Below are 72,089 nucleotides of genomic sequence, written 5' to 3' on the forward strand. Positions count from 1 at the left end.
TCCCTGAATTTCATTTTCATCAAGGTTGTTAGGAGGGTTGAATGAGATAATATATGTATAGCACTTTGAGAAAGGTAAAAGAACATGGAAACATGCTGTAGTTATTGGTAAGTCCGCTTTAAAGACTGCAGAAACAAAGAAGGCATAAATGAAATTGAATGGCAAGGCCTCTCCTCCTGGTCTACCGATAGAGGGCAGCATCCTTCAAAGGACCGGTGGGGCCAGGGCTGTACACCCGCCCGCAGAAGAGAAAATGAGGGCAGCTGGGGAGGCAAGATTTTTTCTCACATGAGTTTCCTCGTCTTAAGTTGGAGATGACACCTACCTTGTAGATGCTGCGACTGGGATTGGAGGTGATCTATATGGGAGGCAGTATACGACAATGGCGAAGGGAGTCTTTAGAGTCAAACACATAGGTTTGACCCCTAACTTATTCATCGAATATCCTTGAGCAGGTTAGCTCATTTAAGTCTCAATTTGCTTATCTGTAAAATGGAGAAAATAATAAGGCCTATTTTATAGAACTGTTGTCAAGATTAAATGTGATAACAAAGTGAAGTGTTTAGCGTAGTGCCTAGTTCACAATAACTATCCACTACATTTATTTGCCATCTCTATGTAGAAAATTTAAAAACCATGATTAAAATTGCTTTCTAATTAGATACTACCATCCTCAGCTAGTAAAAGGCTTACTTGGATTTTAAACTAAAATATATGCAGCTTCAAAGCTTCCATTTTTTCCCCTTTATCATGCTGCCGGTCCTGATATGTCATAGATTCCAACACAAAAGCTCAGCTCTGGTATAAAAATGAGGAATTGAAAGTGAGTACAGATGATATTTCTAGATTGTCAAGTTTTACAAAATGTGTAAAAGAAAACAAGCAGTATCAAGACCTGAAGGTGAGTTGCATATTTAAGATTCTTTCTTTTTAATAATCTAAGCTGTTATTAGCAGTGGATGAGAAAACATTAATTTAAAAAATCTGTATATGATTTTTTTCCTTGATGCATTTTTTACTTCTAATGCAATGTACATAGTATAAATAAGTAATGTAATCAAGTTTATCTTTGGAAGAAAAGTTAATAATCCTACTAGAGAGTTGGAAATAAATGATGCTCTTATTGCATTTATTACAAATCACACAAAGCAAATCACCCCAACCTGAAACTGTGTATTGCTGGAATATGTCGAATCCCTTTGTGACCCTCCTTAACTTCCCAGTTGCCTCTGGATCCTCAGGCTGTACCTGATGCAGAGAAACGGCATGGAACCATTCAAGGGCCAGCAGGAACCCTTATGTCCACCTTGTGACTTCCAAGGACACCAGGCCCCAGGCATCCGTGGACTTGCATTTAGGGAGGTGGAGATCTCAGGAGGCTGTGCTCAGCATTCAGGGGCCAGAATGGACTGTACTACTCAGAATAGTGACAACAAATGCTTGACAAACAGATCCACATAAAGTGATGATAAAAGGAAGCACATTGGGTTTGTGAGACTTCAAAGTGAGTGAACTGTATGTGAGAAAGGGGAACAGAGACAGTCAGACACCAAGCAGATAGTGGACAGAAATACATTACAGGAATGAGCAGAGAGGAAAGGAGGCAAGGTGGATCCCCGGGGTGGGGGTGGGGAGGGGCCTCACCTGGGTCCTGCTGTTTGGAGAGTTTCTGTAGGTCATGATCAGATTCATGTGAAATGTAGCACAGGGAACTGTGATGACACATTCACAGTCTTTACTCCCTGGACATGTTATCATATTATATGCCTCTTGCTTTCCACATGATGGCTCTAAGATTGATAATCTAGGGAACCTGGAGGGCCCCTTTATCTCTGAGGTCAGTGTCCCATTGGCTTGTCACCACTTCGCATTCTGAATGAAGGCTAAGCTCTTCCCATGGGCTTCCCGTGGGCTCTGAGTTTCTTTTCCTCCTGTCTTCTCTTTTCACTCATTATCTTGCCTTCCTGTGTACGTTCAATATCTGCTACTCTATTGGTATTTTCTCCTTAGCCTTTAAACACAAGCAAGTCTCTCCAACAAAAACAAGACAAACAAAACCAAAACACCTTCCTTGAAGTCTACCCTACACACTCCTACACACTCCCTTTCTGAGAAGTCTTCTGAGACACACACTTCCCTGTCCCCTAGAGACCTCCCTTGCCTCCAGTGGAGGTAATGCCCTCTCCCTGTGTCCCTTAGCACTCTGTGCATGTGTTCTTCTACCACAGCACTTTCACATGCCATCATCATGGGTTGTCTTCTTCCCTCTCCCTCAGTGGCCCATGTGTGACTTCAGGAATGGGGATGTATCTTTCATCTCTATTCCTGTTGCTAGCTCAGTGGAGCCAGGAACAAGTTTAATGTGCTAAAAGTTTTGTTGCACCTGTTGTATTAGTCAGGATTTTCAAGAGAAATGGAACCAATAGAAGATAGATGATGACTGACAAGGGGAGGGGGAAAGAGATTTAGTATGAGAAAATGGATCACATGATTATGGAAGCTTAGCAGTCCCAAGATCTGCAGTTGGCAAGCTGGAGATCCAGGAGAAATGATATATAGTTCCAGTCCAAGTCCAATTTCAAAGGTGGAAGAAGACCAACGTCCTCAGTCCAAAGACAGTCAGGCAGAGACAGAATTCTTTTCTACTCAGCTTTTGTTCCATTCAGGCCTTCAACGGATGGGATGAGATCCATCCAAATTGGGGAGGGCAATCTGTTTTTTCAGCCTATTGATGCAAATGTTAATCTCATGCAGAAACGGCATCATGGACACACTCAGAATAAAGTTTAGCCAAATATCTGGGCACCACATGGCCCAGTCAAGTGGATACATAAGGTTAACCATCATGCTTATACATCATATTTTTTTATTTTCATTGCAGTTTCTATCTCTTTTGGCAACATGTTAGCTCCATAGCCTTCAGAGGTCCCTCCCTTTTCCAATTTCCTTCAATCCTTAATGCCTACACTATATAATATATATAGTATATATATAAAGTATAATATATATAGTATATATACTATATTATATACTATATATAGTATATAATATAGTATATATAGTATATACTATATATATACTATATATAGTATTATATAATATAGTATATACTATATAGTATATATAGTATATAATGTATAGTATATAATACTATATATTATATACTATATATACTATATATTATATATATACACTACATATATACACTATATATACACTATATATAGTATATAATATATATAGTGTATATATAGTATATAGTATATATATAAAGTATATATAGTGTATAGTATATATATATATATATAAAATATATAGTGTAATTATAGCTCTCTTCTATTGTTCTGTGTTCCATGACCAAGCATAATACTTTTCAAAAATTGTAAGTTCATGCAAGGCAGCAGCAAGGCTGGGGGAGGGACGCCTGCCATTGCTGAGGCTTGAGTAGGTAAACAAAGTGGCCCGGAAGCTTGAACTGGGTGGAGCCCACTGCAGCTCAAGGAGGCCTGCCTGCCTCTGTAGACTCCACCTCTGGGGGCAGGGCATAGCCAAACAAAAGGCAGCAGAAACCTCTTCAGACTTAAACGTCCCTGTCTGACAGCTTTGAAGAGCGTAGTGGTCCTCCCAGCACAGAGTATGAGATCTGAGAATGGACAGACTGCCTCCTCAAGTGGGTCCCTGACCCCCGAGTAGCCTAACTGGGAGGCACCCCCTAGTAGGGTCACACTGACACCTCACACAGATGGGTACCCCTCTGAGACAAAACTTCCAGAGGAACAATCAGGCAGCCACATTTGCTGTTCAGCAATATTCGCTGTTCTGCAGCCTCCGCTGCTGATACCCAGGCAAAAAGTGTCTGGAATGGACCTCCAGCAAACTCCAACAGACCTGCAGCTGAGGGTCCTGACTGTTAGAAGGAAAACTAACAAACAGAAAGGACATCCACACCAAAACCCCATCTGTACGTCACCATCATCAAAGACCAAAGGTAGATAAAACCACAAAGATGGGGAAAAAACAGAGCAGAAAAGCTGAAAATTCTAAAAATCAGAGCGCCTGTCCTCCTCCAAAGGAATGGAACAAAGCTGGACAGAGAATGACTTTGACGAACTGAGAGAAGAAGGCTTCAGACGATCAAACTTCTCCTACCTAAAGGAGGAAGTTTGAACCCATTGCAAAGAAGTTAAAAACCTTGAAAAAAGATTAGATGAATGGCTAACTAGAATAACCAATGTAGAGAAGTCCTTAAATGACCTGATGGAGCTGAAAACCGTAGCATGAGAACTACGTGATGAATGCACAAGATTCAGTAGCTGATGCGATCACCTGGAAGAAAGGGTATCAGTGACTGAAGATCAAATGAATGAAATGAAGCGAGAAGAGAAGTTTAGAGAAAAAAGAATAAAAAGAAATGAACAAAGCCTCCAAGAAATATAGGACTATGTGAAAAGACCAAATCTACGTCTGAATGGTGTACCTGAAAAAAGTGAGGGGGAGAATGGAACCAAGTTGGAAAACACTCTGCAGGATATTATCCAGGAGAACTTCCCCAACCTAGCAAGGCAGGCCAACATTTAAATTCAGGAAATACAGAGAATGACACAAAGATACTCCTTGAGAAGAGCAACTCCAAGACACATAATTGTCAGATTCACCAAAGTTGAAATGAGGAAAAAATGTTAAGGGCAGCCAGAGAAAAAGGTCGGGTTACCCACAAAGGGAATTCCCCCCATCAGACTAACAGCTGATCTCTCGGCAGAAACTCTACAAGCCAGAAGGAAGTGCATGCCAATATTCAACATTCTTAAAGAAAAGAATTTTCAACTCAGAATTTCATATCCAGCCAAACTAAGCTTCATAAGTGAAGGAGAAATAAAATCCTTTACAGACAAGCAAATGCTGAGAGATTTGGTCACCACCAGGCCTGCCTTACAAGACCTCCTGAAGGAAGCACTAAACATGGAAAGGAACAACTGGTACCAGCCACTGCAAAAACATGCCAAATTGTAAAGACCATCAAGGCTAGGAAGAAACTGCATCAACTAATGAGCAAAATAACTAGCTAACATCATAATGACAGGATCAAATTCACACATAACAATATTAACCTTAAATGCAAATGGGCTAAATGCTCCAATTAAAAGACACAGACTGGCAAATTGGATAAAGAGTCAAGACCCATCAGTGTGCTGTATTCAGGAAACCCATCTCATGTGCAGAGACACACAAAGGCTCAAAATAAAGGGATGGAGGAAGATCTACCAAGCAAATGGAAAACAAAAAAAGGCAGGGGTTGCAATCCTAGTCTCTGATAAAACAGACTTTAAACCAACAAAGACCAAAAGAGACAAAGAAGGCCATTACATAATGGTAAAGGGATCAATTCAACAAGAAGAGCTAACTATCTTAAATATATATGCACCCAATACAGGAGCACCCAGATTCATAAAGCAAGTCCTTAGAGACCTACAGAGAGACTTAGACTCCCACACAATAATAATGGGAGATTTTAACACCCCACTGTCAACATTAGACAGATCAACGAGACAGAAAGTTAACAAGGGTATCCAGGAATTGAACTCAGCTCTGCACCAAGCAGACCTAATAGACATCTACAGAACTCTCCACCCCAAATCAACAGAATATACATTCTTCCCAGCACCACACCACACTTATTCCAAAATTGACCACATAGTTGTAAGTAAAGCACTCCTCAGCAAATATAAAAGAACAGAAATTATAACAAACTGTCTCTCAGACCACAGTGCAATCAAACTAGAACTCAGGATTAAGAAACTCACTCAAAACCACTAAACTACATGGAAACTGTACAACATGCTTCTGAATGACTACTGGGTACATAACAAAATGAAGGCAGAAATAAAGATGTTCTTTGAAACCAACGAGAACAAAGACACAACATACCAGAATCTCTGGGACACATTTAAAGCAGTGTGTGGAGGGAAATTTATAGCACTAAATGCCCACAAGAGAAAGCAGGAAAGATCTAAAATTGACACCCTAACATCACAATTAAAAGAACTAGAGAAGCAAGAGCAAGCACATTCAGAAGCTAGCAGAAGGCAAGAAATAACTAAGATCAGAGCAGAACTGAAGGAGATAGAAACACAAAAAAGCCTTCAAAAAATCAATGAATCCAGGAGCTGGTTTTTTGAAAAGATCAACAAAATTGACAGACCACTAGCAAGACTAATAAAGAAGAAAAGAGAGAAGAATCAAATAGACGCAATAAAAAATGATAAAGGGGATATCACCACCGATCCCACAGAAATACAAACTACCATCAGAGAATACTACAAACACATCTACGCAAATAAACTAGAAAATCTAGAAGAAATGGATAAATTCCTCGACACATACACTCTCCCAAGACTAAACCAGGAAGAAGTTGAATCTCTGAATAGACCAATAACAGGAGCTGAAATTGTGGCAATAATCAATAGTTTACCAACCAAAAAGAGTCCAGGACCAGATGGATTCACAGCCGAATTCTACCAGAGGTACAAGGAGGAACTGGTACCATTCCTTCTGAAACTATTCCAATCAATAGAAAAAGAGGGAATCCTCCCTAACTCATTTTATGAGGCCAGCATCATCCTGATACCAAAGCCTGGCAGAGACACAACAAAAAAAGAGAATTTTAGACCAATATGCCAGATGAACATCGATGTAAAAATCCTCGATAAAATACTGGCAAACTGAATCCAGCAGCACATCAAAAAGCTTATCCACCATGATCAAGTGCGCTTCATCCCTGGGATGCAAGGCTGGTTCAACATACAAAAATCAATAAATGTAATCCAGCATATAAACAGAAGCAAAGACAAAAACCACATGATTATCTCAATAGATGCAGAAAAGGCCTTTGACAAAATTCAACAGCCCTTCATGCTAAAAACTCTCAATAAATTAGGTATTGATGGGACGTATCTCAAAATAATAAGAGCTATTTATGACAAACCCACAGCCAATATCATACTGAATGGGCAAAAACTGGAAGCATTCCCTTAGAAAACTGGCACAAGACAGGGATGCCCTCTCTCACCACTCCTATTCAACATAGTGTTGGAAGTTCTGGCCAGGGCAATCAGGCAGGAGATGGAAATAAAGGGTATTCAATTAGGAAAAGAGGGAGTCAAATTGTCCCTGTTTGCAGATGACATGATTGTATATCTAGAAAACCCCATTGTCTCAGCCCAAAATCTCTTTAAGCTGATAAGCAACTTCAGCAGAGTCTCAGGATACAAAATCAATGAGCAAAAATCATTCTTATACACCAATAACAAACAGAGAGCCAAATCATGAATGAACGCTCATTCACAATTGCTTCAAAGAGAATAAAATACCTAGGAATCCAACTTACAAGGGATGTGAAGGAGCACTCTCTTCAAGGAGAACTAGAAACCACTGCTCAACGAAATAAAAGAGGATACAAACAAATGGAAGAACATTCCATGTTCATGGGTAGGAAGAATCAATATCGTGAAAATGGCCATACTGCCCAAGGTAATTTATAGATTCAATGCCATCCCCATCAAGCTACCAATGACTTCCTTCACGGAATTGGAAAAAACTACTTTAAAGTTTATATGGAATCAAAAAAGAGCCCACATTGCCAAGTCAATCCTAAGCCAAAAGAACAAAGCTGGAGGCATCACGCTACCTGACTTCAAACTATACTACAAGGCTACAGTAACCAAAACAGCATGGTACTGGTACCAAAACAGAGATATAGAACAGAACCCTCAGAAATAATACCACACATCTACAACCATCTGATCTTTGACAAACCTGACAAAAACAAGAAATGGGGAAAGGATTCTCTATTTAATAAATGGTGCTGGGAAAACTGGCTAGCCATATGGAGAAAGCTGAAACTGCATCCCTTCCTTACACCTTATACAAAAATTAATTCAAGGTGGATTAAAGACTTAAATGTTAGACCTAAAGCCATAAAAACCCTAGAAGAAAACCTAGGCAATACCATTCAGGACATAGGCATGGGCAAGGACTTCATGTCTAAAACACCAAACGCAATGGCAACAAAAGCCAAAATTGACAATGGGATCTAATTAAACTAAAGAGCTTCTGCACAGCAAAAGAAACTACCATCAGAGTGAACAGGCAACCTACAGAATGGGAGAAAACTTTTGCAATCTACTCATCTGACAAAGGGCTAATATCCAGAATCTACAATGAACTCAAACAAATTTACAAGAAAAAAACAAACAACCCCTTCAAAAAGTGGGCGAAGGATATGAACAGACACTTCTCAAAAGAAGACATTTATACAGCCAAAAGACAGATGAAAAAATGCTCATCTTTACTGGCCATCAGAGAAATGCAAATCAAAACCACAATGAGATATCATCTCACACCAGTTAGAATGGCAATCATTAAAAAGTCAGGAAACAACAGGTGCTAGAGAGGATGTGGAGAAATAGGAACACTTTTACACTGTTGTTGGGACTGTAAACTAGTTCAACAATTGTGGAAGACAGTGTGGGGATTCCTCAGGGATCTAGAACTAGAAATACCATTTGACCCAGCCATCCCACTACTGGGTACATACTCAAAGGATTATAAATCATGCTGCTATAAAGACACATGCACACGTATGTTTATTGTGGCACTATTCACAATAGCAAAGACTTGGAACCAACCCAAATGTCCACCAATGATAGACTGGATTAAGAAAATGTGGCACATATACACGATGGAATACTATGCAGCCATAAAAAAGGATGAGTTCATGTCCTTTGTAGGGACATGGATGAAGCTGGAAACCATCATTCTCAGCAAACTATCACAAGGACAAAAAAACCAAACACTGCATGTTCTCACTCATAGGTGGGAATTGAACAATGAGATCACATGGACACAGGAAGGGGAACATCACACACCAGGGCCTGCTGTGGGGTGGGGGGAGGGGGGAGGGATAGCATTAGGAGATATACCTAATATAAATGACGAGTTAATGGGTGCAGCACACCAACATGGCACATGTATACATACGTAACAAACCTGCACGTTATACACATGTACCCTAGAACTTAAAGTATAATAAAATATATATATAAATAAATAAAAATAAAAATTGTAAGTTCAGTGAGGGTAATTAATTACCATGTGTCATGCTGTTACCATACCCTTTATAGTTCTTGTTTTGGATCTGGAACACAGGAGGCACTCCAAAAATACACATTCAATTGTATTACATTGAAATATAATATATATGATGAGTTAGTCATCAAGCATTAATGATATTTTGTCAGACTGCTAGTTATCTATCCAATATCCATTCTCCTTCTTTTCATGAGAGAAAGAAACTCCATAATTTGTGGGTACGACAATGTGTTCTAACCCCATATCAAGAACTATGAAAGATGCTGTAAAAGGGATATGGTAATTAATTACCCAATAAGACTACATTTCCAGTAAAGGATTCTTCTTGTTCATGGAGCACAGAACAATAGAAGAGAGTGGTCTTAGGTCACGTCAGGCAGACAATAAGCAGTGAAGGAAGTTGGAGAAGGGAAGAACTTCTGTAACTGTGATGTTAACGTATTTCTTGCAGCTAGCGGTGATCACGTGATATGGTTTGGCTGTGTCCCCAGCCAGATCTCATCTTGAATTGTAGCTCCCATAATCCCCATATGCAACTGGAGGCACCCAGTGGAAAGTAATTGAATCATGGGGGTGGGTTTTCCCGTGCTGTTCTCATGACAGTGAATAAGTCTCATGAGATCTGATGGTTTTATAAAGGGCAGTTCCCCTGCACACGCTCTCTTGCCTGCCGCTGTGTAACACGTGGCTTTGTTTCTCTTGCACCTTCTGCCATGATTGTGTGGCCTTCCCAGCCATGTGGAACTGTGAGTGCATTAAGCCTCTTTTTCTTTATAAATTACCCAGTCTCAGGTATGTCTTTATAGCACCATGAGAACAAACTAATGTATCACGTAGCTAGATTCTGGCCATTGGGAGATAAGCAGAACCGTTGTATGAAATTTCCAGGGAAGCCTTCTAAATGGAGCTGACTCAGCTGAAAGCTGTGTGAGTTTTCCTTTCCCTTTTCCTTTTTGTGGTTTCCAGGATCCCAGACCAGATGCCGGAGCAGCAGCAGCCAGCTTGAGGACAGAGGCTGTGTGCTAAGAATGGTAAATCAGGGAGATGGAAGGTGTCTCGATTCTGGATCTCTTTGTAGTGCTGCCCTACCAGCCCTGGACTGCTCATTTCTGGATTTCTACATGAGAAAATAGAACGTTGACTGGGGCCTGTTGTGGGAGGGTGGGGTGTGAGCATCAAGACAAATAGCTAAAGCATTCCGGGCTTAATACCTAGGTGATGGGTTGATAAGTGCAGCAAAACACCGTAGCACACGTTTACCAATGTCACAAACTAGCACATCCTGCACATGCACCCCAGAACTTAAAATCAAATAAAATAACTTTGTGTGTTTTCTTTCAGGTTTTAAAAAAAATTTATGTAGCAGAATATAATCCTAGCTGAAACATACAAATTAACACTTGCAAAAGAACAGAGGAAAGTACCATCTAAAATAAATGCAAATATTCTTTCAGGTTTTTTTTTTAAAGGCATCTTTACTGATATGCAAGGCGTGTATGTACTACTATCATCAGATGTATGTGGTATTACTAATATAAAATATATTCTGTTTTTATTCATTTTCTTTTTCATCATGACAAATCCTTCAGTGATGTGGGCTTTAGCTTGTCTTCCCATGCAAGGACGATTTTCCCGTAAATTAGAGCAAAAAGAAAAAAGCCTTGTAAATCATCTCTCTCGCTTAACTTGCCCATTGTCCTCCTCTGCAGGAAAACTACAGGTTGCAGAAGAAAATGGCTGGTGGAAATGCAGCAGGAAGAATAACATGGTTCTGAAACCAGGTAAGAATCAGTGAAATTAGTGTAACAGCAGATCTTACCAGCTTTTTTCTTTTTCTACTTCACAAAGTTAAAATTGGGGAAATTGTTGAGAGGAGTCTTTGTTTTAAATGAGTGCAAGACAAGGACATATCTTTCTAAGGATCACATTAAATGAGGTGGAAAGAGAAGGAGACTCGGACGATAAATCAAAAATCCCACCCCTTCTGTCTGCCTCTCCCACCGCCCTCCATTACAACACATCAAGCCAACATGAGGGATTATTTTCCATTCCTAGGGTGTGGTACATTTAGAGAAAAGCCCCCCTTTAGGGCTTTGATAATTTTAGAAAGACGTTCAGAATATGGACATCAAAGTGATGTCTTGTGTTTCTCATGTTCTGCATTTTTCCCTCAAGAAGGGCCAGAATTAATGAACCAAATCCATGTTTTTGTGATAACACAAATTCCATAGTGCAAACCAGTAGAATTTAGAAAGCAAATAATCCCATTTTATAATAAAACAACATGATACAGACCACAGGTGGACTGTATCATGAATAGCAGCAATGGAGAGGGCAGCAGTGTGTTAGCAGGAGGAAGAAATGATGACAGCAAAACCTGGGAGGTCCATGTCGGGATTCCTTACTCAGGAGGCTGGCAAGGAGGTTCTGGACATTGTCTGGAAGCTTCTCTGGGCTGGGGGCTAGGAGTCTTGGTTTCTCTCTATGGGGGCCTCATCACAGGCTGCTTGGACTTCCTCTGAGCACCCAGATTGGGTCTAAGGGTCAGTGTCTAGAGAGAGCTGGCAGAAGTGCATGGCATTCTAATGCTCTAGCCTGGGAAGTCACACGGCCCCTGGCACCCGGCTGTACAGGTCCCCTAGAGGTCTAGGGTGAGAGACAGCAGTGGCAGCATTTTCAGAGATGTCTCTGGGACTAGGGGTGGGGAGCTGGAAGGGATGGAGAGAGGGAGACTTCTAGAGACCCAAGAGATGAGGCCATTTCTACTGCACTTTGTATTAATATTTAAAGCAGTCCTGAAGGTTTGCCCTGACTCAACAGGAGAGAGTACTGGTCCCATCCTTCTGTGGAAATAATGTTGAGGTCACACTGTAAGAAGGGTATGTGGGATGGGACATGCTGTTGTTGCTATCTTGGGAAAATACAGACTGCTCCAGTGGGAAAAACAAATAAATTTCTATGAGGGAGAAGCATTTTTTCAGTCACCTACTTAGCCTGGAAGCTTATTGACCACGTATTAGCTCTTATGACACCTGTGGAGGCCCCAGAGGGTGAGTTTTCACCCCCACCACATATGAGCATCCTGGGCTGTCCAGAAGTCACTGCGTTCATGAAAGTTTCAGAAATTAAGAGTCAAGCACTAATTTTCAGGCACCACTCCTTTCAATAAACACTCCGTAGCTCATTTTGCATTTACGAAGAATTAGGTTGTTTGGGGGAGACTGCTGTCTCCTATACCCTGTCCACTGAGAGGCAGGCATCCCAAATTCAGGTTTCCATGGCAATGGGCTTCCACGTCAGTGCCTCCCTGTCAGGGCTAATCTCCGGCCTGGTGGGGAGTAGGTGTTGTGTGCTAGGATCAGGCCTCTGGACAGCCATTGTCTCTCCTCCCGCCACAATGACATACATTCTTACTGTAGTAAATAACAGTAACCTAAGTTTTCCTAGCCTGTGAGAATAAATGAGGTCGCATTAACAGCAATAAATCACATTTCAATTGTCAATACCTTCACCCAGCATACAGATAACACGAATGTTATCTCACCTATGTTTAACAATCAGTTGCCATTTTATTTTTCACTCCAGGCTGTCCTGGTTGATGTTTCCTGCCCATAAGGCGGTCGAAAGGTGGGCATCTCCTCACGTGGCTGCTGCTAGTGACGGACCTAGTATGGCCCTGGGAGTTAAAGCGGTGCTGTGGCCTCTGCAGTCCTCAGCACTCCTTCTGGCACTACAGGCATGCTGTGTTTACAGCAGAGATGGAGAGGTTTTCTGCCTTATCCCCACCCTGCCCAGCCCCTAGCTCTGGGCTTTAGTTTGTTATCTGGGTACCAGAGAGCATAGCTTGAGCCCCTGCGTCTCACAGAGTCCCTTATGACAACAGCCTCCTCAGACTCTGCAAACAACCTCTCTCTCCACAGGGCTCAGATGAGAATCCAGGGAAACCAACTTCTTAAAAATAGATGCCAGTAGGCTGCCTACCCTGCCAAGTCATTGGACATTTCCAGACATGCCTGATTCCCAGCAGAGAACACAAATTAGGCTCTCGAATCCCTGCTACATTACTAAACGTGCATAGCACGCCCTAATGCTTTCCCCTGAATCAACTCTGTTCGGTAGGTAGGACAGATGATAGTATTATAGTTTCCATCTTTCATACAAAGAAATTAATTCTTAGTGAGAAAAAGCTAGAAGCCTGAAGTGAGATAATAATTAAGATTCTGATTGATCACATGAATGGAGGGCTTTGAATAGCAAATCTGGCACTCTCCTGGGATACTTCACGGTAACAGGTCACCAAGCTTGGCCTGGATGCTCTAGACAGAGGCATTTTCCTCTCTGTGCTCACGGCATGTTGGTTTGTTGCAGAGTTTGCTGTATTTTGTGACACCACTTTAAATGTCAGTCTTCTCCACTAAACATCTCTCATGCCAGCAAAGTGCCTGGCATGGAGAAGGGACTTGATAAACATTTATTGGTGGAATGAATATGAATTTTTTTAAAAAATCTCTTAATGTTTCTCTAATGAAGGTGGAATCCTCCCACCCCAGAGAACATTTGGAAGTGGAGGAGCATTTTTCATTGTCACAATACCGAGGAGTGATGCTCCAAGCCTTTTATAACCGGGCCAGGGATACGGGATATCTTGCAATCTGTCAGACAGTCCTGCACAAAGAAGTGCTCTGTCCAAAATGCCAATCGCTCCTCCTTTGAGAATAACTACAAGGAAGTCCAAATGTTAGGAAAGTCCCAAGCACTCCTAAGCCTTCGAGTCTAGCCTAGGAATAACTTAGCTATCTGTGACCTTGCTATTTGAGTTTTGAGACAAAATAGGGGTTATGCTCTATACCCACCTCATGCTATGGTTTGATGAGAACATATGTAAGAGGCCTAATAGAGTGGTTGCATGTGGCAGGAAGACAAGTGATTTGAGCTCCTTTTCCCCTTACTTCAGGTAATAGGAACAATCATTTGTCAATGTATCAGTTTGGCCTATGGTTTAACTCAACTGAAAGAATTTTGAAAGCAGGCCTAGTGTTCTAGGATCTGCCCTTGGAAATATAAAAAGTAGTATGGTAGTATATTGCCCAATTGTTATGAGGGTTCGAGTTTCTAAAGATCAGTGCCTGGCACTGAGTAGTCTCTTTAGAAATAGTTGACTTGATGATAGGTGGCAGAAATCGAAGAAAAGCAGTGCTCTTGCTTAAATATTAAGGTAGCATAAAATCAAATCATATTCTCCCTCTTTAGCAAAATTGAGTGAGATTTCTTTAGTAAGTTCTGCTTATCCACTATGTCCTGCAAATTAAACAGACTTCCCACAGAAGACAACAATTCTTGACTTCACTCTGTTCCCACCATTGCAGAGTAATGCATGCTTGGGGCAAAAACACATATGACTCACCTGTTTTATAGTGTCTCTTTGTACCCTTTCAATTCCCACTGGTGAATGAATTTACTTTCTACCTGCTTCTTATTAGAGAAAATATGTCATAGAAACATTACAAAATGTTGATAAGAATAGAAAACCATAATCCTAACCCTATTGCAACTGTTTAAAAAATTGCCTTCCAATGCTTTTCTATAAGAATGTCTTTTTGCTGGGCACGGAGGCTCACGCCTATAATCCCAGCACTTTGGGAGGCCGAGGTGGGTGGATCACGAGGTCAGGAGTTCAAGACCAGCCTGGCCAAGATGGTGAAACCCCGTCTCTACTAAAAATACAAAAATTAGCCAGGCATGGTGGTGGGCGCCTGTAATCCCAGCTACTCGGGAGGCTGAGGCAGGAGAATTGCTTGAACCCAGGAGACAGAGGTTGCAGTGAGCCGAACCTCTCGCTGCAAATAAATATAAAGTAAGGTTGAACTCCTTACTTTATATTTATTTGATTATTATCAAGCATAATTATTTTCCATATGCTTTATTTTCTCTTCATATTTCCTTTCGTGAATGTTTACATAATCCAACTTCTCCCTAACCAGAATCGAATATAGTAGAAGAAAAAGAATACTGGGTTAGTTTTGGGGCTTCTGGCAGCATGGTCTTCTCCCTTAATCTCTTTTTGCCCAACACACCTCACCTGTGTCTGAAGGAAGTTGGCTAATCGCTGATTCTCTCTAGCTCTAAACTTAAATTATTCTAAATACCCTACATGAAACAGGCCAAACTTAACCATATACAGTATTACAAAGTATCATATCTGTAATTGGCATAGGTAAATATCTAGAGTTTAAAACTTGGGCAGGTGGAATTCTTAATAGATTTCAGGGAATCTCATAATTTCTGAGAAGTATGTGAAGGTTAATAGAGAAACTCTTAATTCATTTATTCAACAGGTATTTAGAGAGGACCTATAATGTACTGGCCTCCGTAACAGATGCTTGGCATGCAAAGATAAAGCAGATATAGTTGTAGGGGAGCTTTGGTCAAATGCAAGAGATGGATGGACAGGAGAATTACAAGCAAGTGTGGTAGGGGCTAGAGTGAGCAGCACGGGGAGCAGCTGCTTAAGAGGGCTTCACAGAAAAGGAGGCTTTGAACCAGGACTTGAAAAATGAGTAAGATTTTGCCAAGAAGAGGCAAGAGGAGTGAGTAGAGGTAGAGAGGAAAGTCTTGGTCTGCAGGGAAGGGCATGTGAAAGGCATGAATCTATGCAAAACAACTTACTAATAATAGTGAGAAGTTAGTTTTCTGGGATATATGGTGCATTATGCAGAATAGAGCTGGACAGTAAATGGGGGTTAGATTTTATGCCAAGCAAAGGAGTCTGTTTTTTATCTTCTGGGAAGCTTGGATGCTTGGATATAGCCGGAAGCCAGGGGAGATTTCTAAGCAAGGGAGCGATATGGCTAGTTTTTTTTTTTTTTTTTTTTAAGATCACTTCTGGAAATCCACAAGTGCCATTAGAATTTACTCATCTCAAAGCTCGGATTAATTGTGCGAACTTGGGGGCTCTGTTTTGAGGCCTTAACCATTTTCATTCAATACATGGTTGAGTGTTCTTCTTCTATTTACCTATGACTATCAGGCATCTGAAAAGCTGGGAAACAGAAGATGAATTTATTTTTAAACAGTATGTTAGCTATATTTTCAAATAATATGCAGAATCTTTTCCTTCAAACTCCAGACATCTATTCAGATGAAGCACTTCTATATTTAAAACAATGGGTTCAGTTGTGGATTTGTCAAAAAAGTGTAATGAATGTGTGTCCCAGGTTGGATAATAAATTACACGGTCATGTTATCTAATCTGGAATGCCACAGATCTTGTGGCAGAGGGAAAGAGACCATGGTAGAGCTATGTATGGCTCATAGCTTCTGTTCAGACAAAGCATACATCAATTCCACTCATATTTCATTGGGCAAAGCAAGTCACAAACTCGAGATCAACATGCCCCTCCTGAGGGGAAAATGAAAGTCACATGGACCAGCAACCTATATATAGAGTCTGTAATGCTTATGCAATATATACAGTAGTATCTACATCTAGATGTCCATCTCAATTATTAAGAAAGGTTTTTTTAAATTATACTTTAAGTTCTAGGGTACATGTGCACAATGTGCAGGTTTCTTACATATGTATACATGTGCCATGTTGGTGTGCTGCACCCATTAACTTGTCATTTACATTAGGTATATCTCCTAATGCTATCCCTCCCCCCACCCCACAACAGGCCCTGATGTGTGATGTTCCCCTTCCTGTGTCCAAGTGTTCTCATTGTTCAATTCCCACCTATGAGTGAGAACATGTGGTGTTTGGTTTTTTGTCCTTGCGACAGTTTGCTGAGAATGATGGTTTCCAGCTTCAACCATGTCCCTACAAAGGAAATGAACTCATCCTTTTTTATGGCTGCATAGTATTCCATGGTGTATATGTGCCACATTTTCTTAATCCAGTCTATCATTGATGGACATTTGGGTTGGTTCCAAGTCTTTGCTATTGTGAATAGTGCCGCAATAAACATACGTGTGCAAATTATTAAGAAAGGTTTTAACTAGTTTTTCAGTGATAAAATCAAGGCCAGTCATTTTTCATTTGTTCTCGGCCACATCCCTCAACTTGCCAGCCCTGCCCTGTGTTGCAGAGTGCTGACCCTTGCAAAATATGTTTCCTGAGCTTCCTTGATTTTTTTTTAGGTTTCTTCAATGGTAGGTTCTGGCAGGAGATTGAAGGATGTGAGGAAGGAAGAAGCCAGAGTATTCCTCCTTTCTCTCTCTGTGTCTGTTAGCATCTCTGGCTGTGGCTGTCGCCCCTCCATTGCTCCAGCAGCTATCTGGCCAGCCTCCTTGTTGGACCCAGCTGCCTGTGAACAGCCCCCTCTTGTGGGCTCCTCTCTTTGTCCATCCAGCCCTGAGAATGAGAGTGGCTTCTTTCAGTGTCTAATCTCCAGTTGCTACACCGTTTGCTACTTCAGTTCTTTCTACGCCTTTAATAGTTCATCACATTCACTTCCCTCTATTGAATGACCTGGAATGGGTTCTATTTACCTGACTGGACTCTGCAAAATACTCTATTCTGTTCTTGAAATTAGTCACCTTACTCAAACTTGTCCACCACCTTAAGTAACCTTTACTCCAATTGTCCATTCACCAGGGTTGGCTGTGAATACTTTAGAAAGTGTGGTTAAGCTCCTTTAAAACACCTTATATCACAAGACCATGCTACTAACTTTTGTTCTAGGCCCAACAAATATATCATAAGGTGGCACAAATAAATATTTTTAAAACATTTACAAATATTTACAAGTTCTTATCTTTAAAAACATGGCAGGCCGGGTGCGGTGGCTCTCGCCTGTAATCCCAGCACTTTGGGAGGCCGAGGCGGGTGGATCACAAGGTCAGGAGATAGTGACCATCTTGGCTAACATAGTAAAACCCCATCTCTACTAAAAATACAAAAACATTAGCTGGGTGTGGTGGCGGGCGCCTGTAGTCTCAGCTACTTGGGAGGCTGAGGCAGGAGAATGGCGTGAACCCAGGAGACGGAGTTTGCAGTGAGCCAAGATCCCACCACTGCACTCCAGCCTGGGCGACAGAGCAAGACTCCATCTCAAAAAAACAAAAAACATGGCTGAGCAGGACTAGGGTGGCAGTGGAATTATCTGAGAATAAATGAGCAAATTATTGACCCAGGTTCCACTCCTCAAAAAACAAGATAGGCTGGCACAGTGGCTCATGCCTGTAATTCCAGCACTTTGGGAGGCTGTGGCTAGAGGAGTGCTTGAGCCTAAGAGTTCAAGACCAGCCTGGGCAACATCTATACAAAGAATGTTTAAAAAATAGCTAGGTGTGGTGGCATGTGCCTGTAGTCCCACCTACTTGAGAGGCTGAGGTGGGAGGATCACCTGAGCTGAGGAGTTGGAGGCTGCAGGGATCTATGATGTCACCTACTCCAGCCTGGGTGTGTCTCAAAACAACAACAACAATGACAACAAACAAGATAAGCTTTTCCTTTGTGTGTGATTAAGATACTTACCTATATATAGATATTGACATTTACCTTGCACACAGGTATATACATGCACACATATGACATTTATATATTCATATATATATAAGATTTAAGATTTAATTATATTTAAAAGACTATGGATATACTGGTAGTCTTTAAAGAGTTTATTTAAAGATATTTAGAATATAATGATCACAGCCAGAGGATGGCTTATTTAAAAGCTCCTACGTTCTATACTAATTTTCTATTGATATCTTTGATACAGTATTTGGAAGCAAATTTTAAATATGGGAGGGAGTAGCTAGAGACCCTGTAGGAAAAAGATTTGATATCATCCGGAAAGAATTTTTGCAAATAAGTACTGAATGAACGGGCAAATGACAGCCTTAGAGACAGTGAAGTCACATTTTGCTTCCTCTTGAATTAACAAGGGGATTTTGCTTCAATGTGTACAAGGGAGAGGAGCAGGAAAGATTGGTTTCTGGGGAACAGTTTACTCATCCTGAGGCAGTCTGCTGCTGGTCTGACCCCAGCAGGCACAGCGGCGGCTGTAGAGACAGCACTATAGTAGTACTGCTAAATGTTTTCTAACCTTCCGAAGGGACCTCTGAGGAGCCTCTCTCCAGGGACTGTCACACTGGACAGAGCAGGATTGAACATGGGAGTTGGGCAGTCACCAGGGTTTTTTGAGTCAAAATGATAGCAGGTTCCTCTGAGGGACATTTCCTGAGGAATGGAGTGGCACTGGGCTCTTTATGTACCTAAATGTGGACTTCAGAGACAGAGTGACCTAAATTAAAATCCCAGCTTGGCCACTTACTAGCTACATGAACTTGAGCATATTTTGTAATTTCTTTGACTGTCAATCTCTGCCTTCATTAAAGTGAGGACTATATAATATCTTCTTGGGCAGGGATGCACACGCACGCACACACACACACACACAGACCCACCCACCCGCCATGCTTGGTTCATAAAAAGCACTTATTTGGTGTGTTTTTATTATTGACAATAATAAGTTATTCATATGCTGTATTTATAAGACGCATGCAGCCAGTTTATAACATAATTATATTTCTCTGCTTCTCTCCACTGCTGCAAGGACCTCTAATCCAGTTTTGTCACCACGCAAACTAAGAGCCTGAAGCCCAAAGAGGGTCAAGAAGTTGCCCCAAATTAGACAGCTAGTGAGTAGTAAACCGCGGCCCTTCGGATTCCATCAGGAATCGCAACAACGTCTCACCTTGGTGTGCGCACTCTCCCTGCCCACCCCTTCTCAGGGACCTTCCCAAAAATGACGGCATCATGTATCGACAAAGAGTCCTACTGGCACCAAATCTCCTCCCCTTTCCTTATTTGAATCTAACTCCCTGCATCATTCTATCTCTTTTTTTTTTCAACCAGAGACTTAATTTTTTTCTCCTCTGAATTTTATTCTTTACTTGCCTTCCCTTAAATGTGCTGACATTCTGTGCCTCATTAGTTAGTTTTTTAATTCATTCAACAAACATTTAATCTAACACTTTTAAGGTGTCAGACGCTGGAGAACTAATGCTTAAAATTACTCCAGGGGCTCACAATCTATGGAGGAAATGAACTTATAAGCAGAAATTGCAATACTTTGTGATTAGGAGGGGAACACAGGACCTTGGGACCCCAAGACCCTCCCACCGACAGGAGGCGGTCTAGCATGGCAGTTGACAGCATGGGCTGTAAAGCGAAATCCTGGGGATTTGAATCTCAGCTCCTCCATCCATGTGTGCCCGTGGGGAAATTGTATAGACTCAAGGAGCTTTGATTTCCTCTCCTATAAAGTAGGAAATGTAATAGTACCTGCCCCAGAGGGAATGTGAGGCTTAAATGAGAAAACTTTTAAACTTTAAATATTTAAATATATTTACAAGTTGTCATCTCCCTTTAGATATAGAGCTGAGCGGAAGAAGGGCAGGAAATCTGAGAGCACATAGTAAGCATTCAACCAAAGCGATTTCTTTTTGCCTTAGGAGGGAGAGTGAACAGAGATTACTCATCATTGAATAGCTGGAGTTTAGGTTATTCATGAAAAAGGATCAGGATCTCTCCTCTTCCTGCAGCCAAAGCAAAAATTTCATAGTTATACTCCAAATGTGAATGATCAGCGTGATCACAAGTAGCTGAGGAACTGACCCTGAGGGTGGCTGATGACTGACTTTTTATAGCGGATGGGCTGCCAGAGCTGACAAACAAAGCTTAGGCAAATGCTGCATCTCACAACCTGTGTGGTCCAGCTGTGGGCTGAACAAAGAGTGGCATATGTGATGTGAGAGCTTTGAATAGAGCCCGAGATTGCATGTTTCTGTGTGCAGGAAAATGGTTTACTCAGTGAATACTCTTTCTTTTCCAGCATCCTTTCCTACTTGGAGCGTAGGGCTGAAACCGTGAGGCGATTTCTCTACTTTGCTGGCTGTGTTTCCTGAGCAAGGTGAGCATATCATTTTCCATTCACCTCCCAGCTAATAGAGAAGTTCCTCAGGCAAAAACACAAACACACGAACACAAAAAAATCAGGATAGATGGAACAAAACACAAATGTCTTCTGCCTTTCTCCAGTGTTTGGAAAAATAAACTTGCTAGAAAGGGGACATTGAATTAATTCCTCAACAGGCAGGCACACTTGTGGGTTTCAGCTATGGGGACTCTGAAAGCTGTGTCAGTTGGTGTGAATTCTACATTTCTTTGTGTGTATGTGTGTGTGTTTATATGCATGAATGAGTGTGTGTGTGTGTGTGTGTGTGTCTGTATGTTGGTGGGGGTGGGGGACTGGTTTAAAGGGGATTGCTGTAGCTCAGACAGGGCGGGAACTCATTTTCATTTGGAATCAAATGCTTTCAGAGCCAGATAAAACGAAAAACTTTATTCAGCATTTTCTGAAAGAAGCCACCCAAGGTCTCCTTTTTCAGTATCTGGGACCACAAATGCCAACTAAGTCACACGGGCTATGTCTGTGCACACACATATGTAATTTTTAATATCCTCACATGACTAAAATGGATTTGTCCCATTCAGTGGGAAGCCACAACATTTATTACATCTCTTTCTCAAATAAAGCTCAAAGCGAGCATTTCATCTTTCCTCATGTAATCATCATAAGGTAGCAAATGAAATTTTCCAAACCTAAAAGCATGTTGCTAAGAGCTCCAGGGCACCGCATGTCACTTCTTACTTTGATGTGTTCGTGGAAGGGGGTGGGGGATGACAAAAAAAAGGAGAAAGGAAAGAAAAGAGAAAGAAAGATGCACCACATCTTCCTGGAGAATTCAGAAAGCAATTTTTTTCTTTTTTTTTTTTTTTTTAACTCTTTATGTAGTGACAAGATGGAGCTGATTAAAAGAAGACAAGGGAAGTCTCAGTGCCAGACCACTTCAGAAATGAAGCATTCCAGAAAGGCATGTACGAACTCCTGTCAGAAACAGGAATGATTTCATGGCCCCTTTTGCATATTAATGAACTACAAGTAACCTCAGTTTAGTGGTGCAGATGCAACATTTCAGGAGCCGTGCCAGAATTCAGCGATAAATGCCAGCTCCAGGGGAAATACATTTCATGATAGAATTAGGAGAGCAGCCATCTGAGACGTCCACAGAAATCGCCACCCCCCTCGAAATGGAAGGCGGTGTCTGGGGAGCAGGGCACTGGTGGCAGTGGATGTGGGGTATCGGATCATTTTTCTAAAACCGGTTCCCAGGCATGCTCTCAATCTTCTACTCTTCTGACGCTGCATATTTCCTCAAGCAACAAAATCATTTGCCAAAAGGTCAAGCTTAGGTGAATTGATTAATTTGGCTGCCTATTTTTCTGGTGTAACTTAAAAAAATGTTGAATCACATAGTCCTCCTTGTTTTTGAAGCAAAATACCTCTTTTTGCTTCTTCCCCACCCTGCTCCCCCAACTGCCTGTCAGGCATTTTTTTTCCCCCAACTTCTTGCAACCTGTGGTTGTATTTTCTGGCAGAAGGCAAGCTCTCAGCAGTCCTCTTTTCTTCCAGTGCTCCTCCAGAATTTGCTTGATTCTCGCCCCCTTGCTCGCTCATTCCCCTTTGCCCCATAGGCGTAGTACAACCGTCACTGTCGTCTGTGCTCACCATCTGTTTCTAAAATTCCTATGATACAGAAATCACATGACAGTTTGAGGTGCAGCCATTTCAATGTCGCAAGCTTTCGCTTGGCAGGGTTTGGAAACGATGGCTGTGTGGTTTTGCTGGATGGGGCTGACCACCTCACGTGGTGTGACAGCAAGCCCTCTTGAAGGACCTTCGAAAGCTGCTGCCGACAGGATCAGATGTTTCTGTGAGACTGAGAATGGAGAATAAAGCCACAGGCTTTATTTTCAGCTGAGACCCAGGCTAGATTGCAGCCAAGGAGAAGAGAAAACACGTACAGAGCAATGCTCTGCACTGCATTGTAAAAAAATAATACACACCTAGAATTGACTTAGCTGCTCTCTCAGTCAACTCTTGCCAGAATAATGCTGCATGGCAAAACACTCTGAGATTCAGCAGCTTCACACAATTATACAATCTCACCCATAAGTCTGCAGGTCAGGTGGGGGTTGGCGGACCCAGGTTTGGTCTATCCGGGTTTGCCTCCGAGCTGCAGATTAGGTCCACGCCTGCTCTATGAGAGCTATGTGGGCTCTCATTCTCTTGGGCAAGTGGGCTACCTGGCTTGAGTTCTTATGGAGACGGCAGAAGTGCACGAGGGTAAATCTAACAGTGCTTATATCATATCTGCTAATATTCCATTGGCCAATGCAAGTCACATGAACAAGCTGGGAGCCAAGAGCAGGGAAGAGTAAGTCACATGCTTAAGCTCAGGTTCAATGGGGGGTCAGGAAATATAACCCCCTCATGAAGGTAGGGAGGGAATAAAAAATAATTAAGTGATAGCATAAAATCTATCACACTTGCTGTGATGGACGTATTGGTGCCCACCCAAATATTCATTCCTTCTTTTGGTAATTACTTTCATTTTCATTTTGGTATCCACGATTCCTTAGCAAATGTACCTTTTGGGAAAACTAATGCTTTACTCAGTCCTATAGATTGGGAAGGTGATCAGGCTTAGGTTACCAGCATAATCCTACCCTCTGGGCATAATTACTAGTTTAAGGATAAACATGCAATCCAATTGGGGACAATGAGAATAGAAGAGACATTTGCTAGGAACTCCTAGAAAACGGGCTTTCTTCTTACTCAGTGAGAACTACTAGAAAAGATGCCTTGAACTGTGCAGTGTGTAGCTGTGCCTTTTGCAACTGCTGAGGTGTGAGGGTGTGAGGATGAAGGTGGTGCACAGGGAGGACTTATGATTGAGACTGTAGGAAAATCAGTTCATTTCCTGATCAATCCTAGCCTGAAGCTCACCCTATTTCGGGGATTTTTAGTTAGGTCAGCTAATAAATTACCTTTATTGTTTATTGGGTTTAAATTACTTGCAATTAATACTATTTTAGACTTTTAAGATGTTGGGGTGTGTGTGTGTGCATGTGTGTGTGGTATGGTGTGCGATTTAATTCTTTTGTACCTCAGGTTCCTAAGATTTCTACTCTGCAATATGGGGATAATTGTTGTTGTATTATAGTAATGTGATAATACATCAAGGTCCTAGCACACAGCAGAACAGCCATCTTGCACATTTCTTCCGGCTGTTCTCCAGAGGAGGGAATAAGCACAATGCTTGTGGAGCTGCCTCAAACAAGAGAGGATTTCTTTTTTCTAATTTTCCCCAAACCCGTGGGCTAGCCAAAGCCCTCATAGAAGACACTTAACAAATAAGACACTTAACAAATAGTAGTTTTTCCTTCTCTCTTTTGTAGTCGTTACTTATTTGGAGGGCTAAAAGATAAAAGCAAATGAATTTTCTGTTCAGCAATAGAACTCTTAAGGAACATTGTTAATTGTGATTGTTTCTCTCTTAAAAAGCGGTTAATTTCTCCCTTACACTAGTCATTTCTTGTCTCTCTTCCTTTCCTGAAGCTCATTTTCTTTCTCTTTTTATTCTTCATTTTCTATGTTTTTATCCTTTCCAAGAGCCTCTTCTCTTTGTCTTCCTTCCTTTCTTCTCCCAAGTCTCTGCCTACTTTTGCTTTCCTCTCTCACTTTTGAAAAGGACTTCTGAGGACTTGGCCTTTTTGACCTCAGAGTCTCTTTTTGTAAAAGCTGATATGCTGGCTTGGCGTGGTGGCTCACCCCTGTAATCCCAGCACTTTAGGAGGCCGAGGCAGGTGGATCACGAGGTCAGGAGATCGGGATCATCCTGGCTAACACGGTGAAACCCCGTCTCTACTAAAAATACAGAAAATTAGCCGGGCGTGGTGGCGGGCGCCTTGTAGTCCCAGCTACTCGGGAGGCTGAGGCAGGAGAATGGCGTGAACCCGGGAGGCGGAGCTTGCAGTGAGCCGAGATCAGCCCACTGCACTCCAGCTTGGGCGACAGAGCGAGACTCCGTCACAAACACAAACAAACAAGCAAACAAATAAAGAAAAAGCTGATATGCCATCTTCAAAAGCAGAGCCTCTGGAGTGAAATGGATCTGAACACACAGCCTGGCTCTGTGACTTTGGACTTACTATGTTCTCTGGACCTCGCCTTTCCCCCCTGTAGAATTGGTCTAATTTACCTACTTTGGGGTTTTTGTGGAAAACTGAATGAAATCATGCGTGTCAAGTACCTGAGACTGCATAAATCAATCAGTAAACTGTAGCTGCTTCTCTTTTCAGCTTCTTCAAGTAAGGTCATAGTTGTAAAATGCTTGGCATAGAGTAGGCACCAAACATTTAGCATACATCATTCATGTTTTATTTAAATAGAACAGCTGCTGACACCATCATTTTCCTGTCTTAGCCTTTTTCCCTGTAAACAAGTCTTTACCTAATTGTTTGAGTAGCTGAAACATCCCTTGTCCAAACATGGACAGAGAACATAAGGGTGAACTGTTTAGTTCATGGCTACTGAGAGAATTCTGGGAACGCTTCCTGCATGCCCTTAGGCAGATGGTCGGCCCACATATATTTCAACAGCACAAATTAATGTAAAACATATTCATGTATGTATTAATTAATGCTAATGTATTCATAAGCAATTCAGATAATAGGCAGTCCATTCCGACACCTCCCTCCTAATTCATTCACCCTAAAGAGACCGACTCTTGCTTAATTTTTGGCTCAAACAAGTTGAACTACTGTGATTTCAGGGGCTTCCTTTCTTCCACACTCCCTATGGCCACCTGCCGCTGCCGAAGAATTCCTCTAGCGGGTGGAAAAAGCCTTCCAGACTGTAATTAGATGGAGGTAGAAATCGTGTCTGTGCAAATACTTTAGTATGAAGAGTATGAATTGAATTTCTGTCTCAGGGAAATCAGACAAAAGGGGGGTATAGGAGGCAAGTATTAGTACTTGAAGAGAAGGCTGAGGATGAAGGAGAAGTCAAGTGGGGGTGAAAAAGTCATGAAGATTTAGAGAATTGCCCAGAGTCAGATCTTTGTGTCTTAAAGTGGAAGCTGTGTTGTGAGGAATGTTCTTTGTGGAGTGCCATGATACACTTTAAGCAAGTTTGAATTTAAGGTTGTTTCTGTTGCTGCTGTTTTAAAAAACTGAGTTGCTTTCAAGAGAGGAAGATTTTTCCCAGGGAATTCTTTAATGTTGGAGCTTGAGGACAGAGTTTAGATACTAATGAGGTCTCTGCCTTCAAGGGATTTATAATCAAATTTGGAGAACTATGGAATGAGATAAGACAACTGTCATTACAAATATATAGAACATCCTGCTTATCATTGGCCCTCCCCTCGCATACACGTTCTGTTGGCTTCACGTCTGCTGGATGTGTGGGTCTTTGGGGATTGGGCTGTCAGAACTGCTGTTACTAGGAGGTAAGCAGTTAGAAAGTTCTTCCTGAACCTGGAGGAGTTGGCACTCTGTGTTGTTCCTCCCTGTTGTATATTTTTGTTCAAACTAGAAGGTTTTTATTCCAGTAAAAAAAAAAAATTGTAACCCATGTATGAAAACAAGTCATTGATACAAGAGATGAAAAAGAACATAGACCAGATCTGGACTGGATATTAAGAGAATGGGCCAATGAGAAAAGCAAAGTAAGCCCCTATCCTCCCCCACGCTGGACCATTTTCAAACTCCTTTCAGAGGCATCCTCACAACCATCCTGTGAAGGCCTGAAGGCAAGTGGTAGAGACCAGGTTTATACTTGGATTGTTTCTGCTTCTGTAAATGAGAGAGCTTGGAGGAAATGATTGTTGTGTTAGCAACCTCCAACAAGGCCCCTGATGTTCCCTGCCACCTTGTATTCATGTTCGTGGGTAATTTATCCCCTTGACTGTATACTGGATCTAGTGATTCCTAATGAGTAGAATACAGCAGAAGTGATGGGATGTCACTTCTGAGATTAGGTTATAAAAAGACTGTGGCTTCTGTTTTAGGAAATCTCTCATTCTTTCTGTCTCTTGGATATTCTTACTCTGGGGAAAGGAAGCTACCCATTTTGTGAAGAACCAAGAGCCAGAGAAGATTTGAGGCTGGCCAAAAGCCACATGAGAGAGCCCAGAAGCAGATCTTCCCCTATTGGGGCGATGAGGTACCTGCCACCTTGATTGCAGCCTTTTGTGAGATCCTGAGCCAGGGCCACTCAACTAAGCCACTTCTGGATTTCTCACCCACAGAAACCATGAGACAATAAATGCTTATGGATTTCAGGTGCTGAGCTTTGGGGTAATATGTTATGCAGTAATGAATAATTAATACAGTTGACCTTTTGTCTTTTAAAGTTATGTTTTATTTTTTTGCATGCAAAACTAAAATATGCTTTTGGTTAAAGCAGAAAACAAAAAACAAAACAAAAACACCCAAAGTTTAACCAAGAGTTTACCATTATTCTCCACAGGGTAGATGGAGTAAGTTATTTAAAACATGAATCACATCATGTCACTCCCCTGTTCAAAAACATCCAGTGAGATCTCATTATGTTTGGACTATAATCCAAAGCTCCTCCTGTGGCCTCCAAGGCCCACGTGACATCCATGCTGTCCCTAAGACCCCAGAGAGTATGCTCTTCCTCTCACTCATTGAGCTCCAGTAAGGGTAGCCTCTTGTGTATCCCACACTCTCGCCCGAGTCCTGTACTTGCTTTTTTTTTTTCTTCTGAACTGCTCTTCTTCCAGATGGTCTTATTGCCGACTGCCTCACCACGTTCATTTCTTCAACGATGCCTCCTCAGGTTTCTGTTCAAATGTCAATTTGTAAAGATGCTTCTGGGAATATCCCGTCTAAAATAGCCCCTTTCACCTACTATCCCAATGGTATAAGTGTATCATGTTACTACCTATTACTTTTTGTCCAATTGTCTGTCTCTCTCTGAGAATGCTGGTTCTATAAATGCAGGGATTTTGTTTGGTTCACTGCTATAGCCTAAGCTCAATAAATATTTATTAAATAAATACTGTATTTGCTTTCATTCCTTATTCTCTCTCTTTTTCTTTTTTCTTGCCTCTACCTAGTTTTTCAGATTTTTAGATATTTTGGTTTTACAAGCAGAAAATAAAACATAATTTAAAAAGACAACACTCCATCATATTCAGATTTTTTAAACTTTCAAAACTCAATTTCTGTGTAATATATTTTCATATGAATGTATCATCTGAGTAGCGGGGCATGAAAATCCAGCCAAACTTCCTGTGTTTCAGTTTCCTCATCTTGAATATGGAAAGGCCTTAAAGAGCATTGAATGAAATAATGCAGGTAACTTACTTTACACAGTAGTACAAAGTGAGGAATCAATAAATGTCAGAGACACAGGAATCCCATCTCAGAGGCTTCAGTGAGTGTGTTGTAAGTAATGAAAGTGCTTATTGTAAGTTTCCTTGACGGGGTGAGTTTACAAAAAGAAACACGCAGGAAAAACCCTTGTTTACCCATTCATCTCCTCATATCTTCTTTTCCTTTGTTTTTTTTTTTTTTTTTTTTGGTTCTCATATTCCTCTCATGGAATAATGTTTTCTCTTTTTCCAGGCACACTTGCCTGCTTTCTATGTCAATCAACCTATTTATTTTACTTCTTTAAATACAAACCCCTCCCCCTCTCCCCCTTTTTGAACTCAGTAACGCATCCTGAGGGGGCATATTCGAGGACAGGAAAATCAAGGGAGAGACTTCACCAGAATTTTCCTGGGATAGAGGTGGGGTTATTGGTGGTAGGAGACAGAAAAGGCAGTGAACATTTACATATTTGTGTATTTTTTTCTATCATGGATTCATGGTAATATACTAGGCACTTAGTTTCAGAGCTTTTTCTTTTCTAAATATTGCAATACTGAACATCTTTGTATGTTTTTCTAAATTCTGAGTATTTCTCTAGGATAGTATATTAGTTAGAGTTCATACAAGAAACTGAAAGCACACTTAAATGGGGTAACTGAGGACTATTTAGGAAAGTGTGAGCATCACTGAGGGAGACCAGTGAACCAAAGGGGCAAAGTGAGGAAGCAGTGACAGGAAATGAGAGAGACAAGTGGAGCTGAAGCCATGGCAGTTGCTACAGCTGCAGGAGGTCGCTTCCCAGTAGGAATCATGGCCTGTGCTAAGGGAATTCAGCCACTTCTAACACGTGGCCTCACTAGGAGGAGCCAGGGAACTATATACTACCACTTCTCTCTTATCATGTCTACTGATTCTGCTGGAGCCTTCCATTGGCCCAACTCAACCAGAAGTTAGAAGACTAGGGAGCCCCAATTCAGGGAGAAAGAAGGGTGGAGGATGGATCTGGAGGACCAAATGGAGAATATCCACCACAGAAGGATTTCTACAAGTGCACTTTCTAGGACAAAGGGTGTGATTAGGCTTAACACGTTTAATATATATTGCCTTCAATCTTATTCTTTATAAAAAGGACAGTCCTATTTAGAAGAAACTAGCAGAAGATTTTTACACCCATAGGTGCCAATAGAACAATAAAGATATTCTGCCCTGAAAAGCAAAAACAAGCTTCCTTTCTGAAGAGTTCATCATGTACTGTTTTCTTTCAGTGAATGGAAAATGTTAACAGTAAGAGGAGTTTCTAGGCAGACATTCAAAAGAAGGTGGCAGAAGTTTTTTTATACCAATATGCAGCTGTAGGGCCATATAGATATCTAGCACTGAAAAGTTAAAAAAAAAAAAAAAACAACTTATTTTCTGAGCAGTTTCTCATGCACTTCTTTCTTTCAATGAATCAAAGATTTTAACACCAAGAGGTGTTTGTAGGTAAATAGAAGAAGATTGTAGAAGTTTCTTTCCCCATGTGCACATATAGGGCCAAACAGATATCCGGTTATGAAATGTTAAAACAACCTTCCTTTCTGAACAGTTCATCATGTACTGTTTTCTTTCAGTGAAAAAATCAAAGACAAAAACAAACAAACAAACAACCAGTCTTAACACCTAGGGTAGAAACTGCTTTGTGTTTAACAAAATTTATTTGTTCTACCCTCTGGCACACAGAATGGACTACATCTCCCAGTCTCTCTTGCAGTGAGGTATAGTCATGTGACTGAGTTCTGGCCTGTGGGTTGTGGATAAAAATGATTCAGGCCTGTTCTAGACCTAGACTACAAAAACTTCCCTGGGCAATTCCCTATGTTCCTGTCCCGGTTGAATTAAAAAAAAAAAAAAACAACCACAGTGTCCTTGGCAATCATGTGTTGAATATGACAGTACACAGGATGACAGATACTTGGGTCCTGCTATTTAGAGGTGGGCCACCAGGGACACATGCAATTGGCTGTGATATTAGTGAGCACTAAAATTGTATCTTGTTAATTGTAGCAGACACTTCCAGTACCATACGTCACATTCTTACATCCCCTCAGCTTGCGTCTGATTTCAGCTGTAGCTGAGGTGAAGAATTCTGTAATAACTTGGACAGATTTGGTGTTGACAGTGTCCCACTTCCTGTATGCCATGTGCATCCCCTACTTTTTGCCTCATGGTCTTCTCTACCTTGCAGAAATAGGCTTGGCCTGCTCACAAGCAAATGCATCATGGACAAGCAAGAACATTATCATCTCCAGGGGCAGCGCTCAACCAGTGGGGATAGGAGTGAGTGGGTAAATGCTCCAATCTCTACCATTCAGGTACACAATTCTTGAAGGCATTCTATGTACTCCTCAGGAATCTCTGCAGAGTTGAACCCACAACAGCGACCTCTATAGCACACTTTATACCATGTCTCCCTTCTTCCCTGTCTTTGTCTCCTTATTCCTTCATTCTTGCCTTCTGAGCTCACCTCCCAAATGAATTACCAGCACTCAGGTCCTTAACAGCCTCTGCTTTTGGGGGAACTCGCTGACAGCCATTGATATTTTATCTATTACAACCTCTGGAGTTGTCTTTTTTTTTTTTCAATTTTTATTTTAAGTTCAGGGGTACATGTGCAGGATGTGCGGGTTTGTTACATAGGTAAACGTGGGCCATGGTGGTTTGCTGCACAGATCATCCCATCACCTAGGTATTAAGCCCAGCATCCATTAGCTATTCTACCTGCTGCTTTCCCTCCTCCCACCCTCCACCCTCTGACAGGCTCCAAAGAGTTGTCTTCAGAAGCAAAGTAAGTGATACCAAATGGGATACTAATTCATAACAAAATTTTAAACATGGGCCATCGATATATCAATGTGGTATACAAACACAATGAAATATTATTCAGCCTTTAAAAGGAAGGAAATTCTGGCATATGCTACAACATGGATGAACCTGGAAGACATAATGTTAAGTGAAATAAGCCAGACACTAAAGGACAAATATTGTATGATTCCACTGATATGAGATACCCAAAGTCATCAAATTGATAGAGACAGAATGTAGAATGATGGTGGTTTCCAGGGGATTAGAGGGAGGGGGAAATGGGGAATTATTGTTTAATGGGTGCAGAATTTCATTTGGGGTGATAAAGAGTTCTGTGGATAGATGGATGGTGGTGGTTGTACAACAATATGAAAATACTTAAAAATAAATAAGATAAATTTTATGTTATGAATACTTTACTGCAATAATAATAAATAAAAAGAGATAACTTTAGGATGGAATTGAGCAGTTTTCAAGCATGATAAAAGGGATTAGAAAGTGTAGGAATTTGGGGCACCAAAAGGTTGGAGAAGCTGTTTTCTTTAGGCCACAAATAGAAAGAGATAAGCATGAAACAAATTTATATATCAAAGGCCCAATAAGACTCAGTCTTGTGGCAAACATCAGGTGGAAGATGTGGCCTTCCCGCCGCTACCATAATCCCAGATAGCACAAGAAAGTCACCACTGATGTGAGAGAGGCATAGTGGGGTTGATAAAACACAGAAATAATTTAGTTCTGAAAGTAACATTTAGGAAATAACCTTGGGTGTGGTTACTGGTACACAAAACTGGATGAAAGCGTATATACCAGAAGCTGACTATGTTTTTTATGGCACAGTGATTGCCAACAAAACCATAAGTCTGCACAGAAAAAAAACTTAACTATTTGAGACTTAAAACATACTTCAGGACCCTGAATTTATATCAGCTTGAATTTTGCTGTTTAAACTGTATATGTATAGCCTCCAAGGAGGGTTTTCTTCTCAATAGTGACTTTGAAAATGGTCTGGCAGAAGAATGAACAATAAAGAATTTCTCAGAAGAGCCAGATTCTAGGAGCAATGGGTGAAACAGCTTCTCCCAGAGGGCAGAACCATGGTAGAATCAAGGACTGAGCATCCTGCCGGGGAACCAGAACCTCACAATGACAACCCAGCAGGAGTATATTATTGCCAGATATCAGTCTGCAGTGTGTGTCTCTATTCATCCACTGTCTACGTGGAGTATTTATTGCTGTTACCCTTTCCCTGGCCCACTGAATGGGTTTGTTGGGATGAGAGGCAAAGGAATATAACTGGTCTTTCTGATTCAAAGGTCCCTGGGCCATGAGGGGCCACATCTGGAAGGATGGCGTGGGCTGTGCATTTTATGGAGACACAAGGCTTTGAAATGGATGCTGTGGTTGGTTGCTTTGAAATGGATGCTGTGGTTGGTTGCTTTGAAATGGATGCTGTGGTTGGTTGCTTTGAAATGGATGCTGTGGTTGGTTGGGACATTGAGTGGTCTCTCCAAGTCATCTCTGGGGAAGGGCAAGGGTGTTCTATGCATGGGAATGGGAGTAAATTGCTCCAAATGGAACAGAGGAGCAGATTAGGGCCAAGACCTTCCATGTGTTCACCAGCCCTGTTTTTTCTTCACATGGGTCACACAACTAGCCTACATTTTCCAGTTTTCCTTACAGCTGAGTGTGGCCAAGTGACTGAGATTTGGCCCGTGGGAATGTGGGTAAAAGTGATACAGATGACTTCCATGCACTCCTCCCAGAGGAGCATCTTTTTTTCCTTCTGGAAAACAGGATGAGCAAAACTCCCAGGGAAAACTTGGGAGTGGCTTATTGAAGATTGCAGACCCACAAAATGGAGCAGCTCTGAGTGTCTGAATCAGACTTAAAGAAAAAAGACATACATTCAGGAGCAACTTCAGTGGACTGTGATATGAGCAATAAACAACTTATGTTGTGACAAACTACTGACATTTTTTCCTGTACCAGGAGCTATAGTTACCTCCACAGATACACTATTATGAAAATTTGTGCCAATTATAGATCATTTGGTAAATTCAGAAAGTAAAAGGAAAAAAATCTGCTTTTTCACTCTCCTGAGGTAATCACTTTTAATATTTTAGAGGGTTTTCTCACTGCCATTTTCTCTATGCATTTATTTTTGCATAAGAACATTAATAGGTCTTAGCTAGAAGATATTATGAAGAGAGTTTTGGTGACAGAAAATATATGCCAGTCAAAATCTCCAATTGCTCAAGTCCTTCAACATGTATTTTAAAAGGCGAAAGATTTATTCGATCTGAAGAGAAACCAGTGAATTCAACATGTATTTTAAAAATATAAACTCTATAGTTGATTCAGATAATTAGCAATAAAAATTGACTTTACACTATTTTTCTTATTTTATTCACATACACAAATCTTATAAAAGAAGTAACTCTCTGTTATTTTACAATATACATTGTTATATTATCAATGTATAATACAGTGTGTGTCAAATAAAGGCACCTAATAACTATCTATTGAATAAATTGATATATGAATGAAGGGATTAATGAATGAATGACTGAATGCAATTCTGCGTTAGTGTAACAGGAAAAAAAGTTGTCAATTAATCATCCAAGCAATGTATAAATTATGTAAATAATTTAGCCATTTTGGATGGGCTCCACCAATTGTTTTAAGCATACATAAAACATGCTAAGATATGCCCTCTGGGCCGGGAGTGGTGGCTCATACCTGTAATCCTAGCACTTTGGGAGGCCGAGGCAGGCAGATCACGAGGTCAGGAGATTGAGACCATCCTGGCCAACATGGTGAAATCTCATCTCTACTAAAAATACAAAAATTAGCTGGGCATGGCAGCACATGCTTGTAATCCCAGCTACTTGGGAGGCTGAGGCAGGAGAACCTCTTGAACTGGGGAGGCAGAGGTTGCAGAGAGCTGAGATCATGCCACTGCACTCCAGCCTGGTGACAGAATGAGACTCCATCTCAAAACAAAACAAAACAAAAAAGAGATGCCCTCTGTAGGGTGAAGGGATGAATATGACTGTATTATCCATTTTCACACTGCTGATAAAGACATATCCAAGACTGAGAAGAAAAAGAAGTTTAATGGACTGACAGTTCCATGTGTCCAGGGAGGCCTCACGATCATGGTGGAAGGCAAAAGGCACTTCTTACATGGCAGTAGCAAGAGAGGGAATGAGAGCCAAGTGAAGCGGGTTTCTCCTTATCAAACCATTAGATGTCATGAGACTTATTCACTATCATGAGAACAGTATGGGAGAAACCACCCCCATGATTCAACTATCTCCCATTGGATTCCTCCCACAACACATGGGAATTATGGGAATACAGTTCAAGATGAGATTTGGGTGGGGACACAGAGCCAAACCATATCATTCCATCCCTGACCCCTCCCAAATTTCATGTCCTCACATTTCAAAACCAATCATGCATTTCCAACAGTCTCCCAAAGTCTTAACCCATTTCAGCATTAATTCAAAAGTCCACAGTCCAAAGTCTCATCTGAGACAAGGCAAGTCCCTTCCACCTATGAGCCTGTAAAATCAAAAGCAAGTTAGTTACTTCCTAGATACAATGGCAGTACAGGCATTGGGTAAATACAAATGGGATAAATTGGCTGAAACAAAGGGGCTACAGGCCCTAAGCAAGTCTAAAATCCAGCAGGGCAGTGAAATCTTAAAGCTCCAAAATGATCTCCTTTGACTCCATGTCTCACATCCAGGATGCATTGATGCAAGAGGTGGGCTCCCATGGCCTTGGGCAGCTCCCTGTATCTTTGCAGGGTATAGCCTTCCTCTTGGCTGTTTCATGGGCTGGTGCTGAGTGCCTGTGGCTTTCCCAGGTGCATGGTGCAAGCTGTCAGTGAATCTACAATTCTGGGGTCTGGAGGACAGTGGCCCTCTTCTCACATCTCCACTAGGCAGTGCCCCAGTAGGGACTCTGTGTGGGGGCCCCAAATCCACATTTCCCTTTCACACTGTCCTAGCAGAGGTTCTCCATTATGGCCCCACCCCTGCAGCAAACTTCTGCCTGAGCATCCAGGCATTTCCACACATCCTCTGAAATCTAGGCAGAGGTTTCCAAACCTCTATTCTTGACTTCTGTGTACCCACAGGCTCAACACCATGTGGAAGCTGCCAAGGCTTGGGGCTTCCACCCTCTGAAGCAACAACCCGAGCTGTACCTTGGCCCCTTTCAGTTGCAGCTGGAGTGGCTAGGATGCAGGGCACCAAATCCCTAAACCGCACACAGCAGAGGGACCCTGGGCCAGGCCCATTAAACCGTTTTTTCCTCCTAAACTTCCAGGGCTGTGATGGGAGAGGCTTCAGTAAAGGTCTCCGACATGCCCTGGAGACATTTTCCCCATTGTCTCGGTGATTAATATTCAGCTCCTCATTACTGATGCAAATTTCTGCAGCCAGCCTTAATTTCTCTTCAGAAAATGGAATTTTCTATTTCATTGCCAGCCTGCAAATTTTCCAAACTTTTATGTTCTGTTTCCCTTTTAAAACTGAAAGCCTTTAACAGCACCCAAGTCACCTCTTGAATACATTGTTGCTTAGAAATTTCTTCCATCAGATACCCTAAATCATCTCTTTCAAGTTTAAAGTTCCAAAAATCTCTAGGGCAGAGGCAAAATGCCACCAGTCTCTTTGCTAAAACATAACAAGAGTCATCTTTGGTCCATTTCCCAGCAATTCCTCAATTCCATCTGAGACCACCTCAGCCTGGATTTCATTGTCCATATCACTATCAGCATTTTGGGCAAAGCCATTCAACAAGTCTCTAGGAAGCTCCAAACTTTCCCACATTTTTCCATCTTATTCCGAACCCTCCAAACTGTTCCAGCCTCTGCCTGTTACCCAGTTTCAAAGTCACTTTCACATTTGTGGGTATCTTTTCAGCAGCACCCCACTCCTGGTACCAATTTACTGTATTAGTATGTTTTCATGTTGCTGATAAAGATGTACCCGATACTGGGCAGAAAAAGAGGTTTAATGGACTTGCAGTTCCACATGGCTAGGGAGGCATCACAATCATGGCAAAAGGTGAAAGGCACTTCTTACATGGCAGTGGCAAGAGAGAAAATGGGAGCCAAGTGAAACAGGTTTCCCCTTATCAAACCATTAGATCTTATGAGACTTACTCACTACCATGAGAACAGTATGGGAGAAACCTCTCCTCCATGAATCAATTGTCTCCCACGGGGTCCCTACCACAACACATGGAAATTATGGCGGTACAATTCAAGATGAGATTTGGGTGGGGACACAGAGCCAAACCATATCTTATGAAAATATTTCTTCTAATTGAGAAAAGAGCAGAAAAAGAAATAAAGACTAGCTGAACGAGAATAATACCTAAATACAGGGTCAAACATTTCCCCAGGCTATACTATCCACTTGACATATACAAATATAATCCAACTGGATTCTTGAGTTAATTTAATTAATTTCTAAAAAAAAATTCAACTTTTATTTTAGATTCGGGGGTACATGTGTAGCTTCATTACCTGAGTATACTGTGTGATGCAGAGGTTTAGGGTATGATTGATTCTGTCATGCAGGTACTAAGCACAGTACCCACCAGCTAGTTTTTCAACCCTTGCCCTCTCCCTCATTCCCTTCTGTAGTAGTCCCAAGTAGTCTCTTGTTACCATCTTTATGTCCAGTGTATCCATTGTTTAGCTTCTGCTTATGGGTGAAAATATGCAGTACTTGGTTTTCAGTTCCTGAATTAATCCGCTTAGGAAAATGACCTCCGCTGCATCCATTTTGTTGCAAAGGGCAGGATTTCATTCTTTTTTTATGGCTGTGTAATATTCCATGGTGTATACATACCACCACTGATGGGCACATAGATTGATTCCATGTCTTTGCTATTGTGAATAGTGCAGAGATAAACATATGAATGTGTGTGTCTTTTTGGTAGAATAATTCATTTTGTTTTGAATATATACTTGGTAATGGGATCACTGGGTTGGATGTCAGGTCTGTTTTAAGTTCTAAACTGCGTTCCACAGTAGCTGAACTAATTTATATCCCCACCAACAGTGTATAAGCATTCCCTTTTCTCTGCAGTCTTGACAGCATCTATTGTATTTTAACTCTTTAATAATAGCCATTCTGACTGATGTGAGATGGTACCTCATTGTGCTTTTAATTTGTATTTGTCCAACGATTAGTGATGTTGAGCATTTTTTCATGTTTGTTGGCAGCTTATATGTCTTCTTTTGAGGAGTATTTGCTGATGTCTTTTGCCTGTTTTTTTAATGGGTAGTTTCTTGCTTGCTCATTTGTGTGAGCTCCTTATAGATTCTGGATATTAGCTCTTTGTCATATGCATCGTTTGCAAATATTTTCTCCCATTCTGCAGGTTGTCTGTTTACACTGTTGATAGTGTCTTTGGTTGAGTAGAATCTCTTTAGTTTAGTTAGGTCCCACTTATCAATTGTTCTTTTTGCTTAGGATTTGTTTGGCTATTTGGGCTCTATTTTGGTTCCATATGGATTTTAGAATAGTTTTTTTCTAGTTTGGTGAAAAATGACACTGGTTATTTGCCCAATAGGAATAGTGTTGACTCTGTAGATTGCTTTGGGCAGTATGGCCATTTTAATGGTATTGATTGTTCCAATCCATGAGCATAGAATGTTTTCCCATTTGGTTGTGTCAGCAGTGTTTTGTAATGCTTATAAACATCTTTCACCTCCTTGGTTATATGTATTTGTAGGTATTTTTTTCCTTCAGCTATTGTAAATGGTCTTGTGTTCTTGATTTGGCTGTCACCTTGAATGTGATTGGTATATAGAAATACTACTAATTTTTATACATTATTTGTACCCTGAAACTTTACTGAAGTTGTTTATCAGTTCCAGGAGCCTTTTGGCAGAGTCTTTAGGGTTTTCTAATTATAGAATTATATCATCAGTGAAAAGAGATAGTTTGCTTTCTTCTTTTCCTATTTGGCTGCCTTTTATTTCTTTTTCTTACCTGATTGCTCTGGCTAGCACTTTCAGTACTCTGTTGAATAGGAGTGGTGAGAGTGAGAATCCTTGTCTTGTTCCTGTTCTTAGGCAGAATGCTTCCAGCTTTTGCCTGTTCAATATAATGTTGGTTGCGGGTTTGTTATAGATGGCTCTTATTATTTTGAGGTATGTTCCCTTGATGCCTAATTTCTTGAGGGTTTTTTTTTTTATCATAAAGAGATGTTGGATTTTATTGAAAGCTTTCCCTGCGTCTATTGAACTGATCATATGGTTCTTGCTTTTAATTCTATTTATGTGGTGAATCATATTTATTGATTTGCATATGTTGAACCAACCTTGCCTCACAAGAGTGAAGCCTACTTGACTGTGGTCAATTAACTTTTTGATCTGCTGTTGGATTTGGTTTGCTAGTATTTGGTTGAAGATTTTTGTGTCTATGCTCATCAGGGATATTGGTCTGTGATTTTCTTTGTTCACTAAGCCTCTGCCAGGTTTTGATATCAGGGTGATGCTGGCTTCTTAGAATGAGTTAGGGAGGAGTTCCTCCTCCTCAATATTGTGGAATAGTTTCAGTAGAATTGGTACCAGGTCTTCTTTATATCTGGTAGAATTCAGCCATGAATCCATCTGGCCCATGGCTTTTTTTGGTTGGTAGGTTTTTTTTTTTTTAAATTACTGATTCAATTTCAGAACTGGATATTGGTCTGTTCAGGGTTTTGAATTCTTCCTGATTCAATCTTGGGTGAGTGAGTGTTTCTAGGAATTTATTCATCTCCTCTAGATTTTCTGGTTTGTGTGCACAGAGGTATTCATAATAGTCTCTGAGGATCTTTTGTAGTTCTGTGGGATTTCTGTAATGTCACCTTTGTCATTTCTGATTGTGCTTATTTGAATCTTCTCCTTTTTGTTATTTGTCAAATCTACCTAGCGGTCTATTGATCTTGTTTATCCTTTCAAAAAATCAACTTTTGGTTTTATTGATTCTTTGTATGGATTTTTGGGTCTCAATTTTGTTCAGATCTGCTCTGAGGTTAGTGGTTTATTTTCTTTTGAGAGCTTCGGAGTTAGTTTGTTCTTGTTTTCCTAGTTCCTCTAGGTGTGATGTTAGATCGTTAATTTGAGATCTAACCTTTTTTTTTTTTTTTTTTTTTTTTTTGAGACAGAGTCTTGCTCTATTGCCCAGAATGGAGTGCAGTGGTGCGATCTCGGCTCACTGCAAGCTCCGCCTCCCAGGTTCACACCATTCTACTGGCTCAGCCTCCCAAGTAGCTGGGACTACAGGCATCTGCCAACTCGCCTGGCTAATTTTCTGTGTTTTTAGTAAAGACGGGGTTTCACCATGTTAGCAAGGATGGTCTGATCTCCCGACCTCGTGATCTGCCTGCCTTGGCCTCCCAAAGTGCTGGGATTACAGGTGGGAGCCACCGCGCCTGGTTGAGATCTTTCTAACTTTTTGAGAGAGGTGTTTAGTGCTATAAACTTCCCTCTTAACACTGCTTTTGCTGTATCTAGATATTTTGGTATTTTGTATCTCCTTTCATTTACTTCAAATACCTTTTGACTTCTGCCTTAATTTCATCATTTACCCAGAAGTCATCCAGGAGCAAGTCTTTTAATTTTTATTTAATTGTATGGTTTTGAGAGAACTTCTCAATTTTGATTTCTATTTTTATTTCTCTGTGGTCTGAGAGAATGGTTGGTATGATTTAAATTTGTTTTGGATTTATTGAGGCTTGTTTAATGACCAAGAATGTGGTCATTCTTGGAGTATATTCCGTATGCAAAGAAGAATGTACATTCTGTGGTTGATGAGTGGGGTATTCTGTAGATGTCTGCTAGGTCCAACTGGTCAAACATCAAATTAAAGTCCAGGGATTTGTGAATCTATAGCCTAACAGGAAAGTATGGCCTTCAAGCCTTTTCATAACTTGAATTCTCTATTTTAGAATTCCTAGTATGAATTCATTTCTCTATTAACTAGATTTTTTACTTAAATAATTTTTCTTTTTAAAAGGAAGTCCCTGAAACAGGTCATTTTTCTTTAAAGACAGAGACAATTTGGGGGAAATTTTTTAGGACATTACCTTTTAAGAACTGTTCATGATACTACTCATGAATTCTTGTATATAATGTTTCAGAGAAATGTGAGGTCAGCTTGTAATCTTTCTCCTTTGATGATTCCTGTCTTTAATTTTTCTTATGCTTAAAAAGTTTTTGTTCCTTATATTTACCATTCAGAAATTTTGCCAGAGTTTGTCTAAGTGTGGGTTGGTGGTTCTACTAAAATATGATGTGGTGAGCTCTTTCAATTTGCACATTTGTGTCTTTCTCAATTCAGGTAGATTCCTTCACTTATCTTAATCACAGATTACTTGTGTATGACTGCCTCACCCCAGGGGCCTCCTAAATTCAGAGATTATGTCTTAGTTATATTTATTTATTTAGCACTTAGCACACAGTAGACATACAATGATGGTTTATTGAAGTAAATGAAGGCTAGAATTGTCTGGAAAAATCTCTAGTAAAAGAGCTATCCATCCACTGAGAGAATAATGTTTTATTGCATTCAACTTCCACTTCATTTCTTAAATCTGCATAAACTACAGTTGTATATTTCTTTAACTGATGAAACTTTGTCCACATGATTTGCATGAGCCAATGAGACATTAGTAAGTGTAACGCTAACAATAACTTGAAGAGTACTTGTACACTAAGACTTTCTCTTTTTAGTTGTCTTGGGAACCCTGACACTGCCATGTGAAGAAGGTAAGTTAGCCGCACAAAAAAATGATGAGCCACTTCAACTTAGACACCACCACCACCCCCTCCCTTTCAGATGAACTGGTCTACCACCTGCCAGACACATGGGTAAGACTCTCTTAGACCATCCACGTCCAATTACAACTCAACTAGCCAAGAAACACTTCCCATTGGTCCATACAATTGTAAGAAATATTTGTTGTTTTAGGCCCCCGAATTTTGGAATGATTTGTTGTGCAGTGAAAGCTAATTGATATAGGAAGCCATTGAATCATTCTAATTTATGAGGATGGCATTAGCTCATAAACATTTTCAAAAGATAACTTTGGCTGCTCTGTGGAAATGTATTTTTGAGAGGCCAAAGAGTGGAAACAGAAGGCAGTTAGGAAGCTATTGCAATAAACCAATTGAGAGATTTAGTGGATCTCTTCCAGAGTGATGGTGGATGTCCCTAGAGTGAGAGAAGTGAGTACACTTAAGATACGGTTTGAGGAAGAATTGGTTTTGAGGGATTTTTTTGTTTGTTTGTTTCTCTGTTTGTTTGTTTGTTTCAAGAGAAAAACAGTTAATAACCCTGGAATGAGAACCAGGCTGGTAACAGACTTGTTGATAGGTATACAAGTTTATAGAAGACAGCAACTATTGCCTTCCAATTTTGTGTGAAAATGATTTTGAACCTAGAATTCTGTACTTGAATCTATAATTCTGTACTATCAACCAAATGTGAGGACAAAATACAAAGATTTTTCAACATGCAAATATAGAATGTTTACCTTCCAGGCATACTTTTCAAGAACTTAGTTGAGGAATTAAAAGTTCTTAAAGTAAACAAACAAACAAAAAGAAGATGTAAGCCATAAAAAATGATGGAACTAATTAAAGAATCTGTTCCAAACATTTTCTGCTGGTGCTCAGCCACACACTGATCTTCTGTACTTTTACTGCTGGGGCCAGGAGCCTGAAAACTACCTTTCTGAGACTCCATTGCCAGCTGGATTCTGGTTTGTTTCATGCAGTGGGAGGATTTTGAATGAAATTAGAAGGTAGAGAGGAGGTAAAACACCTTCTGATTTTGGCAGTGGCTTCAGAGGCATTAGCGCAACTGTACTAGCCACATTGGCAGGACTTCCAACAGCATCCATGGAAATATGTGTTCCCACAGCATCAAGGGGATTAGAGGCTTACGAACTTCTTGGTGGAAAAGGGAAGCATGGGCTCACAAGTTCCTGCAAGGGTGGTGGTGGCTCTTGCAGTTATTGCCCCTGGGGAATACCACTGACCACCCTTTGCTCCTCTTATCCTTCTAATACTTTTGTGATAAATTACCTGGATGGAATCCCTTCATTTTAATTATCTAGAGTGATTTCTGTTTTCTTGACTGGGTACTGAATGATATGGAGTCCAGTGAAATGAAATCACAGGCTGACAGACATTTCAATAATCCTTGAAAGCAACTCAGCTATTTTATATGGGAATTAAATGAGCTCCAAGAATATCTTCAAGAAGAATGCAATGATTTCTAAGCATTAGAAAAGGAAGGCTATGAAATATAGCAAAGAAATCAAGCAACTCTTTTCTGAAAAAGAAAATATTATTACTAACTCCAGGAAAAACAAAAATCTATATAGAAAGGTAATGGTCAAACTATGAAGCAAACTAAAATGTGGCATGATTTTGAGGCCCTGATACAGCAGAAGAGATTTGATTCATCCTAGATTCTAGGATCATTCATCTTTGTATGGTACAATAGTTACCTCTTTAGATACGCATCGAAAGCAAATGTAATCCTAGAATAGAATTGGTTTTATGTGAACAATTAATACACAGTAGTGGTTGTTTATTTTATCTCTAAAAATCAGTTAATTAGAAATGTAAAAGAGTATATATATATAAATGTAAAACAATATATAATTATGGTTTTAGAACATAATGTAAATGTGAAGATTCAGGGACAGGAATTGGAGTTTGGAAAGACAGAGAAGAATTGGGCAGGAACAGTCTCAAGTACAGAAGCAAGCAAAACTGTAGCATATTGATAAAATAAAACACAAGATGTTCTAGTAGATTATTTAATACTACAAAGCACTATAAGAAGTAATAAGAGTAAAATGCTATAAAATTCTGAAGTAGAAAGAGGGTAGTTGAAGTGAACCAAATCCTTATCTCTCTTAGTGAGAAGTCAGTGAATGATTTCTGAAATCAAGAAATCAAGGCCAACAGTTATTGGCATATCATTTAGGGTTAAGTATTTAAGAGAATGATCTTCTAGGTAGCAGAATTAGGGTTGTGCAGGGGTGGAATGGTAGAACTATTTTATACTATTTTAATGTTCTATCCTGTTTTAATGTTCAAGTATTACTTTGATAAAAGAACATTTAAAAGGAATACTTTGTATTAGAAAATAAGGGTGGCCTGATAATGTTCCTGTTTACAAATGTCATAACCTAGCTTCATTTTCATCTGTAGAATGAAGAAGTTAGAACGGATAATTTGAGATGCCTCCAGCTGTAAAATACTGAGTATCTTTGAAGAATGGAATGCATTCCTCTAGAAAGAGACTTTTGAAAGTTCCTTTACATTCCTGCATTTTTTCCCCTGAAGGTCAGACCTAGGGACAGCCATTCAAAATACTGTGTTTTAATCATAAGCAGGCAAGAAGATTATATGGTTAATGCAGCAGATATTTATCAAAGACTGCTGAGAATACTAGGCTAGGCTCCATGGTTGTCAACTTGTTAAATTAGAAAAAATTCAAGTAAGCATTACAGTGATTCATACCATGTAACTGGAGATAGACAAAGCCCAAATACATACTTTAAAAAGTTCATATATTGCCATGGCCATAGTAAAACAAAACAAAGTATCTTGAGTTTCTTGAAGTTCAGGGTAACAGAGAGAAACATTTTTCCTCCTAAAATGCCTGGACAGAAAGCACTAATGAGGTTTAATTGTGTATTTTGTTAAAAAGTAATGCACGTATAAAATACTAAAAAGGGCTGATGTCCACAGCCCAATCACTTCTCATTTTTTCAGGTTCGTTAGACATAAAGTGTGTCCCAAAATTAAAATTCACACTCTATTTTTTCATGCCTTTTATAGATAGATTATTCTGGTAGAGGCTTGCCAAGCTATCTGGAGTCATTTAGCTCATTGGCAGAGCAGCTTTGTCCATTCATTGAATCCTGCAGGCGAGGAACCTATTCCCTTTTCTTCCATCTACCACATTTACTTTATATTGGTGAGTAATATCCATCACTTCCAAAGTGAAAGCCACCCCCTCTTCAATCTGTAGGTCATCATTATGTCTCACTTTACAGGGTTACGCCTTTGCCATCATAGGACCTTGTATGATATAACATGGAGGAACAGCAACATCTAGAAAAGGATTTCCATCAACTTAGGTGCAGTCAGCTTGGGCCAGAAGGCATTCACTGACCAGATGGCCCATTGAATGCTCACTTGCATTATCCCAGAAAGCTCCAAAACTTCGAACACGTTAGTTATTTTTGAATTAAAATATGGTAGGTGGTTATACCTATTATCTGATCCCTTTAAGAATAACAATTTTGGCTGGGCGTGGTGGCTCATGCCTGTAATCCCAGCACTTTGGGAGGCCGAGGCGGGTGAATCACAAGATCAGGAGTTCAAGACCAGCCTGGCCAAGATACGGTGAAACCTCGTCTCTACCAAAAATACAAAAAATATTTAGCCAGGAACAGTGGCACGTGCCTATAATCCCAGCTACTCAGGAGGCTGAGGCAGGAGAATGGCTTGAACTCCAAGGGCAGAGGTTGCAGTGAGCGGAGATTGTACCCCTACGCTCTAGCCTGGGTGACAGAGTGAGACTCTGTCTCAAAAAAAAAAAAAAAAAAAAAAAAAAGACAATTTTGTTTCTGCAAGGGACTCTTGCTATAGTCTCGTTTGCTTTTCATGCTGAGAATTTATTTTTTTTCCATGCTGGGAAAATCACTTTGTCTTTAAGCACATGTTATCCTCTTAATATACACACGTATATGTACATATGTTTGTATGTCTACATGTGATGTTGCTCTGCAAATTCAGGGCAGTGTTTGTCTCAAGTTTATTGTACTTCTGGGTCATAGGTATCTCATGCAAGGTCTCCTTTTCAATACCTTCTTGTCTTTTCTTTACGCTGGGAAGAAAATGAATTCCAATATATGTCTATACTCAAAGATTAACTGATTCCTAGACTTGGCTTAATTTTTTTATTTACCCACGTAAAGCAAGATAAGTTAGTAAATTGTAGGAATTCCTTTGCCAACACAGCTTGCTTAGATGTCATATCTACTGTTTGGGGTTGGTGTTTTTCCTATAACAAGATTGCTATAGAAAATGTTGCTGTTAGCTTTGCAGGTGAACCCTGCAGGGGCAACTTAGGGAATAGGTGCTTAACTCCATAGGTTCTCTCAGTGAAGGCCTTCTGCTGCAGATCCCTCCTGAGGCCTCTTGGTACACCCTTACCTCCTACATTAACCATACATCTCAATTTTCTTTCCCTTTCACAGACCCCCTGCCATTGTTTCAGGTCCTTACCCAGAGGCCATCAGCATCAATAGATTCTTGTTGTTTAGTGATCATGCAGTCAGTTGAAGTCTCTGTGTCCTCAGTGGATGACGAGCATAAATAACAATATTTGAGAATGATAACTCTGCAAACATCTTCAGCTAAAGATGGGACTCCCTCAGCTTAAAGCAAGATCAGGTGCCAAGATCTGTAGTTCCCAAATGATACAAATTAGTCATCACCTTCCTTATCCACACATTTCGCAACGGGAGTAAAAACACTACCTTGGCAGGAATGAATGGCTGCAGTTTTTGTTAGGGAAGCCTGGTCCAATTAGATGTTCAGCCACCTCAGGACTCATCTGCAAACCTCTTGGGGATTTGAGGAATTATGTTGCAGGAAGTGCCAAAACCAAGAGCTCTTACCAGGCAGCAGTTTCCTTCCTTTTCTTCTGGCATTATAGAATGCACTAGAAGGGACTTTTTAGATCTCAGAGAGTTGAGCACTCTTTTTTGGCAAAGGAGAGGACTAAGGCGAAGAGATGGCCAGAGGTTCTGCCCCACTGTAGTCACTGCACTAGAACTCAGCTCAGCATTATTACTCCCTGACTGCAGTCCTATCCATGTACCACCTTGTTTTTTTCATTGCTGTTTCCCATCCCTCGGTGACTAGAGCAATGAATAACTCAAGTTCAAATGTTTACCCATCCTCTATTTTTCACAATGTATGGTGGGACAGGTGGCTTCAGCAAAAGAATCTCAAGCTGCTGTCTTTTGTATGTTCAGATGTCTTTCAATTTTGCCCCTTCAAATTGAAATCAAAAATGTCATCTGCCTTCAGGGGGTTCCAAATTGAAATAAAAAATGTTATCTGCCTTCAAGGGGTTCCAGAGTGAAATAAAAAATGTCATCTCCCTTCAGGGGGCTCTTGATGGACATCTTTCCTTTCTGTGGAGTTTGGAAGAAAACAGGTTGATTATTTAATTGAAGTCAAGAGGATGAAATAGATGCCCATTCAAGCTCTAGCCTAATCATACCATTTGCTAATGTATCCTTCTGACATGAGAGCATGGCTTTAATTAAGGCAGAAATGATGGCCTCTTGAAAGACTTGAGCAAGGAAATGTAAGAGCCCTAGGATCCAGCTCTATTAACTTGGTTCCGCATATTCCATGTTTACTAAAGATAGAACTGCCCCAGGAAGACAACTGGTGAGGATTGGACATAGCCACGTGAGGATGCCTCACACGGTGCTGTACCATGTTAAGTTTGCCACAGTGCAGGACCAGTTCTCAGTCTCACAGGTCTATAAAACTGGGTTTTCAGCCACTGAAAGTAGGTGCATTTTCAGAGGCAGATTCATCCTAACCAATCTGGCAGATACTGGTGTATAAAACCAGAAAATTCTAATCCTGTTTAATTAACTTATATTTGGAACTATCCCTGTCTTGTGGTCTGAAATATTTATGTTGGCATGTCTTCTCTCTATTTGAAGATTTCCACGGACAACCATATTATCAATAATTTGGCTCTTGAGCATCAAATCAGAAAAAGGGATGGTAGATGATCTTTAAATGACATCAGACTACATTAGTTTGATGTCTTCATCTCCATATAGGAATATTGCCAGTAAAATAGTAATATTGAAGGTCCACTAGACAAGAGTTCTCTCCCCTGATCAAATCTGCTTGTGCAATTCAATTCTTGTCATTGTAACTCTGTTTATGCCTCCTTTCCAGATCATCTTTTCTCCTGATTGACACCATTTCTAAGGATTTGTTGTTATCCTTGTTCTCCCAACTGTTTAGTCTTACTGGCTTAGAATCATTCTCTCTACGAGATGCCTTTGGCTCCCATCCATTTAGTGTGGACTTTGTACTCTATCTCATACAATTTCATTACTTCCAAAATTTTGAGGTATAACTCACCATTGCCAACTCCTTCTCCAACACAGACACCAACAACAGTGTTCACATGTAGAAGTTTGTTCCTTGTGATTTGGCGAATGGTTGCAGTCTAGCAAACCATTGTTTCATTAACAGCAATGTTCCAAAGCAGTAATCCAAACCTTAATGTCTGTATTACCGGTACTACTAAGGATCTCCATCACTTTTGCTGTGGTAATTAAGTAGTATAAGATTTTCTTCAGCACTTTGGGGACTGAGTTAAGAGACAACAGAATGTAGCTTTGTGCAGGCCATTCAATAGGAAATTAATTAGGGAAATACACAGCCATGGTCTATGCCGGGAGAGAGGGATGACAGTTTCTTCCTCCCACGGACAAAGCCAAGCACTCCATATTTGTTCCTGTAGTGATGAGATCATTTCTTACTAAGTGTCTTTTCTTGATCATCTTTCTTAGCTGCTTCTCTTCCAAGAATACACTCTCCAGAATAGTGTGCACTTGTTTGTGAGGGGAAGGATGTTTGTAAAAGGAAAAAAAAAAAAAAGCACAGCGAGTCAGTCCTCACACACAGCATCTAACCATCACCAACACTTAGAATTTTCTCCAAATACTTGTGATTTAACTTAATTGAAACAGCTGTTTTACAGGGTTCCCGTCCAGGGATGTTGGTGTTGCCTTGTGGCAGGAAAGGATAATGAAAGTGAGACAGAACTTTTGGCTGTGGGAGATGCTTTTGGTTAAGTGGGAGGCAAACTGAGATAAAACTAAGTCTAGTGAATTGAACGTTAAGTTGGGAATAAGACAACTGAAATTATAGAGCTGGGCATTGGGAGATTTCTATATTTGCCATCCTCAGCCTCAGTTGCCATTTTTTAAAGGTGCACACATATTAGTCCTTTCCATGAGGCTTCTCCCTGCCATACTTAGGAAACCACAGGGCAAATCACTGTCCTTCCTTGAGCCTTGGTTTACCCATCTAGAAGTGCTCGGGATGTTTAACGTTATATTTAGTGTTTTGAATATTCAAATAGCTTCTCCTCCACAAGTAGAGTTCCAACACGCAATTCTCAAACCCTTTTACACCCACTTCAGCAGAAAATCTAGTCCATCTCTGTGTTACCCAGTAATGTTTTTGGCTGCAAGTAACAGAAACTCTGACTAACAGTGACTTAAATATATAAATGTTTATTTTTCTTGCATAATGTGAATTCTGGGGGTAGGCAGCTGCTGGCTTCAGTTCAGTGGCTCAATTATGTCAGAACTGCTGCTTCTGCAGTTTTCTTATCTGTTCGCCTTTGGGGGTGAGTTGGCCACCATAGCTACCGGCAGCAAATTCTCTTTTAAGGCTGCTATAAAAGGGCCGAGGGAGGGAGGATGTGATAGCAGCTGTGAATGCTTTTTTTTTTTTTTTTTTTAGAAGAACAAAAACTTTCTCCCAACATCCCTAGCAGACTCATGCTCAGGTCTGACTGATCAGAATTCTGTCACCTGGCCAGTCCTAGTTCATGGGAAGATGAACACAGCAAAACTCTGCCATAATACATTTAGTGAGGTCTAAAATGTTAATTGCACAGGATGTAGGGTTGCATTGATTTGAGTTGAACAAAAATTATATTTTTAAGTCCATATGTACTGTTATGTAACAATACTAAAACACTTATTCAGCTGGCCATCCACTAAACTGAGAAAGTCTCAAAGTCACTTCCTAGTCACACACCCATCCTTCTGAAGAAGAAAAAAACTTCAGCCCACAGAAGGGAGCTGGGCAGAGCATGGGAGCCATCCCTTGCTTGTGATTGTGTTATTGTGGGGTGCGTTGTGGGACCACAGGATTTTATTCCACAGAGTTTAGCTTTACTGTGGAGACAAGCTAAGGAAGAAAGGAAGGGATACTAGGTTATCTTATTCACAGTGTCTGCTGAAATTCTCCCTTAAGTCTTCCCCTTCTCCCGGCCAACCCTATTCCAGGCATTCCTGTTGCTTCTTTTGTCTTGTTGTGTTTAAATAAGAAACCCAACTACAGAACTATAGACCTAACTTTATAAAGATGAAGGTGCCACAGCTGACATCAGAAATAGATTGTTTTGGGGTATGACTTCATGGTGTGAGGCCATAAGCCAGCTTTTCAGAGGTGCCTTTGTGAGGGTTTTGCATTCTTTGCTACTCTTTGAGTCCACCCAATAAGAAAATTTGCGTTATCACCCTATGGAATATTAATCAGAGTGAAAATGAATGAACTATAGCCACATACAACACATGGATAATCTTTTTAAATAATTTGGAATCACAAAAGCAAGTCCCAGAGGACAGCATGTATAATACAGCCCTTTTGCCCTTTTTATAGAATTCAGAAACCAAATACACTTAAATAACAAATTGTGTGTCTCTCTGTGTGTGTGTGTGTGTGTGTGTAATGAATAGTAATAAAGGAAGACAATGATAAATAATAAGTGCAAATTTTGGGACATGTCAATTCTAAAGGGAAGGCAGGAGAATGGGATGAGAGGAACCTGTGGGGAAATCTAAGTTACTAATTATACTAGTTTACTAGGGCTGCCATTTAAAAAAAAACGCCTCAGAGTGTGGCTTAAACAGCAGAAATGTATTGTCGCACAGCTCTGGAAGCTAGAAATACAAAATCAAGGTTAGTTCCTGCGACGGCTGTGAGGGAAGGATCTGTTCCAGGCTCCTCTCCTTGGCTTGTAGATGGCTGTCTTGTCCCTGCACCTCTTCACATCATTTTGCTTCTATGAAATTCTGTCTCTGTTCAAATTTCCCCTTTTTATAGAGAAACCCATCATATTGCATTACAGCCCACCCTAATGACCTCCTCTCAGCTAATTATACCTGCAATGCTTTTATTTCCAAATAAGGTCACATTCAGAGGTACTGGGGGTTAGGACTTCAACATCTGAATTTTAGGAATACACAGTTCAACCCCTAAGGTGGCTATTAGGTTATAATTCCTGCTTGGGATAAAGGATTATGGGTTTTCATTATATTGTTAAAATAATTAAAAGAGGATTATGCTTGAACTAACAGTTGTCATGAACCAAAGACTACAATTAATCCAATTCCATGGACCTGAGTTCCATAAAGAGGAAAACAAGAAAGAAAACCAACTCAGATGCTCATTCTTGATGGTAAGTCCTAGGCTTCAGCTGTGACTGGATTCTGAGCTTTAAACTCTGCTAAGAGTCAGTCTCTTGCCACCTCCTATCTCTGCTTTCTGCCTTAATTCTCAGGCACCATGTGGTTGGCCTGTGGTGGTGCTTGTCTGGACAAAACTGTGGACTGTCTCTCCAGGAGACAATTGTACTCCCTGGGGTTTGACTCCCTCAAATGATTGCTCCGGGTGCTCAACACTCTGCTGATTCACTCCTCCCTCATTTTCCCAAGGTAAGAGCGCTGCCCTTGGAGCACTGTGTATTCCCTATCCATTACACTGTACAGGTAACATTCAGGGCTTCCACCTGGCAGACAGAGACTCAGGCTCCACGCTTCTTCTTGCCAACCTGGTACTGGGGTATGCCCTCATGGTCATTGCGTTTCTGGTACCCCATTGCCCTTCTTACTATTGGGTCTTCGTCAAAATCGCTTATTCTGTCTAGACAGGTTTCCGTCACTTTTCGGGAAAGGGGTGAGGATTTTGATAGATTTTTCCAAGAAGGCCCCAGAATCTCTAGGCAATATGTGTCACCCTCCCTAGAGCTCTGCATAGCAAGGGATATTGATTGGGACAGGCAGTCTTGGAAGGCACATAAGAAACAAGGGATCTGTTACACATTTTCTCCAGGGCTCTGGGTATCTGCTTGCCTTACATTTATGAAACAAGCAACTTTTCTCTTAATAAAGAGAAACTTTTTAAAGTGATAGTCTGTCTCCAGTCCTATTCAGGGAAGTGGTTGGTATAATTTTTTTTAAAAGTTTTTCACCTCATCAAGTTCCCTAAAAGACACATCAAATTAATAGACTAGGAAAATAATCTCAAAGTTCCTCTCTTGCTTTATAGTTTTTATTCTATGATCTCTCCTGGAGCTAGGGAGAGTTTTTAACTATTTGGTGATCTTCATATGAAATACGCCACTTAAATAAATATAATACTCTTCAACATTTTTCTCTGAGTTTTTAGGCTACCTGGGATTTAAAAATTGCTAAAAACTCTAAGCCAGCCTCCAAGATGGGTCCCAATGAGCCCTTCTTCCTAGTATTCACACCCTCACATAGTCTCCTCCAATACTGTACCAGAGTTGGTCTGGGTGACAAATAACATACAGCAGAAGTGATTAGACTTGCAAGGACAGGTCATAAAGGGCTTTATGGATGCTATCTTTTTCTCTCTTGGACCACTCACTCAGGGGGAAGCCAGTTGCCATGTCATGAAAACATTCAAGCAGCTCTCTGGAGAAGTCCACTTGGCAAGGAACAGAGGTCTCCTGCCAAAATCAGAAAGGAATCGAGACTCCCTGCAAACAGTCATGTGAATGAGCCCTCTTGGAAGTGGGTTGTCCAGCCCCAGTCAATCCTTCAGATGATGCAGATCCAGCTATAAAGACTCTGAGCCTCAACTATCAGCTAAGCCACTCCAGGTGCCCGACCCACAGGAACTGTGAGATGATAAATGTCTGATATTTCAAGCTGCTTAATTTTGGGGGTAATTTGTTATACAGCAATGGATAACTAATACAAGTCCTAAAACTAAATGAAAGAGCTGTGCAGGAATAAGATACACAAATTGGAGTTACATTCTCGACCAGGAATTGGTAAGGCTGGCTTAGTCTCTGCTCTGGTTCAGCTGGAGGATAATTGTCTAACTTGAGGAAAAGTTTGTCCTGTGATAGTGACAGTCCCTAGTGAGGTGTTTTTGCCTCATTTATCCTTGTATTGCTAGCTCCATCACATCACTTGACCTGAAAGAGGGCCTTGATGAATTCTGGTTGAATGACTGACTGAAGAAATAATGAACACCTCTGTTTCTTCACTTAGAAAAAGGTGAAGGCTTATTGTTGTTCCATAACCTTCTTCCAAATTTGATCAAATTAAGTTAGGGGATATATAATAAGAGGGGCTGGAGCATTTTGATCTAGAAGACAAGAATGCTTGGAGATGCCATCGTCCTCATGGATGATTTATGGAATGGTGGACTATCAGGATCTCACTCTTCAGTAACAGGGAACACATTAAATATACTTTGGAAAAATTAGCTAATGAAATATCATGTAGCCATTTGAAACAATGTTGCAGAACTATATTTTGTGACTTGAGATGTTTATAATATTTTGATCAGAACAGAGTCTGCCACATTAAGTAGGATCTTACTAAATATTTGTTGAATACGTAGATGAATGGAGGTTTAGAAGAGTATAAGCTACTTTTCATATAAAAATACTAATATATTCAAAGAGAAAACCACACTTGGTATAATATTTTTCATGTCAATACTCTGGTTATGGAAGCTGTTGGGGTGGCAGTGGCATAAGGAGCTGAGTCCTTGAATGGTATGTCTGGGTAAAAATTTATGGTAAGTAGTTTTTTCTAAATAACCTAGATTATTTTTCTAAAGAACTGGATTATTTTTTGTTTGGCTGAACAATGAAATAATGGGCATAAACAAATTTGAGGCTGAGTTGAATTGCTTTCCATAATAAAAGAGATGGCCTTGTATGGCAAAGGAGGAAATAGTTAAAATATATTTGAGCTACTTTTAATGTCCCCTTTGTGAGGGATTATACATAGGAAAAAATCCCAGTCGGAGGAGTCAAATCCTTGCATTACAGACTGTCTGCAGTCATTAATTAATGGAGTAATGCTAGTTAAGATTCATCTCTCTGGGCCTCAGTTTCCTTATTTGTAGAATGGGAGCATGCAAGTTTGGAGACTGAAGTGAATCTTGGTATTTGTGGAACAGACCAACAGAATGAGTGATGAGCAAAAAATATACACTGGAAATAATTGTTAAAGTTGGTATTGTTTTCCATTTCAAATTTTAGAGTTTTAGTGACGGGATAGGGTAGATTATCTCTGCTAATTTTTGTGTTTGTATGTGCAAAGATGATAAGCATTCACTTAGAGTCTCCAATTCAAGCAATTCTCCAGTTTAGAAGGAGACTATAGAGTTGCTTGTATACTTTCTGAGCAAGAAGAAGAAATCTTTTTTATTTCTATCATCATTCTTAAGTGAGAAAAATGTCAGCATTTTTAGGATTGTCATAGCTTCCTGATATGTCATAGAAAAAGAGGGAAGATTACAAAGGAGCAACTTAGCACTTATCTTGCTGTCTCTTCCAAAGTAATGCTTCTCACATTAAAAAGAGGTAGTTTCAGAAGATATAAGTAAAATCTACTTTTAAAAATGTACATACTCCATCTAATAACACTTGCATTTTCTAGACACACCTACAAGAAATATAGTCTCATTTTTTATATTATTTCTTGACCAATCACATTATTACCCAGGTTGACCATTTCTTGATCTAAATGTTTTGGTTGCTGGTAATTCCCAAATCAAATGGATCCATAAAAAGAATAATTTGAGATGATTAAAGATATTAAAAGAATTCAATGCCGACTTTTAAGATGATTTTAAAAGTTTCACAAATTTTTTTTAAAATTACATCATCCTTGAACAGGGACTTTACCTGTTTTGCTCACTGTTAACCTGTTAACCCAACAAATACTTATGAATGAGCAAATGAATGAATGGCAAATCTGATAAGGACAATGCTAATTCAGATTTAGAATGTTTTATATATATAAAATATATTAATACAATGTAATTACATATTATTTACTTTATTTTTACACATTATTTTGTATAGATATATTATACAAATTATATATTGTATATATAACAATGAGCAAAACAGGTGTATAAATTATATATTGCATTGAGCAAAAGAGCAAAAGAGGTGTATTAATTATATATACACAATATATAATTTATATACCTCTTTTGCTCACTGTTAAATATGCAATATATTTTATGTAAATTATATACACAGTATATATTTGCATATGCAAATATATACTGTGTATATAATTTACATAAAATATATTGCATATTTAACAAAGCTTTCCTAGTATGCTTGCTAGAAGCTCACTCACAGTGCCTTTTAGTGCACATTCACACATTACACGCATTATCACACACCCCTTCAGCAATCCTTCATATGCTCCTGGCTTCATCTGCTTCCAATTCCAGATGTCTCTGAGATGACCAGCTTTGTGGGTTCCAAGCAACTTCACACACTCACTACCTGGAAGCCTCTTGGTCCCAGCCCCAGTGCTTCTCTGTTGACATTGAGGTGTGGACCCCTGCAGTACTGTGCTTGACACCTAGGCACATATAACTGGAATAGTGGAGGAGTTACATGCCTGTCTTAATTTGCTCAAGCTGCTGTAACAAAATACCACAGACTGGGTAGCTTATAAAAAACAGAAATTATTTTCTCACAGTTCTGGAGGCTGGGAAGTCCAAAATCAAGGTGCTGATAGGTCTGGTGTCTGGTAAGAACCAGCTTTCTGGTTCATAAATGGTGCCTTCCAGCTATGTCTTCACATGGTGGAAGTGGAAAGACAGGTCTCTGAGGCCTTTTATATAAGACACAAATCCCCTTATGAGCCCTCATAACCTAATCGCCTCCCAAAGTCTCCACCTCCTGAAAGCATTACATTAGGGATTAGGTTTTAACATATGAATCTGGGGGAAAACACAAACATTCAGACCACAGCAACATTTTGGGGCGAGGTTTGATCTGTGAGTGATGGAAAGTGGTGGATATTTCCCCTTCTTTCCCTCTAGTAAGGTGGATGCTGCTGAGATGTTTATTCCACCTCCTAGAGGATGCTCCAGTGAGGTTGCGCCCTCAGACATACTTAGAGGTGACCAGCCCAGCTCAATGTTGGCTCATACTGGCTCTGCCTCCTTCCCCGCTCCACTCCCCATGCCCCTCACCCTGGCTCCTGGGCATGGATTTCCTAGTATATTATTGGCCCAAGCCTTTGCCTCAGGATCTACTTTCTGGAAAAGCCAGGCTGAGGTAATCCCTAATGTTTGATTTTGGGTGCAGGTTCTACATCCAGTTTATCTTTTTCACTCCCATATGTACACAACTTAACCATCACTCTATTCCTTCTTGAAAGGAAGCAACTGTTCTAGAAATAATGAAATAATCAATCTATGGCAGGGTAATTTTCTGGGATGTTAATTTGTGTGTGTGTGTTTTTCACACCATCAACCCAAATCTGCACACAAAATTTTCTACCAAAAGTAGAAGGTACTTTTCTCTCACTTATTTTCAAAAGTCAAAATGTTTTGAAGAGTTTCTAAGCACTCTTAGGGCAGTTGGAAAAGAAAGGAAGTCTTTGAGAATACTTGGCAGAGGAGAGGGCAAACTTTGCTGAGATACTAAAGAGAGAGGGCAGAGGTCAGGCTAAGAGACAACTGTGGGAGTGACATGAGAGGAGTGTGGGACTCATGCCCTCTTTGTGGCCAACCTCAGAGCAAACTACGATGTGCTTTGGAAGGCTGGTCCCCAGGCACTGGGGTGCCAGCCTCAGTAAAGGCTTCGAGACATCATGTATGTATGGCAACTGAGACCTAATGCTTCAAGGGAATGAACGCTGGTACAGTGGGCAGTCTGGTGGTATCTAGCATGGACCCATATCAGGAAGAATCTTCCTGATGTCTTGGCCTGAGGTAATACCCCAAGAACTTATCCCAATCCTGAGGTCAGTTCCAATATTGGCAGGACTAATTGCTTGCCACACTGTGTGGATTCAAGAAAACAAAGAAATGGACATTCATCACACATCCTGTTTTTGTGGACTGGGATTCACACCTGTACCAAGCCTTTTTTTTTTCTGTAGTTCATTACATTTTTCTGTGGTCTAGCTGCCCCAGATCTATACAAAGTCACCCCCATGGCCTTGCTTAGATTTTTTCTTCTCGCTTTCCCTAAGGAGGTGGGGGCATTTAGGGATGTGTTATTCAGCTCATCACCACAGCCTCAAAGAACGCTACTTGAGCTGTTGAACTGTTTGTATTCTGATTGTAAGGATTAAAGGTCAGTAAAGGCATGAAAAGAATTAGCCAAAGCTAGTGACAACCTGGTGAGGCAATAGCATTGTTGGACTTAATGTTATGTTACTGCCACTGACTGCTGCAGGTGAGTCTACAGAAGCTATCCTGTTGAAGGTCATTCTGGTCAGAAGAACGGGCATTTGGATGATTTTGTTTATAATGAATTATTTCTCAGAAAACGGCTTTATGCCACTACTTGCTACTATTTTGATGAACAAAAGCCTGGAATGATAAAGGGCAGTATGTATGGTGTAGTGTGTGCACATGTGCATGCATTCTGGCTCATCATAAACAAAAGCCAGTTATTTCTCAAGGGACATAGGCTATCCTAGGTGCACTGCTGAAAGAGGCTTATATTTCTAAAGATAGTGGGTCACATGATGAAATGATGAAACTGAATTTGCTGGCTTTTCAGGCTCTAGTTGTTTATCAGGAAACCTAGGAAAGTGCATTGCTATAGCTTCTGTTAAAATTCCAAATGATAAAGGCAATTGGCAAATGCAACTTGGACACCCACTCCTTCTCCTTGGCAGGGATAACCTTTCTTTGACAAAAATATTATTGCTCTTGAAACCTATGCTAGCATGGGTGGAAAGTCATTGCTGACCATTGACTCTGGAGGGGAGGAATCTGAAGATGCTGATTAACTTTTAACAGGCATCTATATTGCGCCAGGCACTATGTCAGGAATTTTGCATATGCTACATTACTTCATCTTTATTACAACTCAGAGAGAGAGGGCATATTCATATCTCTTTGGGTAGATGAAGGAACAAAGACTACAAAGTTACCCAGCTGGTAAGTCAGTACTGTATAAGTCAGCTATTTCTACATAACCAGCAGCTACAAAATCACAGTGGCATAAACAATAAACATTTTATTTCTTAGTTCTCTGTGAGTGGTCTGGGGTGGCTTTGCTCCATGTATCTCATTCTGAATCCCAGGCTGGAAGTGTGTGCTACCAAAACTACTTATTCTCATGGGAATGGCAGAAACGTAAGCAGGTAAACCCCATCACACAAGCACGTTGCAAGCCTCTGCTTGCCTCATGGCCACTAAAATCTCACTGGACAAAGTAAGTCATGTGGCCAAGGCTGAGGGAGCAGGGAAGTACATGCCTCCTATCACTGGGCCATGACAAAGGAAGTATCATAATACTTCTATGGGAAAGAGAAGACTTGGAACCAGTAATTCAATTACCATAGTGAATGCCAGAGATTGTATTCTAACATAGGTGTGTCTCAAATTCTCAAGCCCAAGTTCTTTTGGCCACGCCAAATATGGTGAGGAGGCATTTCAGTCCAATGCAACTTCTCATGGTACAGCAGGAGAATGACGTGTGAGGCTGTGGGAGGCATTGAAAGACTGTGTGTGCAGTGCCCCAGGGCTCAGTCTTAAAAACTCTCTCCTCCCTTCCCCTCCCCTCCCCTCCCCTCCCCTCTTCTCTCCTCCCCTCCCCTCCCCTCCCCTCTCTCCTCCTCTCACTTTCCTGGTGATTTCATCTAGTCCCATGGCTTTTAAAAGCCATCCGTGTGTGGATGGCTCTGATTGTTTATATCTCCAGCCTGGACTGCTTCCCTGCACTTCACATATCCTCAGCATCTCCACTCAGCTGTCCAACAGGCATCCCCAACTTAAGACGGCCAACCCTGAACTCCTAATCATCTTCCCCAAAATCTGCTTCCCTCACCAAGATGCTTTATCTCATCTCAATAAATGACAACTGTGTCCTTTCATTTGCTCAGACTGAAATCCTTGACTCCAGTCTTCTTCTCATAACCTATACCTGGCCCACCAGCAAATGCTGTCAGCCCTATCTTAATAATATTTCCAGAATCTAAACACTTCACATCATCTTCACCACTATTACTTTGGCCCAAGTTCCCATTATTTGGTGTCTGGAATATATTAGTAGCCTCTTAACTAGACTTCCTGCATCTGTTTTTTCCTGTTTTCAATAGCAACAGCAAATACCTATTTTAATAGCAAATACCTATTTTCAGTTGCAATCAGAGTAGTCTTTGAAAATGTAAGTCAGATCTTGTTATTCTTCTATTCAAATTTTCCCTGGCCTCACAGCTCACTGACAGGATAGGACAAAGTTTTTATTATGGCCTAGAGGTTGCTACCCACTTCTCTCTGGCCTCATCTCCCATTGGGCTCTCCCTCCTTCTCTCCTTTCCAGGCACATTGGCCTCCGGGCTATCTTCTAACACACAGGTTTGCTCCCACCCAAGGCCTTGATGAAAGTTCCTCTCAGTGCTTATAAAGCTCTTCTCTCAAATATCTAAGTGGCTTTGCTTAAATGTTCCTTCTTAGTGAGGCCTTCCCTATTTACTATCACAACATCCATCGTTCCCGAAATCCTGGCACTCCCTATTCCCTGTCTCTTCTTTACTGTTTTCCTAGCACTTATCACCCTCAACTGCATATTTTTTCCTCACAACTTGTCTGTCTTCTAGAATGAAAGCTCAATGAAGGCAGGACCTTTTGCCCGTTTGATGTACTGCTGAATCCCTCATACTTAGAATAATGCCCAACACACAATAGGTGCCCTGCAAATACTCACTAAATGGATCCTTGATTGTGATGGTGGCAGAACTGATTATCACTCCACTAGTGGTTGAGCACTGGGGGTTGTTAATTAAATGGACTTCAAAGCAGGGAGATACTTCTAGAGTTTAGCAAATTGAGGCATGCATGCTGTGTGCTGTTGGTTAAAGGGAAATGCCGTAGACACTGTAGTGCGTTGTTCAAATTCCCCTTCAGGATCAAGACACTCATTTCTCTAGCCACCAGCAGGGTTGGATGCTAACTGCTGACGGCTGAGTCCTTTTCAAGGAATTTCCCTTGTTCAAGGGAGCTAAATTACCCAAGTTGACACCTTCTCCCTCGGGGCACCAGCATTTGATAATCAGCTGATCAGGGGTATAATCACCTGGCCTTTGTGCCACAATAGAGACAAGTCTGAAGGGTCACCTCAGCTTCAGAGCTCCTTATGGAGTCCACAGTGCAATTCTGCTTCTCTCTCTGTACTGTCCTACTTCAGTTACTGCCCAATAAACCTAATTCAAAGCTCCATCTCAGAGTACGGTTTCAGGAAACCCAACTCAAGATAGGCATTGATTTCCTTATATTTTCGGTTAGTCATTCAGGCAATGTTCATTAAATATTTACTATTTGCCTGGCATTGAGAAAGGATCTAGGGATGCAATGGTGAATATGGTAGACCCTGGCCTGTGTCTGCTTATTGTCTGGTAGTTGAAAAACTTGGGAAAATGCAATTATAGGGCTATATGATAAGGATATGAAGGGGGTAGTCTTGGGATGCAGATATTACCCATTACTGCAAATGGTAAAGTCAGATTGAAGCAGAAAATGTACAGGCATGAGGAGGAGTATGATATGTGGCTAGAGAGATAGCTAGGAGTCTACTCAAAAATGAACTTGTGAGTCATAATCGGAGGACAAGGGGAAATCTCAAAAGTGATGAGACATTTCAAATAAGACATAATCAGATTGCTTTTTTAGAAATTATCTTGGTGATAGTCACTGTACAGCCTAGATTAGTAAGATCTACTGATAACAAAATTCTTATGGGTTCTAGGTTACGCCCCCACAAAGCCATCTGTCAGATTGTTCTTTCATTCGACAAACACTCCACTTTCTCTTTGAGCGCATTCTTTTTCTTTCAGTCTGGGACTTAGGTCCTTGTTGATCTGATTGTATTTTCCTTTAAGCTAATATTATGGAGAAATCTGTCTGGAGCATGTGACTAGAGAGGGAGCTGGGGGTTGTGTCTTAGTGAGAGAGGTGGAAGTAAGCAGTAATTACACTGTATGATTTGTACCAGTTCATCTCCCAGATTTTCTGGGATCTTAATCCACATTTTATGGATCAGTCACTTAATACTGTTACTCTACTGTAGTAATTTGGGTGTGTGCTCTATTGCCCTTATTCAATTCTAGGTTATTTGAGGGCAAGACTCGTGTCCTATATGTCTCTTACTTCACTATGCACTGTGCGAAATCAAGTCTTGAATTTTGGTTGATAGAATGAATGAGTGTATCCCGCTGGTGGCAACGGGAGGGGGACACTTGGAAAGTATTAATAGGAATAGCAAAGAAGCAACAAACAATGGCCAACAGCACTCTTAACACTGGTTTTCTGTTTATAATTCATCCAGAAAGTCTGTGATAGGATATCAAATGGTACATATTAATTATAGCTTTCTTACTTCTGCTTTCCATCATGGGTGGGGATTTTTTAGATAGTTGAAGAGAAAGAGAGAAGTAATTTTTGGGAAATGGCAAGCAACAGCAGTAATGAGTGGAACTTTGGGGAGAAAAATAGCTGACGAGGATCATTAGGATTTTTTTGTATCATAAAATGTAATATGCTTCTTTGGTGCCTCAGAGATTTTAGTAAATATTTAAATTACTTGTCAATGCTTATAGGAATGCCAGTTTTTATTTTTTGTAGGATACTCATGCTGAGATGGCATTAAGAAGCCTCAGTTTTAGTTACATGTAATACTAGAAAACAGATTTCTATGAGGCTGTTTAGAAAGTCCTCTTTAGTTGCAGTGAGCTGAGATCATGCTATTGCACTCCAGCCTGGTGACGGGAGAAATTCCGTCTCAAAAAAAAAAAAAAAAAAAAGGCCTGGTGTGGTGGCTCATGCCTGTAATCCCAGCAGTTTGGGAAGCCGAGGCAGGCGGATCACCTGAGGTCGGGAGTTCAAGACCAGCCTGACCAACCTGGAGAAACCCCATGTCTACCAAAAAATACAAAATTAGCCAGGCATGGTGGTGCATGCCTGTAATCCCAACTACTTGGGAGGCTGAGGCAGGAGAATCGCTTGAACCCAGGAGGTAGAGGTTGCAGTGAGCCGAGATCGCAGTATTGCACTCCAGCCTGGACAACAAGAATGAAACTCCATCTCAAAAAAAAAAAGTCCTTATTAACGCAAAGAATGTCCACAGACTTGTCTTGGGGAATTGTCTGCCATGTGCACAAACTTCCTGAGTCTTGTAGATAACATCAGTGACAACAGAGGGCACCAGTATTGGTCACTTGAATCCTCTGGGAGACGTGTCTGGTCTGATCACCAAAACATCCAGTGAGCCAGAACATTTCTCTCTCCCATAGGGACCCTTTGACCTCCTTCTCCTTCTCTCATCCTTTTGTAGATTCAGCCCCACTCCAGGTTCTAGGAGAAACTACAATCTTGGGCTTCTACCCAATATGCTGGACCATTGAGTCATTTGGGCCACTTATTTGCCTCAGACCTTCTATCTTAATTCTTAAGATAAAATTTCTGCCTTGTCCCTAGATTCTCCCTATGCCCCAAGCTACACTTGGGAACTCTGCCTTGTTCTCTGTGCCTGAGATCCCACCTTGGCAACCTGTCAGGGCTCTCTCCTTGTTTTTTTGCCTGGCTTTTATTCACCTCTGGAGTTTGGTCTTGACCCTAGATTAATGCCTTGGTCCCTCAGTTCCCACCTGGCCAATATCCCTAATGCAGGTCCCTGATTCTGAAGAGAGCCTGCTCCAGGATTGTCCGCCACTGAAGTGGAGTGTACAAGGGCTTTGGAGGAAAGCAGTCTTGCATTCAAATCTAGGAACGACCGTTCACTACTTCTGTGACCTTGGGCAAGATTCTTAGCCTCTCACAACTACAGTTTCTTTATCAGAAAAAAGTGGGACTATCAGTATCATATCTAAGAGTTGTGATGATAAAATGAAATAACTAGTAAAGCATTTAAGGGCTCAATAATGCCACCAGCACTGCTGCTGATTTCATTTTCAGCCCGCCCCTGTGAGCACAGTTCTATTCCCAATATTACTGATGATCACTTGGACCATCTGTTATAGGCCTTGGCCCTTCCCAGATCATCATGTTCGATTGTGGTTCTCGCGGTTACGCCTCAAACACGTTAAAATATGACAAATAATGTACCTTCATGGAAATCCTGGGTTTGTGTGCTTAGGTACTGAGCATTGTTTCACAGAGAGAAAAAGGACAGATAACTATTTCCCCACTATTTTTGATACTCTTTAGTCCCTTTGGTTTGTATTTGTGTTAGGTCCTGCCCCAAGCGGTGTCTCTAACTTACTTTCACAAGTAGTCCAATATGCAGTCAAATATTTACTGCATATCAACCAAGCCAGGCACAAAGGGGGTTACCAGGGCTTATATGATAAGTACTAACACTCAGCATCTATTATTCAGCAGCCATTGTCTCCTTCACATCCTGTATATAATCAAATTCTCACAAAGCCCAGTGAGACAAATATTATCCCCACTTTATTGATGAGTAAATTACAAGTTTCATCAGAAACAGAATATGAGATTTTAGTACATATAAGTTAGCTGGGACATCTAACCAAAGAGGTACAACAGTAACTAAGTCTTGCCCTGCTAATTAATTGGCTCAGTCTTGTTTTGTCAAAATATATTTGCAGAAGAAAATATCTAAGCAGGATCGGAGATGGTGTTTCCTAAGCCCTTCAAGTTAAGGATACAGAAACCACACCAAGAGAGGTTATATGACCAGTTGATTGACATGGTAATAGGGAAGGAAGATTGAAATTTGGGCATCCTGTTCTTAGATTGAGATTTTAGAAAGAGAATAGAGAAGGCCTATAATGTGAAAACACCAAGTTAAAGTAAAATTCTTTTCCAGAATTATATATTCATAGTTTTTCCATTCTGTCCCTGGGTCTGCTTTTCTTTGCATCCATTTCTATTTTTACTCCTGACCAAGTGCTATTATGCCTCTCCTGCCGTGTGAGGGGCTGGGCAGAATGAGAGAAAGACATGTGGCCTGTTAGGAGTCCACGTTGCTGCTCTTTGCCCTCAGAAAACTATCTTAGGAGGTTTTGGGGCTTTTCCCCATTGCTGCTGTTATTACTAAAGCTTTGCTAGCAAGTTTCTATCATTCTGGAGTTTCTGTTTTCAGATCTCACTATGAGAATCATAGTCTGGCACTCAGAAGGCAGGGAGGATGGGGGTGGGGGGCAAGAACAGAGAGTGCAGTGGAAGCAACAGTCTGCAAGCTCACCCAGTGAGCCCAACGCATGCTGGCTCACTCAGCTGACCATGATCCTTTCCACCCAGCCACCAGCTGGCCAGCACAGAAGACCAATGGGGACTGCCCAGCAACCACAAAGTTCCCAAAGTTCACCCTTGGCCTTCTGCCCTCCCATTATCACAACAGGAAAGAGCCTTGACAAGTTGCTAGAAATTATTTCTCACCCATAGGCTCACTTTCCCAGGTATTTACATCTTTTAAGACTTTCATTCTTGCTTGTGGAAAGGGAGATTTTGTTTAAGGTGGCTAGATGCTAGTCATTAGCTGGGGGCATGGCTTCGGTGTTAAGGAGTCTCAGAAAGGAAGCTCTGGAAGTTGTTAGACCTGGAGAGATACTGGATTTTGTATATTTGGAGAGTTAGCTCTTCCTCGCAGTTTCCCTTCTGTTAGGGGCTGCATTACGTTCCTGTATCCATTCACATGTTGCAGTCCTAACCTCCAGTACCTTATAGAAGGTGAGCATATTTGGAGATGAGGTCTTCAAAGAGATGATTAGGTTAAAATGAGGGCTTTGAGGTGGGCCCTAATCGTATATGACTGGTATCCATACAAGATGAGGAAATTTCGACCTAGAGAGAGACACACACACCAGACACGTGTGTGCATAGCAGAAGACCATGTAAGGACACAGTGAGAAGACAGCCATCTGCAAGCCAAGGACAGACGCCTCAGAGAAAACCAAACCTGCTGACATCTTGATCTCAGACATTTCGCCTCCAGAATTGTGAGAAAATAAGTTTCTGTTGTTTAAGCCACCTCATCTGTGGTGTTTTGTTGTGGAAGCCCTGGAAACTAACACACCTTCCCTTCTGCTGCCAGAGTCTCAGAAACCAAGATATCGGGTCCATCCTCATGTATTATCTCCCCTGTTGGATTTCCCATTCCTTCATGGAAAAATTCTGATTGTCTAAACTTTTTGCAGTTCCTTTAGGTCCTTGCTGCACCTGAGACAGCAGAGGAAGAAGCTAACAGAAGGCAGTATCTTTTTTTTTTTTTGAGGCAGGGTCTTGCTCTGTTGCCCAGGCTGGAGGGCAGTGGTGCAATCTCCACTCACTGCAACCTCCACCTCCAGGGTTCAAGCAATTCTCCCACCTCAGCGTTCCAAGTAGCTGGGACTATACAGGCACACACCACCACACCCGGCTAATTTTTGTATTTCTTGATAGAGATGGGGTTTTACCATGTTGGCCAGGCTGGTCTGGAGCTCCTGACCTCAGGGGATCCGCCCCCGTCGGCCTCCCAAAGTGCTGGGATTACAGGCATGAGCCACCAGACCTGGCCAAGAAAGCAGTATCTGAAAGGTCTCCTGGAGGTAGCAGGGAATGCAGTAACACAGCACTCTCCGGATTGGTTAGCTTCTGAAGAGAATATCCTGGGCCTTGATGTTTTCAAGCATCAATATCCCTAAGTTGGTGTGTGTGAGAGAAGGACACGGATTATCCTGGAATGATACATAGTGTAGAAGAACAGAGAACTCTGATGCTAATTACAGAATAAAAAAGTGAGACGAGAGAAAAACCCCAAACTTGGGTTGACTGTGTATAAGAAATACTAATTACAGTCATTTCTGTGAACTGCTTACCATTGATAGCTAATTATCATGCAGCATAATAACAATTATGTATATCATTAAATATGTATCAGATTAGTTTTATTTGATTACAATAATAAACTCCAGAAACATACAATGTCAGGCCTAGAAGAGGACCTTGGGGATCAATGTCTAGGTCTTTCCCTTCATGTTTGCAGACGCTGAGGCTAGTCTGTGGCAGACGTTTTTGGCAATGCTGGGATGAGAACATGTTTGTGGCATTCCAAGTACACTCCCCATGGGAAACCAGCATGAGGTTAGAGCCAGAAATCAACAAGAATTGCATCCTTCCTGACTGTTGTATTGAAGTGGTACCTAGCCCCATCGCAGTTCATAGCAGTGATTGAACTTATCCCGTGTATTTGTTTGTCCTGTTTTCAGGCTGTAGTATTAGAGTAGTTGCTCAATAAATAGTTCTCAGATGGAATCAATGAATGAATGATTCCTCAAGGGAAAGACTCTGATAGAAGGATCACATTTTAGATGTGTTGACCAGCCCTAAAGGCCAGTGCTGAGGTCTGACACCACAGTTTTCTTTCTGCTTTCCTTATTTGATCATAAGAATCATCTGAGAAACTTTAAAAATATACACATTCCCAGGCCATTCCCCTGGAAGTTCAGCTTTGGTCAACCTGGGTAGAGTTCCAGGAATTTTTTTTTTAAACACTCCAGGAATTTGTTATGTTCAATGTATTTAGAAAACACTGATAACTATAGTTGTATCATACTGAGAGCACGTCGATCAACTCACAACCTAAAAGAAATAGAGAAAACCTTAATTCGAGCATTTCCAGGAAGAAAATGTCATGTTTAGTCACCATTGGATTGTTTAAAGAATCCACTGGTGTTGATACGATGGGTAGCACCTGAGGAAAATGAGCATGCATGCTTTTAGCAAATTATGTCATGCCAGGCACAGCGCTAGGTGCCGGGGGGACAGTGGCATGGGACAGATGAAATCCTTGCATATAACAGAGCCCACTGCCCAGCGGAGAGACACAGGAGAGACTGGGCAATTCTTCCCATTCACTTATTAAGTTATAATTTACATAGAGTAAAATTCACCCTTTTAAGTAAGTGTACAGTTCTGTGAGCTTTAAAAACACAGTTTTATCCCCTTCAAAAGTTCTCTGTGTCCCTTTGTAGTCAAGCTCCAGGGTGACCACCTGTCCCAATTTGTCTAGGACTGAGGGGTTTCTGGGATGGAGACATTCTGAGCTAAAACTGGGACAGTTCTAAGCAAATGAAGGTGATTTGGTCATCCTATGAAGTCAGCCTCTCCTTCTACTTGCAGCCCTCGAAACCGTTCATCTGTTTTTGGTCCCTATAGTTTTACCTTTCCAGTTTGGAATCATACGGTATGTAGTCTTTCGAGTCTGACTTCTTTCACGTAGAATAACGAATTAGATAATTTTTTCATGGTGTTGTATATATAAGTAATTTGTTCCTTTTTATTGCTGAGTAGTATTCTACCACATGGATGTATTACAGTTGTTTATCCATTCCCCAGGCAATTTTAACTGAGTGTAAAATCTGTGTTAGGGTTTGAGTGACCTCTGCCACAGGATGAGGGGTGTGCTGCCCCTGCTACCTGCCTGAGTCTTGTAGGACTACTCTCTGTGGTCCCGTGAAAATGAGCCTTGTCCGCATGAACTTCCACTACCATCTCTCCATCCCGCAACTTAACATGTGAGTGCAAGACAAAGGAGGAGGGTGGTGAGCAGAGACTGGAGGTGACACAGCTGTGGCAGGGCTTACTCTGAAGGATTCTAAAGTACTGCATACACCTATGCAGGATTCATTTTACCCTGGAAATATAGCCCTGAAATAGAGCACGAGCATCAGAGAGAGGAAGTCAGTTGCCACCTTGCAGGATCACAGCAAGCGAAAGAGGAGGAGAAGAAGAAAATGTACATCTGAAGCATCAGAGAAATGCTTCCTCTCATTAAAATGTGCCTAGGTTCAGCAGATCAGACCCAGGTCTACTAAACATCCAGGGAAAGTATTCCTCGCCGTCAACTAAATAAAACTCATTTCATTTCCTTGAGAAGGTAGAAGCTGAAGTCACTTCCAGTTAATAAAAAACTTAAGGTGGGCAAAATAAAATAATCTCACCTTGACTCAGGAGGATATCTTTAAACAGTAACAGCAAATCCAACTCTTTCCCCCTGTCTTTGCCTTTTCCAAGAATAGACTGCAAAACCCAGCCATGTTTGCAAAGAATATGCATCTGCAGCTCTCACTGCAGTCTATAAAGCTCCTGACATTTTCTCCAGGTCAGAGACACTGCATGCAAATACCTGTCTATCTATTCACATTCTGCCACTCAGGCAGTGAGGCAAAAAATCTGGACTCAATCCCTGCCTTGGGATAATTGCTTAGCAAACAGGATGCACATAATCCATTTTCATTATTAATACTCCAGTTAGGAGCCAGGCTCTATGTTTGGTTTCTCATAATGAGAGCTGCCTTACAATGGAGGTGATGCAATCTACCATTCAGCTCACAGCATCGAGAGGAGGCAAAGAAACCCCTCCTGTGGCAGATTTAGATTCTAGGCATTTCTGCTCCCCATAAAGCAGTAGGCTAGATGGGCCCACTATTGAAGAGCAGGACGTGCTGATTTTCCTGCCTGGGTGATTTTGTAAAAATGTCTTGCCTTCTCATTTGTTTATTGTATATTATATGTTCTTCATCTGGGTCCGATAGCTCCTTCGAAGGCATCTGCCCCATACGATTGCACACCCAGGGAGTGAAACTGCTGGCATGAAGTACAACAGAGTTTGAAAGTGATTGTCAGGCAGGGCTAATTCAGATGTAACCAGCACAACCCTCATGGCTGGCTCAACCACACAGCGGAAACCTGGTTAGTTTTTAAAGGTTATTTTTTTTTTTTAAATGCTTGAACTAGAGATGTTTCCTGAAGAGAGTTAAAGGACTTCTTGGTGAAATCTGTTCTCCTTCTCCTGCAGCATTCATTCCATCTCAGTGGAAGGTGGTTTCCTATTAAAAGTAAAGATAATCCATTATCAGTATGAGTCTTGAACTGCCAGGGGGAAGCCTGTAGCTGACTGGGAGGAAAGGCTGATAACTTGCATTTAAAGAAAAAAAAATACCAATTGCCAGTTGGTGTCTTGCCATCAGTCAGAAATACGGCATAAATTTGTCCACAGTCAGAGGGACTGAGTCCCTTGGAGAATTTGCAGTGGGATTTGAAGGCTTCCTATTTACCTCTAGGTGATTAGTTAGAGCCCAGTTTGGATCTGCAGCGACTGAGATGGTTATTTTTATCAAGCTCTTTGGTGACAGGTGTCTGTATTACAAGAAACAAATTGGCACTAATTGGGCACTCCCGTTGGCATCTTGGCAGCAGAGAGCAACCACGGCTGGATTTAGGGAAACTGCACATTTACAGGCAGGGGACACCTGTGCTGGACATACCCAATCTGTTTTATTGCTGCTGTTTATTAGTTTTTATTTGTTTCAAGAATTTGAGATATGCTAATTTTAAGTGTGGCAGTTTTCACTAGCATTCTTTCCCACCCCATCACACAAACACATATCCATGAGAGAATTCTTCAAAATAGCATGCTGATCAAAGGCCTGTCAATCTGTTTATCTGGGATCATCAATGAGAGGCATTGGCCAGTGACTCCACAAGGATCAAGACAAAAGTTCTCAGGGTCAAGGTCATTGTGTTTTTTGTTCACCAGTGTATCTGGCATCCACTTTGGCATGTTGCAGATGCTGAATAATTGTTAAATGAAGACATATTTGTTTAATTAATAGATGAATGCTCCCTCTTTCTCTTTTTTCTCTCTCTCTCAATGTGTTACAACTGCCCATGAATGGCAATTCTTTCCAGTTGAATCCTAGATATTCGAAGTCGTACTGAACCTTAGCAATGGTCTGAAGAAACTACCATCATTGTTCAGATGAGAAACATTAGGGGCTTGGCGAGATGAGTGACTGAGCTGACAGCAGGATCTGTTTTCTGAGCCCTGGTGTGTTGCCATCTCAATGCTTCTTCTGAGAGAGAGATTTCAGAACACAGAACATCGCTGTGAATGAACAGCACAATGGCTCATGAATAGAGAAACCTGATTTCTATATTGGGATCCTCTCCTGATTATGTGGCCTCAAGAAAATCACTTCACATTATTGTGTTTCTGTGGTTTATGGTCTATTTGGGGAGATAGACAAGTAACCAGGCAATCACAATAAAGAATGCAACATTGGAATAATAAAGGAACAACTTGGAAGACACAAGCCAAAAAATACTAGCACAATATGGGGGCAGATTACTTTTCAGCTCTAAATAACTAGTACGTTGGATTAGAACATGTAAGGCTCACAAGAGGTGGCCCTTGATTTATTAAGTCTTAAGGGCCCATGCGGCGATTTCAGAAGTGACTCGCCCAGCATACTGTAATGATCCACCAGGGGGGAGTAGAGGTCAATTTGTTCTGTACCAGAGGAGGTGGAGTGATTTGTGTTTTGTAATTAAGGGGAGGTAGGAGAGAGGAAGCAAGACTTAGGCCAATGCAAATTCAAGGTGTCCTATTCTTACAGCGTCTTCCATACCAGTGGCACCTACGTAGAATGACTCAAGTTTTGAGCTCTCACTGTGAACCTGAAGCAACTCCTTGCAATTTCACACCATTGTGGTAGTTTTCCAGAAATATAAGTCTAGGGAGAAAGGGTGATACGGGATGGCTTCTTCGCTACAGAAAAATTAAATATCCATTTATCCATAGCAAGGAACACATAAATAGATGGTTTTCTTTAGCTCTTCAGAAACTGGACCATTCAGACTTTTGCTGCAGCAAGTAGCCCAACTGATGAAGTTGGTTTCCGTTATCTTTTTCTAATGCAGATGTTTATAAACTTTCAAAAAATGGACAGAATGAAAAAAGATGTAGTTTAATCAGACAAATGTACAATAATTTCTTTATTTTTATTTTATTTTTTATTTTTTGAGACAGAGTCTCACTCTGTTGCCCAGGCTGGAGTCCAGTGACACAATCTCGGCTCACTGGAACTTCCACCTCCCAGGTTCAAGCAATTCTCCTGCCTCAGCCTCCTGAGTGAGTAGCTGGGGTTACAGGCATGTGCTACCATCCGCCGGGCTAATTTTTTCTATTTTTAGTAGAAATGGGTTCTTACCATTTTGGCCAGGCTGGTCTTGACCTCCTGACGTCACATGATCTGCCCACCTCAGCCTCCCAAAGTACTGGGATTACAGGTTTCAGTCACCATGTCCAGCCTAATAATTGCTTCATAGTAGTCTTTTTAAAAAAAACTTGACATCATAATTATATGTATTTATGGCATACTGAGTGATATTTCAATACATACATACAACGTATAATGATCAAATCAGAATAATTAGTATATGCATCACCTCAAACATTTATCATTTTTTTCTGTTGGGAACATTCAAAATCCTCTATTCTAGCTATATGTAAATATATAATAAATCGTTGTTAACTATAGTCACCCTACAGTACTATAGAGCACTAGAACTTATTCCTCCTATCTAGCTGCAATTTTGTATTCATTAACCAACCACTTCTTACCCTCTTCTCCTCCCTCCTCTTTCCAGCCCCTAATAATCACAATTATACTCTCTACTTCTATGAGCTCAACTTTTTTAGCTCCCACATATGAGTGAGAAAATGTAGTATTTATCTTTCTGTGCCTGATTTACTACACTTAACATAATGTCCTACAGACTCATTCATGTTGCCACAAATGACAGGATTTTATTCTTTTTTAATGGCTGAATAGTATTCCACTGTGTGTACAGACCACGTTTTACTTAACCATTCATCTGTTTTTGGACACCTAGGTTGATTCCATAGCTTGGCTACTGTGAATAGTGCTTCAATAAATATCAAGGGGGACAGATAGCTCTTTGATATGTCAACTTCCCTTTCTTTGGCTAAGTACCTAGTAGTGGGATTGCTGGATCATATGATAGTTCTATCTTTAGTTTTTTTCGGGAACCTCCATACTATTGACCAAAATAGCTGTACTAATTTGCATTGACACCAACAATGTGTAAGAGTTCTCCTTTCTCTGCATCCTTGCCAGAATTTGTTATTTTTTTGTCTTTTTAAATAATAGCCTTTCTAACTGGGTTGAGATGATATCTCGTTGTGGTATCTCGTTGATTCACATTTCCCTGATTAGTGATGTTGAGCATTTTTAATATACTTTTTGGCCATTTGAGAGATATTTTCATCTGAGAAATGTTTATTCAGATTCTTTGCCCATTTTAAACCAGATTATTTTTCTTGCTATTGAATTGCTTGAGTTCCTTTAATATTCTGGATATTAATCCCTCATCAGGTTAATAGCTTACAAATATTTTCTCCCATTCTACAGGTTGTCTCTCAGTGTGTTAATTGTTTCCTTTGTTGTGCTTAAGGTTTTTTAGTCTGAAATAATCCAATTTGTCTATTTTTGCTTTTTTGCCTGTGTTTTTGAAGTTGTACCTATAAAATCTTTGCCCAGACCAATGTCATGAAGCATTTCTCTCATATTTTCTTCTAGTAGTTTTATTGTTTTAAGCCTTACATTTAAGTCTTAAATCCATTTTTAGTTAATTTCTGTTATGGTGATAAATAAGGGTATAGTCTCACTCTTTTGCATATGGATATCCAGTTTTCTCAGCACCATTTATTGAAAAGCCTGCCGTTCCCCAGTGTGTGTTCACGGTGCCTTTATCAATCAGTTGGCTATAAATGTATAAATTTCTTTCTGGCTTTTCTATTCTGTTCCGTCAGTCTATGTATCTGTTTTCATGCCAGTACCATGTGTTTTGGTTATTTTAGCTTTGTAGAATATTTTGAAATCTAGTATTTCTGGT

General features: G+C 40.7%; 1 long non-coding RNA gene across 1 annotated transcript; it reads left to right on the plus strand.

Annotated features, from left to right (window-relative positions):
• The first annotated feature begins 779 nt into the window (after window positions 1-779).
• Window positions 780-52,858, plus strand: LOC134807693 (uncharacterized). Its single transcript, XR_010148785.1, has 7 exons — window positions 780-901; window positions 10,857-10,928; window positions 20,982-21,059; window positions 21,945-22,023; window positions 50,489-50,589; window positions 50,692-50,845; window positions 51,805-52,858. It is a non-coding gene; the product is annotated as an uncharacterized LOC134807693 (long non-coding RNA).
• Window positions 52,859-72,089: the final 19,231 nt, after the last annotated feature.

Source organism: Pan troglodytes, chromosome 11, assembly GCF_028858775.2.
Source record: "Pan troglodytes isolate AG18354 chromosome 11, NHGRI_mPanTro3-v2.0_pri, whole genome shotgun sequence".
NCBI lineage: Eukaryota > Metazoa > Chordata > Mammalia > Primates > Hominidae > Pan > Pan troglodytes.